At 46.7% G+C, this 71754-nt stretch overlaps 1 protein-coding gene across 17 annotated transcripts; it reads left to right on the top strand.

Moving 5' to 3' along the window:
* The first annotated feature begins 3318 nt into the window (after positions 1 to 3318).
* Positions 3319 to 36446, top strand: CLXN (calaxin). 17 transcript variants are annotated; one of them, XR_013528231.1, is made up of 12 exons: positions 3319 to 3490; positions 7465 to 7620; positions 8297 to 8401; positions 9056 to 9207; positions 9752 to 9864; positions 13380 to 13465; positions 13793 to 13912; positions 14775 to 14816; positions 24474 to 24557; positions 30058 to 30141; positions 30822 to 31014; positions 33374 to 35099. XR_013528231.1 is itself a non-coding variant. In XM_078353535.1 (7 exons), exons 1-7 carry the CDS (start codon positions 3433 to 3435, stop codon positions 13551 to 13553), a joined length of 675 nt encoding a protein of 224 aa, XP_078209661.1. In that variant the 5' UTR covers positions 3319 to 3432; the 3' UTR covers positions 13554 to 14741. The 17 variants fall into 17 exon arrangements, 6 of the variants coding, with proteins under 6 accessions (XP_078209661.1, XP_078209660.1, XP_002758934.3 ...); XR_013528232.1 differs by lacking the exons at positions 13793 to 13912; positions 14775 to 14816; XR_013528238.1 differs by lacking the exons at positions 13793 to 13912; positions 14775 to 14816 and having other exon boundaries at positions 9752 to 9856.
* The last annotated feature ends 35308 nt before the right edge of the window (positions 36447 to 71754 follow it).

Below are 71754 nucleotides of genomic sequence, written 5' to 3' on the forward strand. Positions count from 1 at the left end.
CTCCACAAAACAAAATTAGTAAGATTGAATTTCTATTATGCAGGTAACTAACCTTTCTATTTTCCTTGGATTCAAGCAATTTTATAATAGATTTGTGATATACTTGGAGATCAATTCTATGTCATTTCCTCAACAGCATCCAAAGGCCTTCATCATAAAAGGTCCACATTAAGGAAAACACTTTCATCAAGTCAAGGTCCAGGCTGCTTATCATGGCAACAATCCAGTGAAAGCCGAGTCAGAGGGAAGATTGTTGTGCACGCAAAACTGAAGGAAACAACGTTAGTAGTCAGGTTAATGTACTCCTGTGTTTACAGAGCTATTCATCTTGAGGTTGCTTGGATTTTGGAAAGTTCTATGATCATTCCATGCACAGTAAAATTTATGTCCAATACAAGTTAAACACAATCCTTTATTATTTCATTATTGATTGATTTGATATGAAGCAGCCTCTCAGGCTTCATGATTTACTCTGAGAAAGCCCTTGGGAGAAAGCAGTCCTGTGTCTACGCAGCATAAGCAACTAGAACTACAAATAGAAACTTCAACTTGCTTTGAAATGTCATTCACTAACTCTAGCAGGCCTGCAACTTGTTCCTAAAATCTAAAAATATTAACTTCCAAAACTTTGCAAGAATGTAATGAAAGCTTGGAGTTTGCCGTATGTTGACAAAACATACCCTAAATAAACACAGTGCTTTCCCTGAAAAAGATGGGAAGACCTAACTGTAAGGTCAACTCTGTAAACCACTCTCTTAGATAAGTGAGATTCACAAAGCAATGCGCTTGCGTAGACAGACAAACAGATAGATGTAGAGATTGTTTTGGCTAAAAGAACAGGATGGAAGAAAGAAAGAACTGGAGGAGAAAAGTAGTAGAAGAGGAGGAGGGACTTACAAAGTTTGCTCAACAGGTTAAGGATTTTTGCTTGGCATATTTTAATTTCAACAATCTGTGATATTGCCCCTACATCTTTTTTTTTTTTTTTCACTTTAAGGGAATATGGCTGATGGGCTCTAGGCCTGAAACTGGTGAAGGAATAACTTATTAGCTCACTCATAGCAAGCACCCAGTGTATGCGATCTCCCCAAAAGTCAGAAACGACCACCAGTGTACTCACCCCCAGCGCAGGCCTACAACGTCAGATGGGGAGCCCCGGTTCTCTTAGTAATTACTGACAAGTCTTCTTTCGGGTCCTTATCTCTTGAAGTGAGCAAGAAGCAGCAATCTCTAGGAATTAAATAATTGCTACAATTCTTGTGATCTAACAGAAATCATTAAGGTATCACAGGTAAGTATTCAAATATTCAAATATGTAATTGAATTTTCAAGTGATTCAAATATATTCAGCCTTCCCTTTTGTTCTTAGGGTCTCAGAAATTTCACAGCTTCTAGACAAGGGGATACATAGAAACGCTATTTAACCAGACTGCCATTACAAACTCATAACCAGTCAATTCATATCAGGACATTTGCTTTCCAGTCCCTGCTTAACCAAGCACCCTTTGCTGTGGTTTCAAACAGTGTCCCAATCCTTCATTCCATAAACAAATCAAACAGTGAAGAAAAACCAGAGGCCTCGACATTGGAACTATTCATTTGGGATTATTACTCTCGGTTAGTAGAATTTTTCTGCCTTCAGTCTAAAAATGCGAGTATGTGTACAGTAAAATAATTTGTATTCCAAAGGCGTTTTCCCCTCTGAAGTTAAACAAGCAGGTACTCTGGGGAATACCGCAGATTTGGTGCTCCTGGCTGAGCCACCCTTTCTATTGCCACCTTAGCTGAAAGAGGGGATCCCCTCTGTGGTTAGGAAAAGCAGAAAGTGCTCCCACACTGAAGATGTAAGGAATGTCCTTTGTCTGCAGGCACAGAACCCGTCTTTCAAATAAGTAAAAGACGAAGGTTACTGAGATATTTACTGGAAAAGCAAGATTGGGCTGCACCCCACACCCAAGGGGTACTTGTCAGTTTGTTTTCACTGGGGGGGAATGCCTATTTAACCACTATAAAAATTCCCGGTGGCTCTCCTCAGATTCCACAGACAACCTCCACCTTTTGAGAGTGAGATGAGGGCAATGGGAAAAGAAAAAAAAACTACAGTCACACGCTGCATAGCGCCATTTAGATCATCGTCAGACAGCATTAGGACAGTGGTCCCATAGGATATAACACCGGGCCGGGCACAGTGGCTCACGCCTGGAATCCCAGTACTTTGGGAGGCCGAGGCGGGCGGATCACCTGAGGTCAAAAGATCGAGACCATCCTGGCCAATATAGAGAAACCCCGTCTCTACCAAAAATACAAAAATTAGCTGGGAGTGGTGGCACGTGCCTGTAGTCCCAGCTACTCGGGAGGCTGAGGTAGAAGAATCGCTTGAACCCGGGAGGCAGAGGTTGCAGTGAGCCAAGATTGCGCCATTGCACTCCAGCCTGGCGACAGAGCGAGACTCAGTCTCACAACAAACAAAAAATGAATGAATGAATAAATGAATAAATAAAAAAAGATATTTTATATATAATCCATATATAAAAGCCCTCTGGGGAAGCACACTCTGTTCTAGCTGCCTGCAGCACTCCACGGGTGACCTGCTGTGCAGGGGTGCAGCCCGGAAGCAGTGGGCTGTACCATTCAACCCGGCGTGCAGTAGGCGAGGCCATCTAGGTGTGCGTCCGTGCACTGTGATGTATGCACAGTGAGGAAATCGCCTAGTGGCCTCAGAACGCATCCCCCTCCTTAGGCAAGCCTTGACTGTATTCCAGTTTCCCCTTGCTCTCAGAAACACCACTAAAAACTTGAAGACCTCAGGTGACAGACTGCCTCCTGCTACCGCAGCAACACTGACAGCCTGAGCAGCGGCTCCGCCCAAAGGGCAAGCTCCTCGCCCTCCTGCACCAGGCTGACAGCCATCTGGACAGCACCCTTGCTATTTTGTGACGCTGCTCCAGCCCCCAAGATGGCCAAGATCTTAGGCCACCCCTTGAGGGGTGACGCTCACCACCCCTCACAAAGCGTGCACACCGTATTTCAGATTTTAATGATTTACGCTGCAAAGCAAGGAGGCTGTGCACTCAGCAGCCACAGACAACTGAACATTTAAACCCCAAAGTCAGCATCAGACTTCAGCCCACGAAGCGCCCGGCTGGGACCCTGCCTGCAGCACCGCGCACCCGGGACCCAGAGCGCGCAGAGGCGGAGCCAATGGGCGGGGCCCGGCTGTTGCCATGGTCACGTCGCGGGCAGCCTGGGAGCCAATCGGCGGCGGGCAGAGCTGTTGTCATGGCTACACCGTCTGTTAGGGCCGCGCACGCGCTCGTTGACGGAGACCTCACCCCTTTGCCCCAGCCCCAGGGCTCGCGGGCTTCCCGCGAGGGTCTCGGCAGCCGAGCGCCCCGAGATCCCCGCCGCGGCCCGATTCCGTGGGCGCCAGGCATGAACCGCAAGAAGCTGCAGAAGCTGACCGACACCTTAACTAAAAATTGCAAGCACTGTAAGTAAGAATCTAGTGCTGGACAAGACGAGGCTCCTGGGCCGGGCCTGGACCCCATCCGGTGCTAAGGGCCGCAGTTGTGCCCGCTTCCCGCAGCCCAGGCCTCTGTGGGCTACCGCCCCTCCACCCCCGCCCCTTATGCAGAAGCAGGGAGGGAATCCCGGGGTGCTAGCTCCTTGGGTTTGGCTCCAACGCCCAGGAACTTAGGAACCCAGGCCCACGCTTCTAGTGCTACCTACACTCCCACACATGCACTTCTCCAAGCCTCTTCTTTTACATGATAGAAACTTGTGGTGTTAGCCTAAGGGAGGTGTAAAATAAATGCTAAAACCCACTGGTCTTAAGAAAAGTAGCACCCCGGACGTAGATCGTACACCCACCTTGCTTTCTAGCTCGCACATATACCCGCAGGTCTAAGTTCTGGAAGCTTGCCAAGAGACCCACAGGAGAAAATGGTGCCCAAGCTCTGAACATCTTTAGGAGAGATGAGTTGTGTCATCTCATCTGTGCCTCAGAGCAAGGAGATTTGTTTGGAAACCAGAGTTCATGCAACTAAACAGGTGGTAAAGAATGGGTCCAGGCCGGGCGCGGTGGCTCACGCCTGTAATCCCAGCACTTTGGGAGGCCGAGGCGGGTGGATCACGAGGTCAAGAGATCGAAACCATCCTGGTCAACATGGTGAAACCCCGTCTCTACTAAAAATACAAAAAATTAGCTGGGCATGGTGGCGCGTGCCTGTAATCCCAGCTACTCGGGAGCCTGAGGCAGGAGAATTGCCTGAACCCAGGAGGTGGAGGTTGCGGTGAGCCGAGATCGCGCCATTGCACTCCAGCCTGGGTAACAGCAGCGAAACTCAGTCTCAAAAAAAAAAAAAAAGAAAGAAAGAAAGGGTCCAAACTTTAGACTCCCACTTTCCAGTGGCCCGTGGTGTTGAAAGATAAAGGAGGCTTTCAACCCAACGGTACTGCCTTACTGAAGGCGCCTGCTCTAACCCAACGGTACTGCCTTATTGAAGGCGCCTGCTCTAACCCAAGGGCACTGCCTTATTGAAGGCGCCTGCTCTAATCTCGCATTTGAAAGGGTGGTCCTAGAATTTCATAGGAGATGTTGAGATTCTATTCAGATTGAAAAACAGAATTGCACTTGAGCAAGGGAAGCCGTGGATATGGTTGAGACGAGGAAGATATTGCCTGTCGAGCAAACTTAGAAGTTGTGTGCTGATTGCAAAACTGCTCGCCACTTGAAGAAGCAGAAGCAACTGGTCTTTGAGCAAAGACCTGGGTTGCTCAAAGAAGAAGCAATAAACCTGTTGATGTAGTTTTAGAGAGTGTGAGATCTAGTGCATTCGAATCACCATTAGTATCTGATTAATAACTGGTAAGAAATGCTCTCTTAGTGGGATGGTGGCATAAATGAACGTTATGGTGTGTATAAGCATCTTACAAATTTTAGGCAAAATATCCTGTAATTTAAGGTATTATTATGACTTATACTCCGATGAGAGTTTTGTTCTGTTATTGTTTTTCTTAAAACACTTTCATTTCTGGGAGAAAAATAGGTATTGTTGAAACATCTAGTAAACATTTTTGATAAATATTCAAAAACAATGCAATTGCTGCTGTACACAATACTGATTTTGTCCCTTTCCTTAAGTTTGAATTTATTTAGTTTCTGTTCAGTAAATTTGAATGCATTGCAAACAATCATTCTCTGAACAATCAAAAGGTGAGTGTATATTTCAAAAGATGAGTAAAAATATGGCAGGAAAAAGTCTACTCCTTTGATTTTTTCTTTACATAAAACAATTTTAATGAGCCTTACAAACTTAGATGATTATTAAAGTCTATAGAAAGAGTTACAAGTCATGGGTATTATAATAATTTTAGATTTCCTTGAACAGAAGAAGTTTCCCCTAAAGTCAAATTTTGTTTTAGTTCCAAGACAATAGAGCTATCAAGATTCAATGATAAATTTTGTAGAATCAAAGAAGAGTAAAAGATCTTAAGAGGGCATCTAGTTCATGCACCATTCTGCAGATATGTTCTGCAGGACGTATTTAGAGCATTCCAAGAAGATGAAAATCTCTTCTTGAATTTTCTTCAGTTTCATTTAATATTGTATTCCAGAATTTAAGAAATATTTAGCAATTAAAGTTTTCTTATGGCTAACCTTTGATCCCTTGGGTAACAAATTAAACTGATTTTTAAAAAGGTTTTATTTCAGCTGAGACAGAAAAATGGCTAAGCAACATCCCATCTGCTAGCATTTTATATACATGAACAGAGTGCATCGTTCTTCCCGCAGGCTTTTCTTCCCCAACCACTAACAGCTCTTGCTTTCTCAGAAGGGTGTGGTGTGTGTGTGTTTACATACATGAAATTTACTATTTGGACCATTTTAAGTGCTTAGTTCCATGGCATTAGTACATTCCCATTGTTCTGTTTCACTCTGTTCTGCTTCCATCACCACCATCCACTTCCAGAACTTTTTCATCGTCTCCAACAGAAACTCTACCCATGAAACACTAACTCACCATCCCCTCCTCCTCCTGGCCCCTGGCAATCACCATTCTACTTGGTCTCTATGAATCTGACTACTCTAAGTACCGCATGTACAAGGAATCATACAATATGTGTCCTTTTGTGTCTGGCCTATTTCACTTAGCATAGTGTCCATAAATGTTCATTTATCTGTTGAATTTTCTTCCTTTTCACGGCTGAATAGTAGTATTTTATTGTATAAATATGCCACATCTTGTCTGTCCATCCCTCCATTGATGGACTCTTGCGTCTGTCTTTTGACTGTTCTGAATAATACCACTATGAACATTGTTGTACAGGTTCCTGCTTTCAGTTCTTCTCGGTATGTACTCAGGTAGAATTCCTGGATCATACAATAATTGTGTTTACATTTTTGAGGAACCATCCTAATGTTTTCCACAGTGACAACAGCTGTTTTTAAAATCATAACCATTATATTATTTCCTACTATTTATTTACTGAATCCTTTTTTTCCCAGAGTTTTCAGTATTTCTCTTTAAGCATGGTTCTCAAAACCAGAAATCCCACAAAAGCCCATACTGACCTCTAAGATGAGGCGTGCTTTTTCCATTCCTAGATGCTGTCTTCTGTTACACGCACACACACAGGTTTTGTCCTTGTTTTCTTAAAATGCTCAATCATAGTTCTGCCTGGTTTCAAAACAAATTTTCCCCAACTTTCGCTCATACTTGGTATTTGGGCTTTTATATTTTCAAGACCAAGCAATAACCCTTCCACCTACATTCTCAAATGGGAATTGGAACACAAATAATCAGCTCGGTATTTATAACCATGGTTCTTTACACAATATGTGTATGAGCAAGCATCTGTGTGTATATATCCTTTAAAAAAATTTCTTTCCTCCCAACAATTACTGAATAGTTGCATATTAATTTTTACATAATCCTCAACAAGAGCCATATTGGGTGCTAGACTATACTGTAAAGCTTTTTTTTTGAAAAACTAGTGACTCTGGTTTCCAAAATCTGGCTTATGAATCCATGAAGGCTAAAGTGAAATGAAAATTGTTACCTACTTTTCATGAAACTGACATCTATTTCCAGGGAAAAGAAGTTGTAAACTCATGAATGCCAATAAACACTGGGAAAAAGTTACCATTCTTAAACCTTACCATTCTTATTTTGAGTCATATTTCTACCAGCCTTGTAGAGTTTAGAATCCTACACCACCATCATTAGTCTAATAACTTAGCTAATACTGTCATATTTTTCCCCTAAACGTGGGAACTCCTGTTTGGAGGGTGTGCTACTTCTATTTCTATTAAGGGTCATGAATCTCAAAACAAGAGAGTCTTCTATTGACAATTACCTATTTGATGTCTTTTATGTTGTTTGTAAACTTATTAATGCAAAATTTAAGTTAGAGCTTAAAGATTAAGGATTCATTTTTGTTATATCTGTTTTATTCTTTCAGTTAATAAATTTGAAGTGAACTGTCTTATAAGGCTTTTTTACAACTTGGTGGGAGGAGTAGAGAGGCAAGGTCTGATTATTGGACTGGATCGTAATGCCTTTCGAAACATCCTGCATGTGACGTTTGGAATGACAGATGACATGATTATGGACAGAGGTAAGAGACACAGGAGATTCAAATTGGCCAAATCCAGCCATAACTGAAAAAAAAAGTTTTGGCTTTTGGACATCCTCTTGGTAGGAAGCTTAGTGTTTTGCATTCCCTGTGCCACTGGAATATACAAATTTAATTTTGAAAAGATCATAGAAAAGAGGTAATATTTGGCTTTATTTTGTGTATTTAAGAAGAAGGCAGAGTCATGTTGACTAACTACCTTTCCCTTACTTTATATCAGAAAACCCAAAGCATTTCTATTTATACTCAATAAAACTAATAAATAGAATAGTTTTTAAAGGACATTTAAATTATTTACATCTTCAGTGACAAGATATAATTCTATGCAACATGTAATGACTTGAGTAACAAAAAGAGTATTTTATTTATATTAGTATTTAACTATCTCATTAACATGACCAACATATCTATTATTAATGATTAATACATTTAGGCATTGAGAACTGTATTCATTCCCACGAAAACATTTTAAAAATTGAATGTTTAATAAAAGAGTTTCATGATATGAAGATGTCTTAGTTTCCTCTTTGTCAGATGAGAATATTGGACCGCACAAGCCGAAGTGTTCTCTTAGTTTTAAAAGTGAGTGATGCCAGTGTAGATGCTTCACCGAGTTACCATGCAGCACAGGTGTTACATTTCACCTCTCTCCCTTTAGTATTCCGAGCTTTTGATAAAGATAACGATGGCTGTGTAAACGTATCGGAGTGGGTTCATGGATTATCTCTGTTTCTTCGCGGATCTTTGGAAGAAAAAATGAAATGTAAGATTGAGGTTTGTCCTAAGGGTCTGCACATTGTGAATTACATATCTAAGGCACTTAAACCAGTGTCCTTCAACCCCGCCAGTAAGCCAGTGAAGTGGGTTTGTTGGTTGGCCGGTTAGTTGATTTGGATCCCAGTAGCCTGTTTTATGGAGTGAATTCAAGTCAATGAAATATGGAAGAAAGTTAATAAAAAGAAATATCAAGTCATTCCAAGGAGTAATTTATGCCAAGGAAGACTCCATAGGCATTGCTACACATGCTAATTGTGTACATACACATTTATATATTAAGCTTTTGACAGATTTCAGTACTGGAGAATATTGATGCAAGTGTTCTTATTCTTAATTAACTCTCAGTTAATTCTGATGAACTCTCCTTATGAGTTCAATCAGTTTTCCAAGAGTTTCAGGGTGAAGATATTGAAGTTACTGTTCGTTGGTATGCTTTTTCATACTTGAGAGTAAGGAAATGTTTTCTAAGGATTATTGAATATATCCTAGTATATATTGGCACTCACTGTGGAAATCAGGCTGCACTAAGGCCAGTAAGACTTTTACAGCATCAAGATAGAACTTGGCCCTGAAAACTTTACCAGAGAAAATATTACCTTCCTGATAGCATCAAATTCATAATTTCTTATTTTTAAAAAAGATTGCTTTGAAGTGTTTGATTTGAATGGTGACGGATTCATTTCAAAGGAGGAAATGTTTCACATGCTGAAGAACAGCCTTCTCAAACAGCCAACTGAGGAAGACCCTGATGAAGGCATTAAAGATTTGGTTGAAATAACACTTAAGAAAATGGTAAATATGGGTAATGTCAAGTTTTATATTAAAATTTGTGGGCCAGATATGAGCTAAAAATAAGAATTCAAATTATAATAATTTTCAGTTTCCTGCTTGCTTAAATAAAACACATAAATTATGCTCTTTATTATAAAATTAATAGTTCTTCTCAATTTCACCACCTAACCTCTTATTTTTCTAGCACTTCTTTTTTTTTTTTTTTTTGAGACAGGGTCTTGGTCTGGGTCACAGCTCACTGCATAATCAAACTCTTGGGTTTAAGCAATTCTCCTGCCTCAGCCTCCCAAGTAGCTGGGACTAGAGGTGCACACCACCATGCCCAGCTAATTTGTTTTAATAGAGATGAAGTCTCACTATGTTGCCCAGGCTGGTCTCAAACTTCTGGCCTCAAGGAATCACCCCGCCTTAGCCTCCCAAAGTGCTATGATTGAGCCACCATGCCCAGCCTAGCACATTTAAAAAAATTGACACTTGACTATGAAGAGCATGTATTTACAGTAATCATTTTACGGGTTGCTTCACATGTTTCTCATCCCCCCAGGATCATGACCATGATGGGAAGCTGTCTTTTGCAGACTATGAGCTGGCTGTGAGAAAAGAGACTCTTCTCCTGGAGGCCTTTGGACCATGCCTTCCTGATCCAAAGGTACTGATGTGAGTTTCCCTGAACAGTAACCAAAGTAGAATGTAGAACAACCCAGGACTTCTTCGTCTGATGAGTAGTGGATCAGACAGATCCTGTCCACCCGGAGAGAATACCTTTTAAATACAGAAAGCCCACTGAAGAACCTGCTGATTCATTTCACAGTACTGCTATGGCCCAGTGAGTGCTGTGTTTCATTCTTTAACTCATTCATGTGAGAAACAATTAATGAGTTTAATGCGTGCCATAGCACAGATGAAAGGCTCAGTGGTTTTACTCAAGGGCTCACATTTTCCAGTGAAAATAATTACACAAGAGCATGATATGTATTATTATAATGATACTTAACTACTTGTATGTGCTTTGTCTATGCCAGGTGATGTTGTAAACACTAAGCCTCACATTGCCTCATTTAATCCCCATAACAACCCTGTGAAGTAGGTAGTAATATTAGCCTCATTTTCCAGGTGAGGAAACCAAGGCTTGGAGAGTTTAGGCACCTTGAGTTCACCCCCTCATTAGTGGAGTACTCTGGGTACCCTGGCGCCAGAGTCATAGAGGTATGTGTAGCGTGTTGTGGAATTTGAGAAGAGGTCATCTAAGCAGCTGTATGGGAGGACTGGTGATTGGCTGGTAAGACAGGAAGCTTATCAGAAAAACTAGCTTTCAAAGGACAAAGTAGCCAGATCAGATAGGGGAAAATGGATCAGATGGATGATGTATGCACAAAAGAGAGGCAGAGAGACAGAGAGAGAGAGAGATGGAGCAAGAGATGCAAATGCATCTGCACTGGACGAGGCTTTGGTGTGCTCGGAGGCTGGTGATGAGGCTGCAGAAGCACAGCTTGCGGAGCTTGGAGCTCAGATTTAGTCTCGAAAGTGATGAGGCATCCCTGGGAGATTGAGGCAGGCGGTGTGATGTGATACAGAAACAGTGTCACTCCTCCCAGCCCTAGCGTGTGTCTCCAGCTGCCCACGCAGCATGTCCACTTAGATGTCCTCAACACACTTTTTTACTTTTCCCCAAACTCAGCCCTCCCTGGGTCTTCGCTGTCTCAATAAATGGCAACCACATACACCCAGTTGTTCAGTCGAAACCTAGGGACCATCTTTAATTTCTCTCTTGTGACACAGTTAGCTACGCCTCCAAAATATGTCCTTGAATATAGCCTCTTCTCCACATAGCTGCTGGCCACCACTCTAAGTTAAGCCACTGTCATCTGTCCTGTAGCCTAGATCGTTAGCTTTCTGGCTTCCACTGTTGTCCCCTACTGACTTTTCTCTACACTATCCAACATGTTTTAAACGCAAATGCTGTCAGGCCCCTCCCTTGCTCAAAACCCCCCGAGGGTTCTGAAGTGGACCCAGTGGGCCCTTTCCCTCTCTCCACCGATATCTCCTGTCATCTCCCTTTTCTGTTGCTGCTGGAGCCACAGCAGCCATCTCGTGTTCCTCCTCCAAGTCTGTGCACTTGCCGCTGCCTCTGTCTAGAAGCCCTTTCCCCAGACCTTGGACCTCAGTCTCTCATCTCATCCAGTCTCTGCTCCAGTGCCACTTCCTCACGTAGCCCTGTCTTGACCATCTTAACAATCCTCCCTCTTCATCCGCTAGCCCTGCTTTCCTTCTTTGTCTTAGCAGTTTTTAAATTACCTACGTATATCTGCCTTCCCACATAGATGTCAGCTCACTGAGGCCAGGAACTTAGTTTTTGTTTCACTGTGTTTCTCCATACCCTATGTGTAGCATATGGTGTGTGTCTAGTAATGAGAGATGGATGGATGGATGGATGGATGGATGGATGGATGGATAAAGTGGGTGGGTGGGTGGATGGATGGATGGATGGATGAATGGATGGATGAGTGGATAGATGGATGGGTGAGGTGGATGGATAGGTGGTTAGATGGATGGATGGATGAAATGGGTGGGTGGATGGATGGATGGATGGATGATGTGGGAGGGTGGATAGGTAGATGGTTGGGTAAATGTATGAATGGATGGGTGAGGTGAGCAGGTAGATGGGTGGGTGAGTGGCTGGATGGATGGATGGATAGATGGAGATGGGTGGGTGTGGGGGTAGGTAGGTGGATGGATGAATGGATGGATGTGAGTGGATGAATAGATGGATGGATGGATGGATGGATGAGGTGGTTGGATAGGTGAGGTGAGTGGGTGGGTAGATGGATGGATGGATGGGTAGGTGGGTGAATGGATGGGTGGGTGAGTAGATGGATGGATGGATGGATGGATGATGAAGTGAGTCAATGGGTGAGGTGGGTGGGTAAGTGGGTAGGTTGAGGGATGGATGAATGGATGGATGGGTGAGGTAAGTAGATGGATGGTTGAGGTAGGTGGCTGGGTAGATGGATGGGTGGGTGGGTGTATGGATGGATGGATGGGGTGGATGGGTGTATGGATGGGTGAGGTGAGTGGATGAGTGAAGTAGGTGGGTAGGTAGATGGATGGGTGGGCAGATGGATGGATGAATTGATGGATGGATGGATGATGGATGGAGTGAATGGATGGGTGAAGTAGATGGGTGCGTAAAGGGATGGGTGGTTGGATGGGTGAGGTGAGTGAGTGGGTAGATGGATGGGTGGACAGGTGGATGGATGGATAGATGGGTGAGGTGAATGAATGGGTGAGGTGGGTGGGTGGGTAGACAGATGGATAGATGAGGTGGATGGATGGGCAAGGTGGGTAGGTGGGTCTGAGAAGTGCCTGATGGGAAGCTCTGAATCTCCTAATCTCCTCAGGAACTATTTCATTATTGACCTTTACCTTTATACCACATCTTCACTCTCTTCCCTCTCTAGTGAAACCTTCCCATTAGAAATTTAAAAGATTCAAAACTGTACCATCTGAAAATCAAAATGAAAGAAAGAAGGAAAGAAAAGGAGAGAACTTATCTTAATCTCACACCCATTACTTCTATTTCTTGTATAATGGTTTTCTTTCTCAAAGCCTAGTTTCTCAAAAGAATTCATTTAAAATCTAACTATCACTTCTTCCCATCTATCCCTGAATCCGCTAGTGCTAGGTCACCCTCCTGCCTTGTAAATAAATCCCATGAATGCTCTTGGATTCTTGCCTTATTGAACCATGTCTCCCTCACCCTTGGCCCTCAGTACAGCCTTCCTGCTCCAGAAAGTGTCTCATTCCCAACCAAGACTCGGCCGTGCCCTGATTCATCCTCCTAGACTCCCAGAATCCGGCTTGTGCCTTTCCCTCCCACAGCCTTTCAGCCCTGACTGATGCTTGCCGATTCCTGACCAGTCTCTGCCACCAGGCTGGAGACTTTTGGAGCTCTGGATCAAGTGCTCTTGTTCATCTCCGTGGCCACAGAATGAAGCCCTGTGCTTGGAGTGTAGTTATGAGACCTGTCCGTGAGACACCCAAACACCAGACATTCGCGATGCCCATCACTCAGTTATCCTGTCTCGACACACACTAAGGAGGCATACAGAACATTTTGTGTTGTTCTGCCTTTTTTGTAAATCTATACTAAATTGAGTACCTTTTTTTTACAGAGCCAGATGGAATTTGAAGCTCAAGTATTCAAAGATCCAAATGAATTCAATGATATGTGAATACCTAAATGTCTATATTGTCTCAAGTGAGTAAAACAGGAGGCACATATGCATTGCTTATTTTTTTTCTATTTAGTTCAGAAAGATGATGTTGAATTGTGTGTTTCAGGGTGAAGATGAAGTTCACTTACCTATATCATTCAACATCAGTGTAAGGTGTGGTTAAAACAGATGGGAGACAAGAAGCCCTTTAATAGATGCTGGGCTTGGCAAGACAGTTAACTTTTCTAGAGATACTTTATCACATAGATTATCTGTTGAAGCACGTAACTGGCTTAAAATCTTTGGATTCATGAAATGAATGGAGAGATTATGTAATCATGAATTATTAATGCAAATATTCTGCATGTCAGAAAGAAGCTGGATGTACATTGAAAAATCATTGAAACTACTGGATTTCCTTTGAAACAATAAATAATGAAGATGGCATGAGAAGAATAAGAGTACCAATTGTGCATTGAAACACCTTTCTGGTAGGCACTGAGGGAGATCCAGAGAGATGAAACGTGTGGAAATCATATTCTATTAAAATATAATATGATTTGCATTATTGTTGGGGCTTTGCCTTAATAACCTTACTGATTGTAAGACCTGAAGGCAGGGATTTATCTCTACACGTCTTTGTCTGCCATGCCAGGCAGTCTTCTGCATATGATGGGCTGTCCGTAATTACTGCAGATTGGACTGAACACCAAAAAGTGCCACGAGATAAATGCAAACTCTCAGTGAGCAGAGGGAGAACGTGTGCTGAGTTTCTTAGGTTTCACGGCGAATGCATTGGCACAGCTTTCAGTGTCTCCCTGGAGTCCTTCCAGACAGTCCCAATCCCATGCCCCACTCTGTCCTGGCACCCAGTGTCCCTCCACCCTAACTCCTATGTTTTGTCCCCTTGCCACCGCCTGAGAGCACCGTGGTGCCCCCATTCCCCCACTGCCTGGGTTCCTCTTGTGTACCCCTTTATCAGGGCACATCCTAACTGTGCCCTGCTGGCTGCAACTTCCTGAAAACAGACCTGGCTGTCCCCTGCATCTGGATCCCCAGCATGTGCTGTGGGCATCCTGAGAAACCAGAGGAAGACAGGGCCAGGTTTCTGCTTTCTGCCTTCTAAGTACACAGAGTAAGCAGGGGAGAGGCGTGTTACACCATATCTGTTTTATCCTCATGTAAATACTTAGAGGCCACTTGGGATAGTAAATCTTTCTTACTACATACGCATTAAGTTTAAGTAAAAGAGAATATTGTGTGAAAAATGCACTGCTACTAATAAATGCAATAAACAATTCCATGAAATAAAAGAAAAAATATTTTACTGTGCAAATTTTTTTTATATTTTAGATCCTTACGTAGATGGACTTTGACATAATTTTTCTATTTGCAGTAAGTATAAATAATGCAACATACAATGCTTATTTATCTTTATGGGGAGATCATTGATCATTTAAAACTGTATGTGTTTAAGATACACAACTTGATGTGTTTATATTTGTATACATTGTGAAATAGTATACATTGTGAAATAATCACCACAATCAAGTTAATTAACACATACACCACCTCACATGGTTACCATTTTCTTTGTGTGTGTGTGTGTGAGCCACTCTTATCGCAAATTTCAAACATATAATACCGTGAACTAGAGTCACATTGCTGTTCATTGCATCTCCAGAACTTATTCATTTTGTGTAACTGAAACTTTGTAGCCTTTGACCAACATCCCCCCATTTCTCCCCACCCTACCACTCCCACCCCCCTGAAACCACTATTCTCTCTCCTGCTATGAGTTTTGCCCTTTTAGGTCCCTCATATAAGTGAGATCATGCAGTGTTTATTTTTTTCTGTGTCTGGTTTATTTCAATTAGCATAGTGGCCTCCAGGTTCATCCATGATGTTGGAAGTGATATAATTTCCCTCCTTCCCAAGGCAGAATGATGTGTGTGTGTGTGTGTGTGTGTGTGTGTGTGTGTGTGTGTGTGTTACTGATGGGGGGACGGGGACATTATGGTGCACTCAGGCAGTGGCATGGGGGTGAAATGTGGAGTTAGGGTAGGGGGACACTGGGTGCCAGGACAGAGGGGGGTTTTGGCAACCAACTGCAATGGACAGGGCAGGAGCTGTCTGGAAGGACTCCAGGGATACACTGAAAACCGTGCCATGTGTATATACATATACGTATTTACTTATTGTATTTATGTATATATGCATTTCACATATCCATGTATTTATTGACAGACGTTTGGGTGGTTTCCATTTCATGGCTACTGTGACGACACTGAAATACATTGAAATCTGACACAGATTTCTCTTTGTGAAATTGATTTTATTTCCTTTGGGTATATGCCTACAAGAGGTATTTCCGGATCAAATGGTGGTCCTACTTTTAATTTTTTGAGAAGTCTCTATACTGTTTTCTATACTAGCTGTACTAATTTGCATCCCCACCAGCAATTCACAGGATTCTCTGTTCTCCACACGCTTGCCACCCTTTGTTATCATTTACCTTCGTGCTAGTAGCCTCTGTAGAGGGGATAGCTGATTCTGGCTTTGGTCTGCGGATTTGATTACTGATACTGAACACTTTTTCATAGACCTGTTGATCGTTGCTATCTCTTTGAAAACTGTGTAATCAGGTTCTTCGCCCATTTCTAAATCAGGTTTGTTTGGTTTTTGTTGTTGCTATTGAATGGTAGGTGTTCTTTATATATTTTAGACATTAACCACTAAGCAAATATGTGATTTGTAAGTATTTTCTCCAGTGGTTGTCTCTTCACTGTTGATTTTGTCCTTTCCTCTGCAGATTTGCCGTTTTAGTTTAATTCAGTCTCACTTATTTTTGCTTTCGTTGCCTGTGTTTTTGACATCATATCCAAAAATCTTTGCCCAGACCAACGTCGTGAAGCTTTTTCCTCTGTGTTCTCTTCTTGTCGGTTTACAGCTGCAGAGCAACATTGAGTCTTCCATCCACTTTGAGTTGATCTTTGTATATGTTATGAGATGGGGTCCACTTTCATTCTTTTGATGTGGAACTCCAATTGTCCCAACACCATTTTGTGAAGAGACTCTCCGTTCCCTGTTGTGTATTCTCGGCACCCTTGTGGAAGATCAGTTGACTGTAGATGCCTGGATTTATTTTAGGCTTGTCTTCTGTTCCATTGGTCTGTATGTTTGTTTTTATGCCAGCGCCATGCTGTTTTGATTCCTAAAGCATTGTATTTTGAAATCAGAAAGTATGACACCTTCAGCTTTGCTCCTCTTGCTCAGGACTGCTTTAGCTATTTAGGATCTTTTCTGGTTCCATATGAATTTTAGGATTGTTTTTTCTATTTCTGTGAAGAATGCCCTTGGGATTTTGATAAGGATGGTATGGAGTCTGTAGATCACTCCGGGTAGTATGAACGTTTTAATAATATAAATTCTTCCGGTTCATGCATATTAGATGCCCTTTTATTGGTCTGTGTTCCCTTTAATTTTCTTCATCATTGCCTTTATAATTTTCAGTGTATCAGACTTTCACCTTTTTGGTTATGTTTATTATTATTATTATTATTTTGCTGCTATTAGGAATGAGTTTTTTATTGATTTTTCAGATAGCTCGTTTGTTTGTAGAAGCGTAACTGACTTTTGTAAGTTGATTCGTGTCCCGCAGCTTTATGAAATTCACTGACTGGCTCTAACAGTGTGTTGTTGTTGTTGTTGTTGTTGTTGTGTCTGTAGGATCTTCTACATATAGGATGATGCTGTTGGACAATGGAAGTGATTTACTCCTTCCTGTCTAACGTGGATGATTTAATTTACTCCTTCCTGTCTAACGTGGATGATTTAATTTACTCCTTCCTGTCTAACATGGATGATTTAATTTACTCCTTCCTGTCTAATGTAGATGATTTAGTTTACTCCTTCCTGTCTAACGTGGATGATTTAACTTATTTTACTTGTCTAATTGCTTTGGCTAGAACTTCCAGTGCTATGTTAAGTAGACATGGCAAGAATGAGCACCATTTCTACCAGATATTTGACAGAAGGTTTTTTTTTTAATTTTAATAATGATTTTAGCTGTGGACTTTTTACACATGGCCTTTATTGTGTTGAGGTAAATTACTAGTGGACTTATTTGGTTGAGATTTCACTGTAGGCATTTATCATTGTAAACTTTCCTCAATGCTACTTTCGCTGCCTTGTATAACTTTTGTTGTATTGCTTTTGTTTTTGTCTTGAGATAATTTTTAGATTCCCTTTGGTTTCCTCTTTGAACAAATAGCTGTTCAAAAATGTGTGGTTTAGTTTCTGTATATTTGTGAATTTGCCCATTTTCTTACTGATTCCTAGTTTCATTCTCTAACTGTTGGAAAAGATACTTGGAATGGTTTCAGTCTTCTTAAATTTGTTAAGATTTGTTTCGTGACCTCACATGTGATCTAACCTAGAGATATGACATGTATGCTTGAGAAGAATGCATTATTTTGTTGTTGGATAGAAAGTTCTGGACATGTCTGTTAGGTCTTTTTAGTCTGTGGTGCTGTGCAACTCATCTGTTTACCGATTTTCTGTCTGGATGTTTTATCCATTATTGTAAGTGGGACATCAAAGCACAGTGCCTATTACTGTAATGCTATAACTTTATTCCTTCCTATCTGCCGACGTTTGCCTTATATGCTTTAGATGTTCTGATGTTGGTTGCATACATATTTAAAACTATTATACGTACTTGTTGAGTTGACCATTTCATCATTATATAATGTCCTTTGTCTTGAGATAATTTTTTACTAAATTTCTCTTTTATTTGATATAAGTATGCTCACTTCTGCTTTCTTTTGGTTACCATTTGCGTGGAATGTCTTTTTCCATCCTTTCACTTTCCACCTATTTGTGCCTTTAAATTTAAAGCAAGTCTCTTGTGGACAGCATATTGCTGAGTCTTTATAAAATCTGTTCAATCACTCTATGCCTTTTGGTTGGGCAGTTTAATCTATAATCAGCTAAAGAGACCATTAATAGATATGTACTTATTATTGCCATTTTGCTTATTGTTTTCTGTCTGTTTGGCAGTTGTTTTCTCTTTGATTCAATGATGTTTTGTAATGATTGGCTTTGTTTTTGTGTGTGTGTGTATGTGTGTGTATATCAGTGATAGAGGTTTGGGTACTTATTTCAAGGCTTGCTTAAAATATCTTGACTATTTTAAGTTGGTAACAATTTAACTTTGATCATGCACAATAACTATACTTTCAATCCTTCTACACATTTTGTGTTCTTGTAGTCACTTTGTGTCTTTTTACATTGTGTGTCTCTTAATAAACGTTTATCTTTTAACTCTTATGTTAGGGTTAACAGTAATTTATATGCTAAATGTTGCATTATTCTGTATTTGTCTACATATTTATCTTTGCCAATGAGATTTATACTTTCATGTGTTTTCTCGTGGCTGCTTAGCATGTTTTCATTTCAAATTGAAGAAACCTCTTCACCATTTTTGTAAGTGAGGCTTCGGGGTAACAACCTTTCTCAGTTTTTTTTATTTGGGAAAGACTTTCTCTCTCCATTTTTAAGGATAATTTTACAGGTATAGTATTCTTGATTGGCAGGGTTTTTTCTTTTCTTTCAGTACTTTGAATTTATTATCTCACTCTTTCCTGGCCTACAGTGTTTCTGCTGAGAAATCCACTGATAGTCTTACCCACATTGCCTTAGATGTGATGTCACTTTTCTCTTGCTGCTTTCAAAATGCGCTTTGTTCTTGACTTCTGACAATTTGGTCATAATGTATCTCATTGTATCCTTCTTCAGATTGACCCTATTTTAGGCCCTTTGAGTTTCTTTAATCTAAATGTTCATTTCTCTCCCAAGATTTGGGAAGTTTTTAGCCATTAAATCTTTAAGTAAACTTCTTAACCCTTTCTCTTCTCCTTCTGATACTTTCATAATGCATATATTGCTTCACTTGATTATGGTCCATAAATCCTATAGGATGTCTTCATTCTTTTTAATTTTTTTTTTCCTTTTTCTCCCCTGACTGGATAATCTCAAATGACCTATCTTCAAATTCACAGATTCCTCCTTCTGCTTGATTGAATCTGTTCTTAAGGCTCTCCATCATATTTTCTACTTCATTCATTGTACTTTTCACCTCCAGAAATTCCTTGTTTTCTAATGACTTTTATCTCTTTGTCAAACTTCTAGTTTTGTTCATGTGTTGTTTTCCTGAATATGTTGAGTTGTCTGACTGTGTTCTCTTACAGCTTACTGAGATTTTTTAAACCAATTTAAATAATTGTTGTTGTTCAATTATTTGGAGTTCTTTGCCAGAAAATTCAAGGCTTTCCATTTCCTTCGGGTTGGTTACTGGAAAATTAGTCATGTTTCATTGGTTTTATATGTTTCTTATAACCTTGCATTTGTGTCTACACATTTAAAGGAGCAGTCACCTCTTCCAGACGTTATGGGCTGGCTTTGGTGGGGAAAGACCTTCACCTGTGGGCGGGTATGAGGGCACCAGCTGGGGTGTGACAGTTCTGGCTCCAGGTGGATACAACTTGGATTCTGGGCAGTTGAATTAGCTGGGGTCAGCATCAGTGAAGATTGTGGGCGTCATCAGTCATAAAAGCTGTGGGTGTCCATGATGGTGACAAAAGCTACCGGGGTTCTGATCACCTCTTTCCCCATAGAGAGAGGTCACAGCCAAAGAGATCCCCTTTGTTGCCAAGCTGTGCCAGGGTGGAGGATGGGCTGATGCAGATAAAATGCTTCCAGCACCTTGGTTTGAGGCTGCTTCAATGAGTTCCTGCCACTCCTTCATTGCACTCTGGAGCATTCCCAGAGCTGTCTGTGTTGGTAAAGTTGTTGTTCAATTCTTGCTTTCATCGGGGAGACAAGAGCTGGGATCTCCTAGTGTATGATCTTGTTGATATGAGTTGCCTGCTTTTAATTTTTTAGCTAATTTTTCTGATTACAAAGTATTGAGGTTCTCTGAAGAATATTTCAGATATTTAGGAAATTTTAAAATAAGATTAAAATATTGATTAAATTCTGGTTTAAATCCTTCCAGGCTTTTATAATGCATTTGTAAGTACACCCATATCTTTGCAAAGACAGCACTGTATTTTTCAGATGATGGTGTTGAAAATGCACTTTTGTCTTCATGTACCACTATTTCATGAACATTTTTTGAGGTCATTCATAATTTGTCTGTAGCTTGACTTGTAATGGCCGCCTAGTATTCCATCATGACTGACTCCATTAAACCACTTTCCTGCCATTGACATGTCAGCTGTTTCCACATTGTTGTTAATATAAATAATTCTAATAATGAACATCCCCTGTAGATAAACCTTTTCACATGGCTCAGTGCTTACTTTCTTGGGGTAAGTTTGTAAACGTAAAATTGTTGGATTAGAGGCTCTGCATAATTCTGAGATTTCTAGCACATGTGGCTAGGTTACTAAAGGCTTCCAATTGAACTGCTACGCTTAATGTATGAGAATCCCTTTCCCTGCAATATACATTCTTTTAATTTCCTTACAAGTGTCCCGGACCATTATGAACATGATTTTAATTTATCATTTAAAGTACTCACCTTAGACATCTGTACCTAAATTTTTTATTGTATGTTGAGTGTATACTGACCTCCATATAAATAACCCTCTTTTATTACTGGACATTTAAACCTAAAAAATGTTAACAACAAAAAAACCCTAAATAATTTTAATCCAGCATAAGATGATGATGACACTAGACTATGAGAATTCATACATTCTGTTCAGGAGCTTCCCAATATATCTAGTCTCCTCTGCTGTTCATCATAAAGTCCCCAAATCACTTCCTGATGCTGCTGTCTCTATATTGATGGAGTCTCTTAATTTCACTACTGCAGCAACTTGTGATGACTGTAACACTGAAAATTCACTCGCCACATAGTAAGGGCGTCTGAGTGCCCTTGGGATCGCTTTAAGGAAAAGCTGTCTCTCCCCTCTTGCCCATTCTATGCCCTTACCTTCCCACTGCTAGGCCTGGCCTAACTTTTCTCCCCGCTAAGTACAGCCAACCTGGCTGACCTTGGTCTTTGCCTACATTTGTGTGGGCTGGGTTAAGACTGTGGATGAGCAGTTATAATTTGGAGGATCAGCGATAATCTTCCTCTAACTGGCTCCTCTCATTGGCTTCTTCTTCTCCTCCCAGCACTTTGTGTGGAGTAGCAGAAAGCCAGGCTAGGCTCCTTTAGGAGAGGTAGACATCAGCTCGTAAGCAGCATGGAGGATTCTGTTTGGGAAACAATCAAGTGCTTTTTTTTTCAACTACAGGATTTTAAAACCACCACTGAAAACTGGTAGTCCTGCATTCTTAACCTGCAAATATCTCTGTGTACAAGACTGCACTTGTAAGAAACCAGGCCTGCAAGTGCTTGCACCATAAAATCATCCAAAACATTCACTAAGTTCCTACTTTGTGCAACACCACGAGGGTTAATATATTCCCCAGTCAGTTGTCCCTGCCCTCACCCCATTCACAATGTAAAGTGATAATTCCAGACCATGTGCTGTGTTGTCACCTGCCACTGCTTGGATTCATGCTCATAACGTCTCTCCTGCCTCCCCCCACCACAAAGTTATATCATTTGTATTAAAGAAGTTGCTAAAGGGGATTCAAATCAATTACTCGGGAACTCTGAAGACAAGCATCTGGAGAAAGTTCCTCTGAGCTGCCCTGTAGCTCCTGCGCTTTTCCTGACCCTTCGTCTTATCTCAGGGGCCATTTCCTCCCAGAGTCACCTCTGACGTTTGTCCAGTCATCCACAGCTAGTGGTTAATTCTCACCAAGTGCCACCAAGGGAGGGTTGGGAATTGCATTAGACAGAGAGACACTACAAAATATACATAATAACATAGAAATTTAACCCACATGTACATTACTTACAATTCAGCAAGCTGTGAGGATGGCTCCGTCATATTTCAAAAAGAGGCGGAAGTAACACATCTGCATTTTCTGACCAGTGACTGACCTCTCTGTCAGGCAGTGAGGCAGATGGTGTCCTGGAGTGTTTCCAGTCTAAGTTACCATTGAGGGAGAAGCCCCCAAACATGTAGCAAGTAAATCAAAGGCCACTTCTCACAGATACATCTCAGGTCAACTTGCTCAGTTTTCTGGGAAAGTGAAAAAGGCAAGAGATCTAACAGGGAGGCATCCTCAGGGAGGCTGGGCACGTGTCTGCATTTGAAGTGCCTTTATGGATCTCACTGCCAGGGCAGCAGCTCACTGCCCCAGCCCCACCATCGGTCATTTGTGGCTTTCCATGGACCTCAAGCCTCCTACCTAACCCATCAGGAAAATATTCCCCCATGAAAACACATATCCTCAATCATTTTTACCTTCCTCTCGTCCGTTTTGCTCCACTGCCCTAGCTAGGACCACAGAGGTCCCTGGGGTGAGGGCTTGTCAGCGTGGAGGGACTGGCTGAAACCCAGGCTGCCCTCTCCTAGCATGAGCCACACTCGCCACCTCCCATCAGCGTCTCCAAGGCCTCATGTGCATGAAGGGGACCTGAGCAGCCTGTTTCCTGAGGGAGGACGCCACCACTCGGAGCCACATATCGCTGAGCCTGAAGACAGAGAGCAGTGTGGAAGGGAGCAGAAGGATTCAGGAATTCTCTCTGTGAGTGGCATTTAGAACCTGAGTCACTGCCTCCCAGTATATCTAATTAGCCCGAAAGCACGGGAAATCTGGGAGGTTAATTAAAACCATGTAGTCCTGTCTTCCTTCATGAATCCTTCAGATACATGATAAAGTATCTGAAAATGGAATAAATAAAATTTCTAAAATGCCCATAATCTCAATAATACATGAAACAAAAATCCAATGAGCGCTTTTGTTCCACATGGTGTGCTAAGCATTTTACATGTGTTATCTCACTAATTTCTTCCAACTATCCTAAGAGGTAAACATGACTTACAGATTTTTCATCCTACACATTGAGGAAATTGCAGTTAGGAAAATCATAAATCTCCTAAACGGCAGAAGCCAAGATTCAGACCTTACCTAGTTCTAACGCTGAAGAGACATTTGTCTAAAGCAACTCGGTTCTTGCCACACATCCTCCGCTTACTCTGTGGTGTGAGTGACTGTGCGCAGCTCCAGAATCTCCCAGCGGACCCCCATGGACCAGGCAGGGTTGCTATGTGGTACACATGTATTGTGAGATCATCGATTCCTCTCCTACCCACTCTTTTCATCTGAACACGCCTTGGGATTTGCTTTCTTTAGTGGAAGTTTCCGGCTTGGATGTAACATCTTTTGTATTTGGTGCTAATAAGAATCTGGACATGAGGCTGGGACCTGGCCTTACCAAGCCAGGTATGGTGGAGAACATGGAGTGGTCACTAGGCTGGAAAACTCTGGTGTTGCCAAGGGAGGCAGAGTGAGAGGAGCGTCAGCAGAGCATGCAAAAAAAGAGGAGAGGCTGAGACTACCACCCGTTAGTGAGGAGAATGGTGGAAGCCAGACTCCTCAACTGGAGAGGGACCAGGAATGCTTCTTCGAGCCCTCTCAGATGAAGTCAGGGAAAGCCTTCTACCTGGAGAAGAAAAAGGTGCCAATGACTAAAGGCCATGAGATAAAGTGGCAAACACAATAAACTATAATGTGGTGCTTTCCAGATGCCAGTCACCAGCCCAAGTATGGACAGCCGGGATACAGCCAGGATGTGTGCCAGGTCTGACCTGCAGCCCAGGCCCGGACCAATGCTCCAGTGCCGACCACCTCTTATTGTCACAAGATACCACCTGGCCTGGCACAGGTCACATGAACTTTGAAAGTGTGATATAAGTGAAAAGTGATTCTAGCTTGGTAGGGAACATGGCATTTATCATCCCCTATGGGATGGTATCGTGAAAGGAGATGCTCATAATTACATCAGCACAGTGTTATCTGGGGTTTTCCCAGGCAAAGCAGGATATATTGTCATCCTACTTATAGGTTACGAATTACTTCATAAATTACACTTATCTAAAAATGGGAATAACACCTGCTCTCTCTGCCTCTATCTCGCAGGGTTTCTGTAAGGCAGGATTGAATGACATAACGTCTGTTACATCATGTTACAAAGACGGAAGCCATCTCCCCCTCTGAATAACCGTAAGTATGATCTGAATGCATGGATTCTGGTAGGTGTGTCGGGACAGGGACATGTGTGTCCTAGCTTGCAGCATGCTTAGCTTCTTCATAGGCGCTCAGGTGTAATGAATAAGTACAGACACCAACAGCCCAGAAATGGGGAACCCAGGTTTCTGAGTCCCTCCTGTAACAAATGCATGGCGTTGCTCAAGTCTCTTAGTATAAGGAAGCTGAAGGATATTTCTAAAATAGCTTCAATAGTTGAATTTAGAAAAATGAACCTCATGAAAGTCGGATAAAGTGCTGGTGTAAACATCACTGGAATGCTCATGAATCCTACCCTGTTGGAGTCAGCATTAGTGAAACTACCCTCCCCCCAACACACTCACATCTCCCTCACGACACAGGACACACAGACATACACACCGTAGTGTATTCCGTTTACCACGTGCAGTAGAGTTCTTTGAATTTCTTTCTCATCCCATCAAGAGTTCACCAATTCTAAGGCAACTGGCATCACACTGAGCGTGACGAGGATTCTGATTAACCACATTCAAGATTTAAGGTGTTTGTTATGCTGGCTCTAACGTGGTAAAATATCAAAAGAAAATGAATGAGATGTGATTTGTATGAAAGCATAAAAGTCTAAAATCCCATCAAATCAACATGAACTTGCATCCAAGTTACGTGAGCTCCAATAAGCCAAATGCATGCCGTGGTCCACCTGCTGTGTTCTTAATCGGGTTAGCGTGAATCTGACTGAGTGCAAGGCAAGCTGCTTCCCTCTTCAAATTTCTCATTTCTTGGTACTGTATTTTGATTCATATAAACACAGAAAAGAGCATAGCACCCCCAGGAATTCAAGTTAGTCGCTAACCAGGAAGTGGATGCACCCTCCGTATTTCAAGGGACCCTGAAAGTTACCCCGTGGGATGTGTGCATGAAGTGTGCAGCCAGCGCCAGCAGACCCCATCCCAGACAACGAAAACGCTGTGCAGAAGCAGCCCTGCCCCTACCCATACGGACCACTCAGTCTAGGAGGAAAGAGTTGCTGTTTGCTGTCTTGAAAAAGGAGGAGGAAGAGGAGGAAGAAAGAAAAGGAGGAGGAGGAAAACAAGAGCAAGGAAGGGAGGCAAGGGGGAGGCAGAAAAAGAAAAAGATTAACTGGCTGGAGAAAACAGTTTTCATGCCATGTTTTTTCTTTAAAAAAGGAAACAGGTAAGCAGAGAGTTAAGGGAGTGGTGTTTTTCTCTCCTCTCATGGCCACAGGATTCTAGAAAATCAAATGGCAGGTCTGGGAGGGACAGCCTTGCTCCACAGTCTCCTGAGCGGGGGTGCAGTGGGGAGACAGAACCGCAGCAGGGCAGGATGTGGAGCAGGCCAGGGCCTGCACCAGCGCCCAGGTATGCGGCTGACAGGCAGGGCGCTGGCCCGCGGCAGGTGCAGCACCGCCAGTGCCCGCGGCCCCAGGAAAAGAAAACCTGCAGGTGCCGTCGGGACATGTCCTGAGCCTCCGAAGCCACGCGCTTTTCTCAATAGCTGTCCTATCCTCATTGTCTGCCTGCAAGATGATGGTGTCCTGCTGTGCGGTGGGTGGGGATGAGAGGGAGGGAGTGGTGTGTGGAGTCTCCTGCTCTGGTGGCTTTGATGACACAGAGGCGTGGCTCCTGAGTGAGTGGCAGTGGGAGGGAGTGGGGCAGGCAGTGGGGATCCCAGGGGGCTGTTGTCGGCTGGCTGAGCCTGTGCCAGAGGAGGTGGGGGGGACTCCCCTGCCAGCCACTGGGCAGGTCCTCTTTCCCCAGCAGAGCGCCCCTCCATGCCCTCTCTCCCAGGCTGCATGAACCTGGCAGTCTGTTGGCTGTGGAGTGCCCCTGTGAGCACGACCCACTGTCCCTCCATGCCCGGGAGAGCACCACTCCTTTCTCTGGGTCTGGCTGGGAGCACTACTCCTGTCCCTGGGTCTAGCCGGGGAGCACTACTCCTATCCTGGGTCTAGCTGGGGAGCACTGCTCTTGTTCCTGGGTCTAGCTGAGCAGCACTGCTCCTGTTCCTGGGTCTAGCTGAGCAGCACTGCTCCTGTTCCTGGGTCTAGGTGGGGAGCACTGCTCTTGTTCCTGGGTCTAGCTGGGGAGCACTGCTCCTGTTCCTGGGTCTAGCTGGGGAGCACTGCTCCTGTTCCTGGGTCTAGGTGGGGAGCACTGCTCTTGTTCCTGGGTCTAGCTGGGGAGCACTGCTCTTGTTCCTGGGTCTAGCTGGGGAGCACTGCTCTTGTTCCTGGGTCTAGGTGGGGAGCACTGCTCCTGTTCCTGGGTCTAGCTGAGCAGCACTGCTCTTGTTCCTGGGTCTAGCTGAGCAGCACTGCTCCTGTTCCTGGGTCTAGCTGAGCAGCACTGCTCCTGTTCCTGGGTCTAGCTGAGCAGCACTGCTCCTGTTCCTGGGTCTAGGTGGGGAGCACTGCTCTTGTTCCTGGGTCTAGCTGAGCAGCACTGCTCCTGTTCCTGGGTCTAGCTGAGCAGCACTGCTCCTGTTCCTGGGTCTAGGTGGGGAGCACTGCTCCTGTTCCTGGGTCTAGCTGAGCAGCACTGCTCCTGTTCCTGGGTCTAGCTGAGCAGCACTGCTCCTGTTCCTGGGTCTAGGTGGGGAGCACTGCTCTTGTTCCTGGGTCTAGCTGAGCAGCACTGCTCCTGTTCCTGGGTCTAGCTGAGCAGCACTGCTCCTGTTCCTGGGTCTAGGTGGGGAGCACTGCTCTTGTTCCTGGGTCTAGCTGGGGAGCACTGCTCTTGTTCCTGGGTCTAGCTGGGGAGCACTGCTCTTGTTCCTGGGTCTAGGTGGGGAGCACTGCTCCTGTTCCTGGGTCTAGCTGAGCAGCACTGCTCCTGCTCCTGGGTCTAGGTGGGGAGCACTGCTCTTGTTCCTGGGTCTAGCTGAGCAGCACTGCTCCTGTTCCTGGGTCTAGCTGAGCAGCACTGCTCCTGTTCCTGGGTCTAGCTGAGCAGCACTGCTCTTGTTCCTGGGTCTAGCTGAGCAGCACTGCTCCTGTTCCTGGGTCTAGCTGAGCAGCACTGCTCCTGTTCCTGGGTCTAGCTGAGCAGCACTGCTCCTGTTCCTGGGTCTAGGTGGGGAGCACTGCTCTTGTTCCTGGGTCTAGCTGGGGAGCACTGCTCTTGTTCCTGGGTCTAGCTGAGCAGCACTGCTCCTGTTCCTGGGTCTAGCTGAGCAGCACTGCTCCTGTTCCTGGGTCTAGCTGAGCAGCACTGCTCTTGTTCCTGAATCTAGCTGAGCAGCACTGCTCTTGTTCCTGGGTCTAGCTGAGCAGCACTGCTCTTGTTCCTGGGTCTAGCTGAGCAGCACTGCTCCTGTTCCTGGGTCTAGGTGGGGAGCAGTACTCCTGTCCATGGGTCTAGGTGGGGAGCACTGCTTCTGTCCATGGGTCTAGGTGGGGAGCACTGCTCTTGTTCCTGGGTCTAGCCGGGGGGCACTACTCCTATCCTGGGTCTAGCTGAGCAGCACTGCTCTTGTTCCTGGGTCTAGCTGAGCAGCACTGCTCCTGTTCCTGGGTCTAGGTGGGGAGCAGTACTCCTGTCCGTGGGTCTAGGTGGGGAGCACTGCTTCTGTCCCCCCTCAGCCATCTGCCACACAGTGGCTCCAACCATTTCAGCTCAGTGCTCACAACCCCAAGAATTTCCCAGAGCTGCCTGAGTCCCTGCACATCGCAGGAGCGCACATGGGTGAGCACACACTGCGGGTGCTCCGGGGCCTCTCTGTTGCCTTTCAGCCTGCTCATGACCTGTCACCAGAGGCAGTTCTGAAAATAAGCAATTATCACATTCAGCTGGAAGCAGGAGAAAGCAATGGAGCCACGTGTCTTTTGCCAACTCTGAATACCTGATCAAGAGGATCGCCTGCCCTCCTCAGAAAGGGCTGGTTTACATTTGAGGGGAGTGGGGAATCGGAGGGCATTTTCCTTTGCAGAAGTTAACTCCATGTTGTGCTTGTCATACTGACTGCAGCCAAGGAGGAAGGAGGCAGCATGAGCTCCCGGCTGGGCCCAGGGAAAGGAGTCCTGCTCCCAGCCAGACCCAGAGAAGAGAGTGGTGCTCCCCAGCTAGGCCCAGGGACAGGAATAGTGCTCCCAGCTAGACACAGGACAGGAGCAGTGCTCCCTGGGTAGTCCCAGTGAAGGGAGTAGTGCTCCCCAGCTAGGCCCAGGGACAAGAATAGTGCTCCCAGCTAGACACAGGACAGGAGTAGTGCTCCCTGGGTAGTCCCAGTGAAGGGAGTAGTGCTCCCAAGCTAGACCCAGGGACAGAAGCAGTGCTCCCCAGCTAGACCCAGGGACAGGAGCAGTGCTCCCCGGCTAGACCCAGGGACAGGAGCAGTGCTCCCCGGCTAGACCCAGGGACAGGAGTAGTGCTCTCCGGCTAGACCCAGGGACAGGAGCAGTGCTCCCCGGCTAGACCCAGGGACAGGAGTAGTGCTCTCCAGCTAGACCCAGGGACAGGAGCAGTGCTCCCCGGCTAGACCCAGGGACAGGAGTAGTGCTCTCCAGCTAGACCCAGGGACAGGAGTAGTGCTCCCAGCCAGACCCAGAGAAAGGAGTGGTGCTCTCTAGCTAGACCCAAGGACAGGAGCAATGCTCCTGGGTAGTCCCAGGGAAAGTAGGAATGCTCCCTGCTAGACCCAGGGACAGGAGAAGTGCTCCCCGGCTAGACCCAGGGACAGGAGCAGTGCTGCCCAGCTAGTGGTGTACCCAAGCCCTTCCTTCCCTCTCCAGCCTCACAGGGCCCCTGCAGCAGCCTCCTGGGAAGGGGCTCTGAGCCCTGCACCCTGCCCTGTGCCCTGAACCCAGCGCTCACAGCTGATCCCCTTGGTTGGAGCAAGCACACCTCTGCTTGGGCCACTGAGCAAGAGCTGAGTGCCATGCCAAGACATGCTCCCTACAGGAGAGGCGGCGGCCAGGTCAGACTGCAGTCCGGGGGCCTGGAGCACTCCATGCCTCACTGTACACAGTCATCGGGGGGTGGGGGTGTCCTTAGAACACCTGCCATGCAGGGTGGGGAAGATTTAGGTGAATAGACTGAAAGCACCCAGAGGATGCCCGGCACATGGGAGATGTTCAGCACTCGTCAGCTCTCATGACTGTGGTGTCACGCAAAGGGCCGTGTTTTCAGCAGTGTTCTCCTGTCCAGTGTCATGCTCTTGCGAACAGCCATGCTGATCCTGCATGTCACCTGGGTCGCCCCTCCCAGTGTTCAGGCAGTGCTCGGTGCGTCCGGCTGCCAGCCCATCTGCAGCTATACCAGGGCAGAACTGGAATTCCTCCAGGGATCCACGTCCTAAATGGGCCGGGCCGGCAGTTCAGCTGCCGCGCGTAGGTGATTAAGATTCCTCACTGTGTAATACACAAACACCTTCCCTGCAAAATTGCAAGCTAAGAATGCAATGTGTACTTCTACAGAATGCTGACACTTGGTCAAATGAGTATCCCTGTTGTCTGAGCAGCCAGGGGTGTTCTCTTTAGGAAAACAATGCCCAGAGGCACACAGCTCACTGTGAAGAAACCTTTTCCTATACCTATTACCTCCCAAATGAAACCTATTGCTCTGTGAGTTTTAGAGCACTTTGTTTTCCGGTCTGAATGAAGTTGGGTTGTGTGCACATGCATGTGTGTGGGCGTGCATGTGTGTTGTGTGTGCACGTGTGTTGTGTATGTGCACATGCATGTGTGTGGTGTGCATGTGTGTGGTGTGCATGTGTGTGGGCGTGCATGTGTGAGTTTTAGAGCACTTTGTTTTCCAGTCTGAATGAAGTTTGGGTTGTGTGCACATGCATGTGTGGGGGTGCATATGTGTGTGCATGTATGCACACATGCATGTGTGTGGTCATGCATGTGTGTGGGCATGCACGTGTGTTGTGTGTGTTCATGCATGTGTGTGGATGTGCATGTGTGTGCATGTATGTATGCATGTATGTGTGGGTGTGCATGTGTGTTGTGTATGTGTGTGTGCATATGTGTGGGTGTGCATGTATGTGTATGTATGTGCACATGCATGTGTGTGGGCGTGGGTGTGCACATGTGTTGTGTGTGCACATGCATGTGTGGGCGTGCAAGTGTGCATTCCTCTGTGCACACAGGCATGCATGAACTCACACAGGCAGTGAGGCCTCCTCTCTGCATCTCCCATGTCCTGAGCTCCACCTGGTTTTGCACTTACTTGCATGTCCTGCTGAGGAAGCCTCTAGTTTAATGCACACAGTTTTCTACTCACCCTGTGACTATTCCAGTCGCTTCATGGAGGGTTATGGGACAATGGAGTTCCTGGTAAAGGTGAACCAGACGGGTAGCAGATGTGCCTCCAGACCTTTGACTACAGCCTCAGGACGCAGGCTGCTCCTGCCCACTGGCTCCTGAAGGCTAAGCTGCAAAAGCCGCCCTGCTCTCAGCTCTGATAGCAGCAGGCACAGTGGGCAGGCGCAGGTGAGCAGGCGCAGGTGGGCAGGCACAAGTGAGCAGACACAGGTGAGCAGACAGGTGGGCAGGCACAGGTGAGCAGATGCAGGTGGGCAGGAGCAGGTGGGCAGATGCAGGTGGGCAGGCGCAGCTGGGCAGGCGCAGGTGGGCAGGCGCAGGTGGGCAGGCACAGGTGAGCAGATGCAAGTGAGGAGATGCAGGTGGGCAGGCGCAGCTGAGCAGGTGCAGGTGGGCAGGTGCAGGTGGGCAGGCGCAGGTGAGCAGATGCAGGTGAGCAGGCACAGCTGAGCAGGCGCAGCTGAGCAGGTGCAGGTGGGCAGGCGCAGATGAGCAGACGCAGGTGAGCAGACACAGGTGGGCAGACGCAGGTGGGCAGGCGCAGCTGAGCAGGCGCAGGTGGGCAGGCGCAGATGAGCAGACGCAGGTGGGCAGGCGCAGGTGGGCAGGAGCAGGTGGGCAGACGCAGGTGGGCAGGCGCAGGTGGGCAGGAGCAGGTGGGCAGGCGCAGATGAGCAGACGCAGGTGGGCAGACGCAGGTGAGCAGATGCAGGTGGGCAGATGCAGGTGGGCAGACGCAGGTGAGCAGATGCAGGTGGGCAGGCACAGGTGGGCAGGTGCAGCTGAGCAGGCGCAGGTGGGCAGGCACAGATGAGCAGACGCAGGTGGGCAGACGCAGGTGAGCAGATGCAGGTGGGCAGATGCAGGTGGGCAGACGCAGGTGAGCAGATGCAGGTGGGCAGGCACAGGTGGGCAGGTGCAGCTGAGCAGGCGCAGGTGGGCAGGCGCAGGTGGGCAGGCGCAGATGAGCAGACGCAGGTGGGCAGGAGCAGGTGGGCAGGCACAGGTGGGCAGGCGCAGGTGAGCAGATGCAGGTGGGCAGATGCAGGTGGGCAGACCAGCTGGCTGATGCTGATGGCTGAGAGAGCGGGAAAAGTAAGGCCTTAGTGCCCTCGGCCACACAAACTCTATGTGGCCATGCTAAGTTGGTGTCTTATAAACAAGTAAGAGTGCGGACATAGGACCACAGTAGCACTCACTGTACAAGTGCATCTAGTAGCACCTAGAGCTGTCCTTTGATGGACACCTGCAAGCTGGGTGAGCATGAGCAGAAAGCAGGGAAAGTAAAAATGGATTGAGCAATAGGGATATGCTGAGCCTTCTGTTTATGGAGGGGTTGCCAGGGATGGGGTACCGAAAAACGGGTGCAGGGGTTCATGCCTGTAATCCCAACACTTTGGGAGGCTGAGGCGGGTGGATCACCTGAGTTCAGGAGTTTAGCCTACCAACATGGTGAAACCCATCTCTACTAAAAAAATAAAAAATTAGCCAGGTATGGTGGCAGGTGCCTATAATCCTAGCTGCTCTGGAGGCTGAGTCGCGAGAATCGCTTGAACCCGGGAGGCAGAGGTTGCAGTGAGCCGAGATAGTGTCATTGCACTCTAGCCTGTGCAACAGAGTGAGACTTTGTCTCAAGAAAAGAGAGAGAAGGAGAGAAGGGAAGGAAGGAAGGAAGGAAGGAAGGAAGGAAGGAAGGAAGGAAGGAAGGAAGAGGGAGGGAGGGAGGGAGGGAGGGAGGGAGGGAGGGAGGGAGGGAAGGAAAGAGGGAAGGAAGGAGGGAGGGAGGGAAGGAAGGAAGGAGGGAGGGAAGAAAGGAAGAAAGGAAAGAAGGAGGGAGGGAGGAAGGGAAGGAGGGAAGGAAGGAAGGAGAGAGGGAGGGAGGGAAAGAAGGAGGGAGGGAGGGAGGAAGGGAGGGAGGGAAGGAGGGAAGGAAGGAGGGAGGGAGGGAGGAAAGAAGGAGGGAGGGAAGGAAGAAGGGAAAGAAGGAGGGAGGGAGGAAGGGAAGGAGGGAAGGAAGGAATGAAGGAGGGAGGGAGGGAAGGAAGGAGGGAGGGAAGGAAGGAAGGAGGCGGAAAGGAAGGAGGGTGGGAAGGAAGGAAGGAGGGAGGGAAGGAAGGAAAGAGGGAAGGAAGGAGGGAGGGAGGGAAGGAAGGAAGAAGGGAAGGAAGGAGGAAGGGAGGGAGGGAAGGAAAAGGAAGGAAGGAGGGAGGGAGGGAGGCAGGGAAGGAAGGGAGGGAGAAAAGAAGGAGGTAGGGAGGGAAGGAAGGAAGGAGGGAAGGAGGGAGGGAAGGAAGGAAGGAGGGAGGAAAGGAAGGAAGGAAGGAGGGAAGAAGGAAGGGAGGGAGGGAAGGAAGGAAGGAAAGAAAAGGAAGACAGACAGAGCAGTGTGCTCACCTTCTCTTAAGAAAAATGCACAGCCCATGGGCAGGCAGGGGAGACAGCTGAGCACAGGCTCCAGGATAGTACGCAGGCTCTGTGGGAGCAGGAAGGGGCAGCCTTGCTCACAGTAGCACCTGTTGCGTTGCAGCCTACCTGCACACATACGGCTCATGGGAACAAGTGTCTGCTGTTAGGCTCTCCCTTGCCCTGCGGTTGACACGTGACTAACACAGTGGTGGCCGAAGTGAATGGGAGCGGAGCGCAGAGCCGGCGATGTACCTAGGATGGGCCTGTGTTGGTGCCCAAGAGCACCCCCAGAGTCCATCTTCAGCGGAGCATCCATCCAAGGGAGCTCCCCACTCTCTAGAAGGTGAATCTGGAAGCACCAGTGGCCCTTCACTGTGCAGTGTGGGCAGCCCAGACCCCCAGCCTCATGCCCACGGAGACCCAGCACCCCAGACTCCTGCAGTCTTGGGTCCCAGCCCTGTTGAGGCAAAGTCCACATTCCGCTGGGCCCTGCGGTGCAGCACGGGCACCAGGGAGAAGCTTGGGTCTGGGCAGCCTGGAGGCCAAGCAAGCATGGCCCTTGGCACATGGCAAACATGTCCCACACTGCCAAGGAGATCTCTTCTTTCACCTGGAGAAATGAAGTCTATGGTTTAGTTTAATAGCGCTAAGTCCCTAAGGAACAACCATTACCACAATGGATGGGAAGGTGTTTCAATCCAAATGTTATGCTAGTACTATCCGCACCTAAAGAAATGTTATTACATCAAGTGGTCTTTATGGCAGCTGGGAATCACATGGCCAGCCACCATGAGCAAGGACACTGATGGGCCGTCCACCAGCAGTAAGGCAGACCACGTTCCTCCGCGGACCTGAAGGGCTGAGTGGGCTTGCTGGCTGGGAAGAGGACTGATCTGCTTTGGAGGGCCCGGCAGTACATCTACCATTAAAAAGAGATTTATCCCCAAGGTGCCCATCAAGTGGACGGATGCCACCCTTGCCCCTTTCATGCGCATGTGGGGCTCTGCCTGGAAAGTTCGGGGCAGCACAGTGGTCCCAGGATGTGCCAGACCACCCCCATACGTCCGCACGTCTGTGCACCATCACCCCAGCCTGGGTGCTGCACGGCCTGGCTCCTTCCACCGTCATCTGTGGCTCACTGGGCAGCTCTGCTGCCATAGATCCCTCAAGAAAACATTCCTCCCCTAACACACATCCCCTTTATTTCTGCCCCCCTCCAGCCTGTTTGGCTCCACACTGCCCCTATTATGGGGCCCCAGCCACTCACACAGAGTTCTGGGCCTGCGGGGTTTGCCAGGCGAGAGGGAATTAGCTTACATGGGTGAAACTCAGGCGCCCTCCACCCTGAAGGACACTGTCACCGCCTCCCTCCCTTTGCCACCAGACACCCACTGACCAGATGATGGTCACTTAAGTGCCCGTCACCTGTGCAGTGGACGGAGCATTCTCTAGGTTCAATGCACAGCCTGTGTGAACAGCTCCAATAAAGCAGAAAACGAGATTTTTCACTCCTGTCATCAGAGAATACGGAGTGTTTCAATCACTGCTGTCATCGCAAAGTCAGGGGCACCCACTCCACCACTAACAGCAAAACGTCCTCATTGCTCCAGCACCAAGGAACAAAATACAGCGGTGGGAAGACTGCAGACCTTGGAGTCCAGCCTTGCTACCGAGCCAGACACGGCTCCAGGGCCGAGGACGGGCCTCCACACCCGCGGGGACGCCCTGCGCTGCTCTCAGCAGCGCTTCCTGCCACTTCCTCTGAGTCTGCCTCCCCCTGTCTCTCTGAACAGGTTCATCTCTGCAGACCTCTCTTAGAGCTTGAATAAAGATCCAGTAGCATACAGCCTTTGCTTTCATGGAGAGCTTACCTGTTGGTGCTGTTAGACAAGAACACTGGCCTGCTCATGTCGACAAATCCCTGTTTTGCTAAACGATGGGTTTCATCTCTCTTCCGAGATACCCACTAGTGTAAACACAGCGTGAACCATATGTGTGAAAAGGGTTTGCTTCTCCGACACCAAAATAAGGAAAGAAATTGACTGACAACAGATTGGATAAAGGCAAGCAAGGTCTCACCCTGGCCTGTGGCCCGGAGGGAGAGGCAAAAAGGGCTGTGTTTTTCTCTTCTTTCACGGCCACAGGATTCTAGAAAATCAAATGGCAGGTCTGGGAGGGACAGCCTTGCTCCGCAGTCTACTGAGCGGGGGTGCAGTGGGGAGACAGAACCGCAGCAGGGCAGGATGTGGAGCAGGCCAGGGCCTGCACCAGCGCCCAGGTATGCGACTGACAGGCAGGGCGCTGGCCCGCGGCAGGTGCAGCACCGCCAGTGCCCGCGGCCCCAGGAAAAGAAAACCTGCAGGTGCCGTCGGGACATGTCCTGAGCCTCCGAAGCCACGCGCTTTTCTCAATAGCTGTCCTATCCTCATTGTCTGCCTGCAAGATGATGGTGTCCTGCTGTGCGGTGGGTGGGGATGAGAGGGAGGGAGTGGTGTGTGGAGTCTCCTGCTCTGGTGGCTTTGATGACACAGAGGCGTGGCTCCTGAGTGAGTGGCAGTGGGAGGGAGTGGGGCAGGCAGTGGGGATCCCAGGGGGTTGCTGTGGGCTGGCTGAGCCTGTGTCAGAGGAGGTGGGGGGGACTCCCCTGCCAGCCCCGGGGCAGCTCCTCTTTGCCCAGGAGGGTGATCCTCTCTCCTGATGTCTGGGAAAGTTAGATGGGGAGCCCTGCATACCTCCAGATCTGGCCCTCACTGTCTCTGGTCCTCACTGTCTCCGGCCCTCACTGGCTCAGTCCTTGGCTGGTACTTAATATTTTCCTCCATTATTCAGTGAGAAAAAAGACATGTTAAGCTCTCAACACTTTAGAGGAGAAATGTGACATTAACCATGCCATCACCACAGTTTGCTATGGCACACCACATCGGTGTGGAGGCAGGGAAGATGGGCTCAGACTCACGCCAGCAGAGGGGACTGCAGGCGGCTGGCCAGTCACGCACCCCCGATGCTATGCCCTACTGCATTTTTTCCATTTACGTTTCTCTGTTTTCCCTTCTATGGAACATAAATCCATGAAAACACAGCCCTTGCCAGTCTTCTTCACCGCTGTCTTCCTGCACGTCCACGGGCACTCAGTCAGTATCTGCCCAATGAGTGAAGGACTGAACCCCACAGCAAAGCATTAGTGGAAAACTTATTTTGACCTGGATGTCAATGGAGTGTGTGGGCTCAGGACAATGTTGTTTTTGAAGAAAGTTGATGTGACACTATTGTATGTGCTACAAATTGCAGGGCTTGGTGGCTCTCCACGGCCCAGGACAGTCCTGACAGCCTTTGACGTGCCGTGTGAAACCAAGAACAGTAAGCGATGTCTCCATTCTGGTCATCCGCACATGGCTCCAGTAGCAGCCCGTTCATTTTGCTCTGTTTCATTCGGTGTTGAAAATGCTACTGTAGGCTGGGTGTGCTGCCTCACATCTGTGATACCAGTACTTTGGGAGGCCAAGGCTGGAGGACTGCTTGAGCCCAGGAGTTCGAGACCAGCCTGGGCAACGTGGCGAAACCCTGTCTCACCCAAAAATTCAAAACTTAGCCAGGCATGGTGGTGCACGCCTGTAGTCCCAGCTACCTGGGAGGCTGAAGTGGGAGGATCGTTGAGTGTGGGAGGCCATAGCTGCAGGGAGCCAAGGTCCTGAAGCTGCACTCCAGGCTGGGTGATAAAGCAAGACCCTTGGAGAACAAAAGGGGGTTAACTACAGCACTCGTTAACAAACCTGGCACGATTCCTGGGATTCGCATACCTTTTCCTGGAGAAGAGCAAGGCTTATTCAATGCCTTTATTCGAACTCTGCATGTGGAATTTTATTACTTGGAACATATCTTCAAAAACTGGAACTAAAGTAAACAGACTCCAACTGAAGTGTATAATAAGTTTGGTTTGATTTAAATAGATTCTTCTATTGATAAGGTTAGAACAAGCTATGACAATGCATTAAGAAAGAAACATCATTGTGACACTTAAACTCGGAGATATTTGATGATCCCTCCTGAGTCCCTGCAGGTATAGGTAACTGAAGGGTTTCACTGGGGTGATGATTCTGTTCATCTTCAGACTCCTGGTAAAGTTATAATGACAGAGGTTTGAAACCTATAGGCTTTTAACACTCAGCTAACCACAAAACCATAACTTTCAAAGGAGGCGAATGTGCAGGTCAAAGGTTAGGAAACGATACGGTAAATGTTACACAGAGAAAGTCTCCCTTCCTCAGCTGGCACTGTGATTCTAAGACAGGTAGGTTCCAAGCCAGTCAGGTTAGGAGAGGGTGTTAGCGCAACTTGGTGCTTCTGAAAGGCTGTTCAGATTCTTGGCACACACTACGACCCTCTGAAAGACAATGGCTTTCTGGAGATCCTTTAAGTCACCTTTGCCATGATGCCATAATGCCAGGCCTGCCCATGCTCCCACACCGAGCCTGTTGCAGGAATGGCCTTCCTTCCCTCCTTCCCTCTTCTGCCTGGCAAGCTCCTGCTCTACCTCCCCTGTGAAGCCCTTCCAGCCTCTGCCAAGAAGTCTCCCACCCTGAATGCGTTTCCCGGCATCTCCCACAGCAGCAGGGAGCATCGCACCTACTATCAACTTGGATGTCCCATTCTCCACAGTGCTCTTGTCTGGCATATCATAAGCCCGCATTGAACTGTTGACAACCGAGGAGGGTGCTCAGCCCAAACTCACGGTGCTAGAATCTCAGAAATTTTCCCATACATTCTCAGAATTCAGCTCTTCCTGTGAGAATGACAAATGTCCTGCAGCAAACCCTCGATGGGAGCCTTGCAGTGCCGGGCCTCTCAGCAAGCATGCCGCCCCATGGACCCAGCCTTCTTTGGGATGTGTTCCCCTCCACAACCTCAATCTTCATGATTTTAAACCTCGGACACCGTCTCCCCAATTTCTTCCTCTCAAACTGCACTTCATCTTCCACGTCATCGTCGCCCCCACTGCCTGCGTCAGCCCTGATATCATCTCCCGGTTTTCCAGCCTGCACTGGCCTCATTCCCGCCTCCCTTCCGAGCACTCCCCGTCCATTTTCTTCACCTGGGTGACTCCCTCTCGTGCACCAGACATGCTCCTGGCATTGTCTCTTGCCAGAAACTCCCTGGTGGTTCTTGGTGAGCTGTGTTCCCTCAGTAGGGTCGGTACACTCCCTTGCTACCCTATTGCTGCACTTAGCCCTGTGGAGCACAATTTCCTGTTAGTGTAGCTTTGCCCTCTACAACATATAAACTCCCCAAGGGACAAAATAGATCTCGCTCACGAGCAATTGCCATGTCAATGCATGATGGTTAAGCTCCCACCTTGTGTGATGATTCTGCAAGCCGCCCAGGGCACGTCTGTAGAGCGGAGGGCTTTGCAGAGGCTGGAGAGAGGTCTGGATCCTTGGAAAGTTAGAGCTCTCCAGCAATATTGCTAAGTAAGGAAAGCCAAGCCCATGTGTGCCCTTCTTTACAGGCTTGAAATTCAAATGGGAAAACCCAGCAATCTCCATTCAGAGGCTGGTGTGAAGAATTTCCCCCATTTCCTTTTCACCTACAATGCAATCACCACTCCTTAAAGACTGTGTCAGGTTAATCTTGAGTTTTCTTACAACTGACAGCTTGCAGGGCTCTCACCCATGCATTGTGGGGGCACAGCCTCAGCACAAGAGGTGTGCCAGCCAGGAGAGCACTGGGTGGCTGGGTGTCTTAGGGCAAATTCCAAAATATGATTCACATCTGAACTCTCAACGAATGATGTTATGGATCCATCCGTCCTTCATTGACTAAGAGTGCATCCATCCTTGAAGGGGTACGTCAGCTTCTTTCATGACACATCCCCAACCCTAGATTCATCAGTAAAAAACAGAACTTGACAATGAGAGCGGGCTGCAGGGATTCCCTTCTTCAAATCCAGAGCCGATTTGGCTCCATTTTTTTTCCGATAAGGGACTTGGGAGATTTGTACTCACCTCTGCCCTCACGCGTGTTCACACTGCAACCTGACTAGCACGGCGTCGTTTGGTATAGGTGTTACAAGAATACTGATTGATTGGCTAATGAAAAGAGCACGCTGATCACTGACAGGAAGGAAACATCTCCCAGGAAGCTGAAGGCCCGAGTTTCCAGTGGACATGGCCATCGGTCTGGAGGGGTCTCCGGCCTTCGCGGACATGAAGCCTGCTTCTGAAAGCTGTCTGTGGAAGGGCCACATGCTGGGTCCCAGGACCAGCGGCTGCTTAAACAGTGCCCATGCCCTAACCTGAGTAACGGTAGGACTTTCATTATGTGTGTGGCATTTTTATACTCTGCAAATCACTTTCTATCCATGGCTTCATCTGATGTTTACAACAATCCCGGAAGTTGATGGTGCAGATGTGGTGATTATCAGACGAATAAACTGAGGCACAGAGACGTCAGGAGACTTCACCCCAACGTCTGCCTGAGGGAAACGAACGTGAGCCAGATGCAGCGTGGGGCCCAAGAGACGACAGCCACGTGGGACTGAATGGAAGCACGCAGAGGGCCAAAGCAGAGGTTAGCCAGGAGCGCTCAGGAAGCACAGAGGAGACAGAAAGGCTGCAGTCCTGATGCCCACACTGTGCCCAGGGGGCCGGCTCCACGGCCCTGATGCCCACACTGTGCCCAGGGGGCCGGCTCCATGGCCCTGATGCCCACACTGTGCCCAGGGGGTCGGCTCCACGGCCCTGATGCCTACATTGTGCCCAGGGGGCCAGCTCCACGGCCCTGATGCCCACACTGTGCCCAGGGGGCTGGCTCCACGGCCCTGATGCCCACACTGTGCCCAGGGGCCGGCTCCACGGCCCTGATGCCCACACTGTGCCCAGGGGGCCAGCTCCACGGGGCCTGAGCAAGACTCAGATCCTCCTTCCGCTGCGGCTTCTGAGGGATGAAAGGGGCTCTGAATGTGTGAGCTACGGTAATTATGTTCACTTTAATGGAGCAGTGCGGGCTTTTGTTGTGCTATGGCGCAAAGGCCTAATTATTCAAATGCAGCCATTAGTTCCCACACAGCAGAGATGACGGCAGATGTTATAAAGATAACATCTCTTGGCCCTTTGCCTGCCAGCCCCAGCCACAGGGACACTTCAGACGTGACAGCAGCTCCTGCCAGGAGCACCCAGCACATGTCCCAGGACATCAGAGCCCACAGTTGACCTGAGACATCTGGAAGGAAGAGGCGCAGCGTGAGCCCTCCCTCCAGGACCCCCAGGTGAGGGAGGCACAGGCGGGCCCGCTCCGAGCGGAGTGACCCCGTCTGCCCGGAGCCCTCTGTGTCCTGCTGGCCGTCTTCACACAGACGAGCAGCTCCCGTGAGGACACAGACACCGTGTCAGGAACCCATTTCAAGCACACAAGGCTGAAAGGAAATCATTCATTTCACCACAGGACAAGATGTACCCAGAAACCCGTCCAACTTCTTGCCGCCACCACCAGGGAAAAAAAAAGTGACGAGCCGAATTGGTAGGGTATACGATTGCTCAAACGGGCATTCAGGAGCAGGCGCTGGCCTGCCTGCATTTTTCCTATCCCAGCCCTCCTATGAGTAACTGTTAGGCAAACACAAAGGGCTTTAAAAAGTTCAAAGAATTTTTCTAAAAAGTGGCTGCCTTATTATTACCACAAAACTGTTTAATATTTAGACTTCTGTAAACTAAAACCAAAAAAACCCCTTTTTTTTAAGTTGAGAGGAGAACAGGCATTCTTCTTCCTCTGCGCCAGCCACAGCAGGGATTTCCTGGAAGTCGGGTCCCTGGGGCTTTGTCCTCTTTCCCGCCGACAAACACCTGCCGCTCCCCCATGCAACCTGCCTGGGAACCAGAGACCTGGAGAAGAGGGACACGGCTCTCAGAAATACCTCGCTTGACAAAGATTTCTGCCACCCTGTTCTTTAATCACATCTTCCTCTGGCTGCTTTTCACACATCCACCCAAGGTAGAAAGACTATCTTCCATAAAAATTGTAGTGTGAAGAGTTCTCTATTAAAAAAGGAAAAAAGTCGGGGGAAATCTGCCGTCATAATGAGGGAAGCCATACGCTGTTTACTAGCAGGGAATTTCTTTGAACAATGCCCAACCTGTGGTCAGAAAAGACTTGCGTGGGAGCGAGGGGAAGAGGGAAGCAAAGGCTCCCCAGGTTCTAAGGACGCCCCTCTATGCAGCCTGGCAACAAATCCTCCTGGGCGAGGTATTTCCTGCTCAGCGTGTTGCTGTTTTCCACGTGCAGGTGTAGAAGAAAACCTGGGAAGGGATGGAGCCAAGCATTTGCTTCCCAACTGAAGAAGAGGCACGTGGACCTCAGAAAGGTGGCTTAAGTTAGCTGTGGAAGTGTGTCCGTTTTTCAAACCACACACACAGTTTAAGAGAAAGTTTTTTTAACAACAGTAAAAATAGTAACAACGAGAAGCAGCAGGGAGCACATAGGCATGGCTAGCTTTGTGGCTGAAACAGAGGAAGGTGGGTCGTGGTCTGCTAGGAAGAACAGAAAGAATTGCACAGGCCTGAAAAAGATCTGGAAGTGACACTCCCATCCATATTTTCATGCCAAAGCAGGAGGGCATTGAGAATTCACCAAATGCCATTCTGAGAGGTCAGAATCAGGGGAGACAGGGAAGTCCTCAGAAATCAGAGGCTCATCCCGGAGACAGGAAAACAGGGCCAGCAGCTCCCAGGCCTTGCGGCTCGCTGGTGGGTTCAGGACTGGGAAGGGGATCCGGGCTGTGCTAGAACCCTGGTTTTTCAGAGGACACTGGGGCTGAGGAGCAGGCCTAGAGTCAGCACACAGGTGTTCAGGCCCACGGCTCACTGCAGTACTCAGATTCTACACAGAACAGCTCCAGGAGATGGCACAGGTACAGGTGAAGATGGAAGGTGGACTAATTGAACTGAAGGAGCCTCTGAGCAAAACAGCCACCCCCTCCTCCACCCAACCACTGCCTCTCCTCCCATCCAGCTCACGCTCCTACACAGTCAATCCGTACTTGCTTTTCCTGGTGAGTTTCTTCTAAACGAATGTACTTATCTCCTCTTTTCGACTTGAAAAATACTAAGACAAAACCAGGCACCTTTGGCTTCTGCATATAGCTCTGTGGCCATGGGCTAGATCGAGCCACAGTTTTTCACAGTGTCCTTGAAGACAGACTGAGGAAGACACTACCCCACCCAACACAGCCCACCCACTGGGGCTTGCTGAATGGACCCCACCCCCACTGTTCCTGCAGGCTGGAGCCCTCAGCCTCTGAGCAGCATGACCCCAGGCAGCCACACGGCCATCTGTTCAGACCCAAGGCCAAATCCATACTCCTGTGGGGGCCACAGGATTCCCTTGGCAGAAGGAAACAGTTACCATTGCAGGGAGAGGCCCCTCTTGGGCAAGTTGAAGCCCGGAACACGCCCTCCACTATGGGCCTAAGTGCCAGGCCTGAGGTGTCCTGGGCTTGGGGGAGGCAGTGACCTGAAGAGAGGCAGGGATTGGCGTCAGTTCTGGGGCTCTGGCTGCCTCCCGATGGCATGTTTTGGAGTTCTTGGCCTTTGTGCATAAACCGTGGTGGCTCCTATGAAACCCACAAGCTTCCTTCTCAGGATAATGCCATAAGAACACAAAACTAAACAGGACTAAAAAAATCTTAAAATAGGCTGTATCCATGTACTCCCTGGTTAGGAACTCACTTGAGCACTCAAGTGACCTAGATTTTGGCATAAACAGTAAGTGGGGAGCAGCCACAGTGAGCTCTGGTTCTGCAGGGCCGCAGGCCACTGTGATGAAGGGGACGCCTGGCCCCTGAGAGCGGGCAGTGCAGACCTCCCAGGGGCGCTGGCCAGAGCCACTTCCATTTTGTTTTACACTCAAATGTCCAAGGACTGGCTAAGGAGTTAACTAAAGTGTCATTTCTAAGTACAAAGACATTTCCATGGAGGCACATGCTCTATAAATTGTATTGAGTAGATTCACGTATATAGGACATCAACACAGTATTTTCTATTTTATACTATCATAACTAAGCCCGAGGATGTTCTCCCAGAGACAGATAAACATAGGGTACCGAGGACTCGGTTTTCATTTTGCTGTCCATCTTTGTGGCGATTTTTCCGGGCCAAGCCCGCAGCACGCTTTTCTCGGAGGCTGAGGGACTGTACTCCGGGCCGGGTGCTCCAGGCAGGAGCCACAGTGAGCAGGTTGCAGCGTCGGCTCACCTGCTCCGGCGGAGCGCTGTCTCCGGCTGGCACCTGCACACGCAGAGGTGTTGCCATCACCCTCAGCACTGTGCACACAGGCGCGTCTGGGCCTGTTGCGAGTCGCCTCTGGTAATCACAGACCCAGACACACTGCGCGGTGGAGAAGCCGGGAGGACAAGCAGTACCCACACCCTGTGCCTCCTGACCTCCGTCAGGACCCCGCGTCCCCACCACTGCCCTCCCCACCCACCCTGCCTGGGCCCGGAGTCCTCATGGCAGGTCCAGCACCTACTGCTCTCACTCTGCAGACTGCCAGGCCCTCTGCCAGCCACGCCCCCGCACAGACACTCCAAGACAAGGGAAGGAATGGGCTGTGGGGAAGTCTGTGACCTAACATGAAAGGACCCCCACCATGGCTGCCAGCCACGGGGTGTAGGGGGTGCTGAGATGGCCTGCAATGACCCTTCTGCAGCAGCCCCTTCAAAGGAGCCCTTCTTTTCCAGTTGACAGCGACACTTTTCATTTTTTTATTCAGGCTGGTTATCAGGCAGCTCTGATCGTCATGAGGACTGGGGTCCTACGAGAATCTGGGAGTGAACTCACTTCCTAGTGGCATTGAGGGAAGACACCCAGCCATCCTGAGCTCCCTACTGGGCCATGCCTGACGCAGGTGCTGGCCCACAGTCTGCCACACCAGGTCTTCTTTTCAGAGCGCACTCAAATCCAACTTCCTCCTCTCCATGACCCCCCGCCAGATTGTGGCTTCTGCTCTGCCGGGGAGTCATAAAGCTCTGTGGGGAGCTCCTCCCCCTCCTGTGAGTCTGAAAGTTTTCCACGCCCAGACAAGCTCTTGATAGGGTTCATTTCCGTTCCCGGTCAAAACGTGGGGGCCGTTATACTCAACTACTCAGGATGAGGTGCTGGAAGAAAACTTCTCCAGATTGTAAAATTTAATGTTTAGATGTCAAGTAAGGCATTTCTTTTCCTAAGGATCATGCCACAGATTCAAAGGCAAGAGAGTAAACTTCTCATTTCTATGGAAATCAGTTTTCCAAAGGAAAGAAAATGAATGACGAGTGGAAGGACCTTAAGACCAGGGAAGCTCAGGGCGCTATTTTGCCCCCTGCACTTGATCCTTCTGCAGAATGACACATGGCATCCACTTCCTCAGGAAGAGACAAACCCGCAGAGAACACTGAAGTCTCACTTTCCTGGGTCTGACTTTTACAATGCAAGAACATTTGATCAAAGTAGGCCCGCCCAAGAGCTGGAGTAGACACTTACTCCTGGCTCCCAGCACTGCCCCGCAGAAATCACAGGTGGCTTCAGGCGCGTCCAGACACCTGGAGCTCCTTACGAGTAGTATGGCAGGTAAGCCTTTGATAAGACCCAGCTCTAAAACCTTGGCAAGGGCCACTTGGTTTTCCAGCATTCTTTTGTGTGTCAGAGCTCCAGCCTGATGCTTCCAAAGGCACATGCGCCCAGGGCTTTGCGGCAACTCTCATGGCTGCGCACTTTGCAGCGCATTGGCAAGGAGGCGCTCTTCCCCTCCCAAATACGCAGGCCAGAGCATGCGAGCGACAGCTGCCTGGTCTGCCCTCCCTAGCCTGGCAGAGCAGGAAGCCTTGCTCAGGCAGCTCCCCCTGGCTGGAAGGCCTGCCCTCCCTTCCCGTTCCTCTTCTACACTGGTGAGGTGCATGGACCTTTATTGCTCTTCTACAATTATAGGGAAACTGAGGCTATGAACTGCTATGTCCCCAACACCCGTCTCTCACATCACACTGGAGGGCAGCACCTCAGCCTCCCTGAGATGACAGACCCTGGTCTCCCACTTGGGATGAGGATGCTGACTTAGAGGAGGAGATAAGTCATTTCCATCAGTACGTTGGTACCTGGAGCAGTCTCAGGTGTTCAGCCACTCTTTGTATCACGCTTCATATTATGAGTGCAACATGCCTTAAAAGCATTTTCTCTGATACTGTCAAAGGAAAAAGCATTTCCTTTGACATTTACCACACTTTTATGCTGTTTTTAATAGAAAGCCTTAGTTAATACTTGTGTTTGACCAGAGTTTAAATAATCTAACTTCCTTTTTTATCAGTTCCCGGTGAAAGCCATAGCGATTCAATGAAATTTGTTGAAATGTACCGACCACCCTGTGGAATGGACACTGCAGAGTTGTTGCGGCCGCTTGTGTGTCCCTGGTGCTGGTGTGGGTGTTTGTATGTGTGTGTGGGTAATTTTGCTGTTATGGAGTGTTTCGTTTCCAGCTGAGGGGAGGAGCAAGAAGGGATAAAGCGTCAGGGCCACCTTCCAGCAGTCAGCCGTTCTAGAATGGGAACCTGTTCCCGTGAAAGGTTCCAAGCTTCACCTCTATTACCATAACTGGATTATATATTCTCTCTATAGACAGACCAATTAAAGGAACTGCGGGACTCACTGGAGTGGAGGAGATCTGGGAACTCTGCTCACAGCATGGGAACTGGGCAAGCCAGCTTTTCACAGTGATTGAAGCTGCAGGTTTAGCAGTGCCAAGGCAGGCTGCGCCCAGTCTCCTCCTGAATTCATTAGCTGTGCTTGTTGTACACATGGGCTACCTGTGTCTTCTTGGCAGGGGATCTTAAAGCCCAGTGACAGCACTGCTCTGCCCAGCCATTGCTTCTGCGGCCAAGGTCAGAGGGGATCCTGCCAGCAGCACACTCCTGGAGCCCCAAACCCTCCTAACAGGCCACCAGCCCAACAAGAACCCACAGTGAACGCCGGGACCACCAGAGACCAGCGCGTCCCACCCCACTGGGGACATCCAGTTTTGTAAATAGAAGTAGCCCATCAAGGAAAACAGTTAGGGAGGAAGCTATTTCTCTGTCTAAAAAACAAAAAGCGGGTACCCGTTTCGCTTAGATTTGACTGTAGGCCACACCTGCACAGATGAGCTGGCGCAGGCTGGAGGAGGGGCCGCCCCACCCCAGCGCACAGCGTTCGCCCCCAACACAGGCAGTCCTGGCCCCAGGTTGCATCTGCAAGGGAACTGGCCCGGTCTGAGGCAGCCTCTGCTCCAGCGTCAGGGCACCCCTTTGTGTCTCCTCCAGCAGACAGCTATTGGAGTGCATCCACTGTGCACACTGTCTACTCATCAGTCCTCACTTCCTGCACGCAGGGCACCATCACTCACAACCATCCTAACTCATAATCAAGCAGCAAATATCTCATAACAGAGCCGAACAGAAAGAAGTGGGCACTGAGAGAACTACTTTGTGCTCATTTCACTTGAATAATCAGACAACCCCCTAGCAAATCTGAAAGTGGTCCAGAGACCCAGAGATTTGATATATTGTATCTTCATTTCCTGTCTACCTTTGTCAATCACTATGTGCCAATACTCAGTCAAAATTCTGCATTTGTCTTCTTCCAGACAGCATCTCACTCTGTAGTCCAGGCTGGAGAGCATCACCGCTTGATCAGCTCAATGCAGCCTCAGCCTCAGCCTCCTGGGCTCAATCCATCCTCCTGCCTCAGCCTCACCAGTAGCTGAAGCTACAGGTGCACGCCAGCACACCCAGCTAATTTTTAAGATTTTTTGTAAAGATGATGTCTCATTATGTTTCTCAAGAGATATATTTTTTTCTATCGGCCTCATGATTAATTTTACCTGTGTTAAGTGGCTTAAATCTGAATTACACATCATCATAATGATAGACTATAATAATTTTGGATACATTACCAAATATATATACATGATATTTTATAAGAACTTAGCGGAGTCAGTCCTTACCCTCATAGAATTTACAGTCTGTTTAATGTAATTCTATGTTCCCTGAATGTCCAGTCAAGATGTAATCCCCAATATGTACTGTTGGCAATTGGGTCAATGATTTGTCTCATCATTGCATTGTTGTCAATATGTCATCTCCGATATGTAGTATTAGTAATTAGCTTCGTGAGTTGTCTCATTATTGCAATATATATACTTACACTGATACAGTAAGACACACCAGAAGCACTATGAGTTTCTAAGGTGATTCCATGGAAAAAATGCACACAACATATCTTATTGGGAGCCATGGTAAATATTTCAGCAACAAGTTGTGACTTCTTTAAAGGTTTTTCTGATTTCAATTGCTGAGCCATTCAGCAAACTCAGGCGTTTTGCTCAGTAATCAGCAACATCAGCGGAAAATATATATCGGCAAAGAACAATAGTATGCTGGAATCCGCTCCTAACGGCTTACCAAAAAACCCCACCAAACCATCGGGAATTCTGTGAGCTTTTGGTTAAACTCTGCCATTATTAAATGCCAAATTACATGGACTTATAACTTCATGACTTGTATTAAATGTAAAGGTGGTAGGAACTCAAAACTCTCGGCTTTCTCCGTATCTTACTCCCCTTCGGCGCGTCCCAGGCCTCTGGTGTCTCTGTGGTGGAAGCACAGTCTGGCAGTGAGCTACTGTGCATCTTGCTCCAGCTCTGAGCTCGCGGCGTCCCATTCACAGCGTGTAACTGGCCATGGTGGAAATCAGCAAATGCCACAGATCAGAGCTTTATCTATCACTTCACGCGTTGCTCACTTATGAAAGTGAAGAATAAAACGTTTACCATGCAGATTAAACTTGAAACTGTGTTGTGTAGGCTGATATTACATTGTGAAAAAGCAATTGAAGGAATATTCTTCCTCTGTTCAGAACCCATTGTCCAATTCAGCAAAGAAGTCGCTCACATCACTGACGACCAAATGACATTCCAACGCACATCCTCGTCATTTCCTTTTCAGCTAACTTGTTAGTATTATTATGAAAATACCAACCAACACTCACATCCAAGTCCCATCTGCACATCAGCTGCAACACGAGGTCGGCTACAGAAACAAGATTTCAGCAAAATCAACGAAAGCATTCTGTGAGGATAAAATAGAATTTATGATGAAGCATATGTCTTATCATCATATATGCCATGATTGTTTGCAAACTGTGCACAATATATCTCTGCGCATAGATGATTGATGATAAACTGTGCAGATATATGCACACTTTTTTCCCTGAAGACCTGGTTGTTATACATTTACCGGCACACCACTCGTTACCTGTCTTTCTCGGTTTTTCTCGTTGCCTAAATATTTTTCCTCAGGAAACAGTAAGGGATATTTTATGTTTACAGAAAAAACAGTGCCATTGAAGAAATACATTTTGTTGGTGATATTTACCAAAATTCTGGGACTGTATTAAAAAAAATGTTTTAGATCTCATTATTCCAGTAGTATTGCCCATCAAAAAAAATTGTTCATGTATGTCTATTTAAATTACGTTCTTGGGCCGGGCATTGTGGCTTAAGCCTGGAATCCCAGCACTTCGGGAGGTGGAGGTGGGTGGATCACCTGAGGTCAGGAGTTTAAGACCAGCCTGGCCAACATGGTGAAACCCTGTCTCTACTAAAAATATAAAAATTAGCCGGGCATGGTGGCAGGTGCCTGTAATCCCAGCTATTCTGCGGCAGGAGGTTGGGGAGGGCCGGAGGGTGTGGCCGAGGCAGGAGAACGGCTTGAACCTGGGAGATGGAGGTTGCAGTAAGCCAAGATCATGCCGCTGCACTCCGGCCTGGGCAACAGAGGGATACTCTGTCTCAAAAATAGATAAATAAACGTATACTCTTGTCTAAACAGTTACTGATCTTACATGTGTCATCGTTTCAATTGTTTAAAAAGGGATTTTTCTCTGAAAATTTTAGTATAATTTTTAGAAATGATGCACGTGTATAAATACACCTACACACACTGTACTATTTCAGCAGAAAGAAAGCAGGGACTTTCCAACACACTTAGCATCCACTTCTTCCCAGGAGCTCAGACCGCAGGGTCAGCCCGATGGAGCAGGGAGGTGTTCAAGGTCCCACTGTTGGCTCTAGCACAATCCCACAGGAGCACTGCCTGAGAAAGCTCCAAGCATGTCCCCAAAACAGAGACCAGGCTGCAGTGAGGGGACTCACTGAGGACTCACTGAGGTGAAGCCATGCCAAAGTGAACTGAGATACGGATCATCTCAGCTTCCTGAGATACGGTTCAGGAAGCAGTCAAAAGCCAGAGGATCAACTGAAAAGAAATCATGAGCAAAGAAAGGTTTCCCGGGACATGCCTCACAGAACCAGTTAGGAACATGAAGTTCTGGCTTGGGGGTTGTTTCTTTTTGCATCTGGGAAAGTGCTTGGCCATGGGAGAGCCCAGAATCATGTAGCACATGAATGAATGAATGAATGATATGTGGAGTTCGCCCCCAGGGTTGGCGTAGTTTGGAAGACACATGGAATGGAAATTTTCTTGCGGCACCGAGTTTAAAAGCTCTGTGCCAACCCTTCATCCAACAGAAGTAGGCGGACTCCAGCCTTTGTGCCCACTCAGCCCACCCGTGTTTGTGTGTGTAAGCGGTTGCTTTTGCACTGCAACAGCAGAGTTGAGTAGTTCTGACAGAGACTGGATGGCCTACAGAGCCCAAATATTTACTCTCCGGCCTTTTGGGGAAAAAGTTTGTGGATCCCTGCCTTGAAGGAATTAATACAATAGGTAGAATCTTCTGATGTTTCTCCCTTTCACAGGGCTTCATAGGGACAGAGAGTGATTGAAAGATATAACTCACCAGTCCAACGAAGGTTTACGGAATGCCTGCTATAGATGTCATTGAGAATAAATATCTCCCCTGCCTCAGCCACCGAGGAGGCCTGGTTGGGGAGACAGAGACACAGGTGTCTACAATAAACACCACTCCACATCAGATCAGGGAGGAGGCACTAACTAGAAAGACCCACGTGCTCCTGGGAGGTGGCTAGTGCAGGGGCTGCCCAGACAGGGGCTCTCAGGCTGCACGGGGCAGACAGCCATCCCTCAGGTCTCTGCTCCTTTGATGCCACTGGGGTCCTGCCGTCTCAGAACAGAGGCGAGGGACAAACAATGACTCCCACAGTCCTCTGCAGCAGGAGGAGGTCAGGCGCTGGCACAGATGGCCGCATGCCTGCTTTCTCCTTTTGACCAGTGACCCTTGTTCTTACCCCCTGCCCCCAGGCCAGGAGGAGTGAGGGCTCCCTGCAGTGCAGGGTTCACCGGGTACTGTGACAAGCATGCCACCCAGTCCTTACAAAAACCTCTGCAGCAAGCCCTGCCGTTCTCTCTCATTGCTGGGAGGAGACTGGGCGTAGCGCTGTAAAGGTAGACGGCATCCCCCGAACAGGTCGGGGGCAGGACTGAGTCTGTCTGACACCAAAGCCAAGCTCTTAGGAAATCTGCTGGCGTCTGAAGCCCAGGGGAGGCGGGGGTTTCCAAGAGTCGGAGTAGGGAGTGGTGGACACAGTGAAATGTAGCGAATGGAGGAGAGCGGTCAACGGACCTGTGTGGACCCACACTGGCCTCACTGATGACCGCAGGTGTGGGAGAGAGGGTCTCACCTTCTGCCTACCCCATGATGCTGCCTTCAACCAGGTGGTTTTGGACAGGGGGATTTTATGGGCCATTTGTCTTATTCTTTGTGCCAAGGTCAGCCTTAATGGGAAGAAATGCCATAAGTGGGCAGCCAACAAGAATGAGCTCTGTATGGTCAGATAATAACTGAGAAAGGCAGAGTCACTCAAAGTTATTGAAAGACCGTATCTGTGTGGTTATTTAGAACTCCCATTCCTTAATTAGGGAATCAGGTGGACGGGTGCAACACTTGACTCTATCACTTAGTGATGGCTCGACCTTGAACACGTGTCACCTCCTCTTAGAAGTTCTGTTTCCTCATCCATACAATAGGGATAATAAGGCCTCGTTCCCAGGCTGGTTGCGATCATAAAATGAGGTCATGCTTGTAAAGCAACTCCATATGGTGCCTGGCTGACAACAAAGCTGTTGTTCCCATCATTAGTTATTAGGACTGATAGGATTGGTATTATCGAGATTACTAAGGGTCTGTTATGCTAAGAAATCGAGATGGAAAGTGGCTATGTCCCCGCAGCTGGTGAAGTAGTAGGCAGCAGGAGGGTGTCCAGACAGCAGCCTCTCCTGTGTTTCTGCTTTACTGATTCTCTCCTCCAGCCACACACGTGTCTGCCTGGCTGCAGACCCCACCACTGGGCCACCCTCCATAGCTCCCCATCTAGGAGCCACCACATGGGAGACTGCCTCTGCGTCCCCACCAACCACCCCCACCACATTCACCGCTCCTGCGCATCTAGCTGCACAGACGTTCTTATGGGTAGCACTGGCCGAATGGGCTGCTTCCTCCAAGGCACACATTTGTCTTAACCATGGAGCTGCAGGTGTGTGAATTTTCAGCAAGGTGCTAAGCTCCATCATGGCACAAAGGGTAGCTTTGGTGGCCGTTCTTTGTGTAGCCATCTCAAATGGACAGATGAAGCCGCAGTTCCAACAGAGAGCCCCAGGCAATAAAGGCAGAGCCCGGCTCCATGAGGACCATCACCTCACTTTTCCTTCCGATCACCAGCACATGCAATGTGAAAGACCAAAGAACTCAATACATTTGTGTTTTGTCCATTTGTTTCATGTATCAAAAGGGAAGGATAGTAGTATTAATCGTAAGCGTATTCACCAGAGTAAAGTCTAAGGAGTGCTTGAAGCTGCCCAGGGGAACGTGCTCTGTAACTAACACCTAAGATGATGCTACCGACAGATGAGGACAAATACTTTGTGCACATCCTGTGTGCCCTTTTGTGGAACTTGCAAACACAATCTCCAAAAAAGGCAAATTGTGAATATTAGGATTTTTATTTTATATGCACATACTAAGCCTTTTCTGCAAAAGAATATGGATCATGTGTTAGTCCATTCACACTGCTGATAAACACATACCCAAGACTAGGTAATTTATCAAGAAAAGGAGGTTGAATGAACTCACAGTTGCATGTGGCTGAGGAGGTCTCACAATCATGGAGAAAGATGAAAGGCACGTCTTACACGGCGACAGACAACAGAGAATGAGAACCAAGTGAAAGGGGTTTCCACTTATGAAATCATCAGATCTCGTGAGACTCATTTACTACCACAGGAACAGTATGGGGAAACCATCCCCATGATTCACTGATCTCCCACTGGGTTCCTCCCATAACACATGGGAATTGTGGGAGCTACAATTCAAGATGAGATTGGGGTAGGGACATAGCCAAACCATATCACATCAGTAAAGAGGAAACGGATTGCTTGCATCCAGTCATCTGTAACTAGCAACATTGCACATGCATATAATATAAAAAACTTGAAGCCCAGATTATGTTAACTCACTTCAATGAACATCTTCAAAATATCTAGAAATTGAATCTGGATTCCTACTGGCCGTAAGAGTTCATTCAAGCTTTTATCTTCTCTAAGCCTTAATTTGTCTACATGAAAAATGGGTTAATACGTATGCCATAGAAATTTTATGAGAAACAAATCTGGTTTTGTAAGTAAGAGGCATTCAGCTTCTTTGCTACTCAGGCGCAGTTCACTATTAATTGACATGTATTTGTTTTGTGGTAGGATCTCTGAAAATGTTGAAATTCCTTTGGGTACTTATGAAACACAGTCATCACATAGCGGTAACTGGGCATAGATACATAAAAGCAGGCCAAAATTTTTATTTTCAAATATAAAATTTCTTTTGTGGTTTCAATCTGGAGATTTAGAGAACTTTTAAGATCTCTTTGAAATATGCCTCAGGCTTGTTTGTGAGTGTAGCAGTTACGCTTGATGTCTCCATTTCAATGTCTTCGCAGAAGGCAGAGTGCATATTTGTCAACGACTATGGGGTAAGTTTACCCTTTCCCCAAGTCTAGGTTGAGTGGCCATTGGTCTAAGCCAGTGACGAAGGTAATATTCACCTGGCCAATGGATTCTCTAGGTAAGTGATCCACTTCCGTGCAATATAATGTAAAAGGGGACTTTCTGGGGCGTTTCTAAGAAATGTTTTCCTACTCCTAAGAAGACCCTGGAATACACAGCCCATTTCCTGACTTTGGACATCCTTGGTCTGGATGTGATACCTGAAAGGGCTGCAAACATCTCGTTCTCAGAGGTGAGAAGGGGCTGACACAAAAGGCAGGGGGAGGGAGGGATGAACTAAACCTGGTTTTTCAGACACCCATGAGTGTTGAATCAACCAACCTGAAATCTGTCTTATTTCTAGACTTTTTTTGAGATCCTAAATGTCTTTATTGTCAGAATTTTGTCTTATTTGCAACTCAAAGAATCTTTACTACTTCTTGTCTGCGTGTCAAAGATAGCCAAATATGTGAAAAGCACTGGCCCGAGCTACTATAAAAATGTATGTTACATCTTGAAAAATTCCCTGTTAGACAAAGTGCTGTCATCACTTGCAGCCTGAAGGATTAATTCGGTCTGATTTCTTACACATAGAAAATGATATTAGCCACAGCTGGGGGACAGAGCAGCTGGTGATAGGCAAACCAGGGACAGGAGAGCATGCCAGGGAGCTGTACACTCTTTCATACGTGATTGCTGAGAAACGCTCTAGGCAGAATGTGTTTTCATCCCCTTCCCTTGTCTTTAACTCCATCTCAGTGTAATTCTCTAACTAAATGCAGCTCTCAGTAAGGAATGGGAAGATGAGGTCAAGAAAAGGATTCTGTTGGAAATGCTTTCCCAGTGCAGATGTGCAGTAACCCCCCAGGATGATCTTCCCAAGTCAGAATCCACCAAGAAAAGAACACTGAGGTGAACCATCATGTTTAATGATGACATCTGAGGACGATGACTTCATGTGACTCATAAACTCAGTTAATTATGTGATTCTATTTCTAAAATATAGTGGGGAATGTGTCAGGAAAGCTCTAGTATCATACCAGAGGCCAGAGGTTCAAAAGTTCAGGCAAAATCAAAAAAGTATTTTTCTTTAATAATAAAAAAGATCATGTCAAGATAGATTGAAAAACCATCAAGAAACATCTTGATGTCAAGAAACGTCTATTAATATAAAAGAACTTTGAGGACTCTAAAGAATGTAGTGATTCGGGATGGAAAAGAACATTTTCGTGCTCCAGAGATGCAGGAGAAATTGAAGATGCTTCATCCACATAAAATATGACCCTCTGAGTCCTGCCAAGGTCAATGAGACCCAGAGCAATCAGCTCGATATAAAATTGGGTTTGTACATTTTCTTACTTGCACTAGTTCCTCCCTTCTTGTATATCTGCCACTTTTTTATTTCTCTACCATCTCTGCAGCTTCACCTCCTTACCCCATATTTTATAACTGTCCCAGAAGATAGATGCCACACATGTTGCAAAACAGAGCAGAGACAGCAGGGAAGTGGCACTGACCGCTGCTTTCTGGGCTAGCTTGTTTTCTGAATCCCGGTTCCTTAGTTAAAACCTCGGCTTTGTTTCTGCATGGCTTTGCATTCAGTGGTGGCGGGATGGGGCAGACAGCCTTAGTTCAACTCATGAGTTATTCAGTTACAAACGAGTAGATGCTCCCTCGCCACCCTGTACCTGCCTTTCCGTATTTCCCCTTCCCCCAGAGTGTCATCTTTCCACAGGTAATACGCTTGCACCTAAGAAAGTTCAATGGCAGGTTAGAGAGTATGTTGTTTTGACTAAAGTTTAAAATGATATGCTCAGGGTTGAGAAAGTAAACTCTGTCTTTTAGTGAATTAATAGATTTAAAATTGCACTGGCAAATATTAAGATGCTTCAAGCTCCAAACCATCGCTTGAAACTATAATTATAATTGCTCCCTAGGTATGCAATTGAAAATGCCATACAACTTTCAGAAATACTGATGCTTTTTAAAAAACATCTTATGTTGTCATGGAAACAGGAATAGAGTAATGAGAGAATTTTAAAAATATTTTAATACAAAATAAAGCAGAGTTTCAGGTCAAAAACAAATGAGAAGCAAATTTTAGTTTCTGACAACCAAAATTACAAGAGAAATATCTGTAAAAAGATAAAACCACACAATGATGGCACGATCAGAAAGAGAATGTTATAGTTTAAATTTTATAAATATTCTCATCATATTCATATTTATTCCATTTACCATCATTCATAATTTCCGAAAAACTAAGTATTTTTTCCTGAAAACTTTCCATGCTGTGGTTTTTTTCTCTTTCTCTAGGGGTCACTTATTTACATTGTGGAAAAACCGTAGGAACATCTGTTCAAGGACTTTGGCTTTCAGAGAAGAATGAAATGGAGGAAGCACGAACGAATACACTTTGTGTCTAAAAACCACTCCACTCATTTTAACTTGAGATCACTGATTATAAAGAAAATAGCTGTATTTACTCAGAGACTTCAACAAGAAATAGAATTATGTAAAATAATTGAGCCTTAATGAAAAAATATTTGTATTAAACGGTGCACTCTCTCCACGTCCAACACACTCTTTATAAATCACTCCTCAGAAGCACAGACTGGGTGTCCTATCTTTCTCCCATTTCCTTAGTAAGACAGCATATGAACTCCCTGAGAATGAATACCAAGAGACAGCTGTACAGCCTCAGTTTAACTGTAAGTCCAGTAATTACAGTAAGACCTTGGATTTTTATAACTTCTAGTCTCCTGGGGATCCAAAGCCCATTCAGGTATATTACCTCGTTGACTCGTTAAGGAGTGCCCACGTCGGTAACACCACCCACTGTAGTTGGAAAAGCGGCTTCCATATAAGCTTAAGAAACCTGCAGAGCCTCAGAAATAAGGCTGGGCTCCACTTAACTCACTTTTTCTTCTAGAACAATCTAGAATCAGAAGATTTTGGGGGGGAGGGGTCTGTGGATGCGACCTACTGACCTTACACAAGGGGTCACCTGCATTTTTATGTCTTAAAGTTGGGGAAGGAGGTGGCCTGTGACTGCAGGTAGTGGCTTCACACCGGAGGTCACTGGCAGGCTTCTTAGAACTGTTCAATTCCATTCTACTCCTTGGAGCACCCACCCCTGGGAAATCTGAGTTTGTTTTTCTCAACAACTTTCAGCAGATTTGAATATTAATTCTAAATTCTGAGCTATTTATACGCTCACGATGGTCATCAGCCACGTAATTCCTGTGCAGGAGGCCACTCTCCGGCTGCCAAAAGCTCTGTGAACTGCTGGCAGAAATGCAGAAATGCTCCCCGAGAAGGCGCCCCGGGTGGACAGCAGCAGAGCCACCGTCCAGGCGGGCAGCCGCACAGCCTGGGCACTTCCCCAGGCCACTGAGACTGAGGGATCAGCACAAAGCGTTAAGGGAGCTCATAAAAAAAGACCGACCCACAATGGAGGGATCAGGAAAGGCCCAAAGGAAGCAGCGTCCCAGTTGCCACGTGATGGAGGAAAGAACCTGCTAGGAAAAGGCCGGAAGGAGCTGTAGAGACGGGGAAAGCCTGTCTTCACACCGCAGCAACACGCCTGCCTCCGGGCCCAGCCGCGCCTCCCTCGGCACATGCAAGCCGGCACCACCCACAGCCAGTGTTTGATTTGACGCTCCCAGCTCTTCCCTAGGAGGCCTCACCTCCCTCCCTTCATGGAACAGATTTTTCCTTTGCAGTAAAAAACAATCCCCTCCTTGCCTCAGGAACACAATGTTTGCACAACCAGCGTAATTTCTTTTCATTAGTGATTTTTGGCTCTGGGGTTATATTTCTTATATGCACAATGTTTTGAATGTGACATTTTAAACCTAACTTAGCCCTTTTCTTCCAAAGCTACATTAATATAGTAGGAGGCTTAACAGACAATCCAGGCAGAAATGTCTGCAAGTTCACTGCGAGTGCCACAAAAATGTGAACTGTTTTCCTCTGCATATGCGGATTTAATGTTATTGCAGGGTTTCGGATTTTTATGAGCACTTAAAATGTTGGATCTGATTGGGATCTGGGCTCACATTAACTCATTTCAAATTATTGAATATCCATCTTCTAGCTAAAATAAAATGGTTACCAATTCAGATCTATGAAGAGCATGGGCATGAAGGAAGAGTACCTTTCTGGATCTCTTAAGAAATAACCAAGAAGTTACTACAGAAAACTAAGTGATCAGAACAAACATATGTAAGTGGACCCAAAATAACCCGGGTGTATAATATCACATAACACCAGTGAGGTCACATGGTTCAATGGAAGGAAGGGCATCGCGTTTTCTGCCACGTTTATTCTATTACCTGGAAGAATGAGTGGCTTTAGAACCCATAAAGCCCACCCCGGCTGCCTCAGCCCTAGAGATTTTGTGCTAAGATGAGAGAAACTTTCTGATCCTGTGATAGGCACAGACACATGCATCTTGAAGTCTTTCGAAGAACCCATATTTATTTTTCCCAGGAGGCCTCCTTTTGGGGGTTTACAACGAAAGTGGTTACCTGTGCATTTCTCCAGCTCTCCCTCTGGACCTGACCTGTAGTGTCCACACAGGCTGAGGGCCCAAAGAAACCAAGCCCCTGTGTGTTGGGACATTGTGTTACGATCTCTATGTGTTTTTAAAAGTTACGTAACTTTATACTCAGATTCTCTATAGCGTGGAAAGAACATTAATGAATCAACAAATCTGTTTAGGAAAAATAAAATTTTAGTCTTTTTTAGCATCAAGGATTCCTACAGTTGTATTGATTAATAAATTATAGGTGATAACATTTTATAAAAAGCAAATGTGATTTTTATAAGCACTATTTTGTTTTAACTCTGGGATTTACATTTTTTTTCCTCTTGCTCCATCTACTTCTTGTCCTCCATGAAGTATCTTGCCTTATAACACGCGTCTTAATCTTCGCATCAGAAGAATTCCTCCAACAGAATCACCAAACCAAGCCTACACTTCTCTCCAAATCATAAATCTGCTTTCATATGCAATCTTCTGTTTGATCTATGTTGACATTTTCAAGATAAAGTCCAGTCTAACTTGACCACACTTTCTAAACATTCAAGAAGAAAAAAGAAGTACTCCACCTAAAAATGGAACCGGTGTCTTCAGCCAGTGATGTTTAATCAGAGAGCCAAGATGCCAGTACTCTGCTGGGTGAGGAAATGGGAACAAACCTAGAACTGGTCTCAGGCAGAAGCTCCCGTTCCTTTCCGGCTGAGGGAGAATCAAGAGGGAAGGAGACTCGGCGGGTTTTTATTCTATGTGGGGATTTAGGACAGTTGAAGGATTTTCTACAAACTTTGAACTATAAAGAGCATGTGAATGCAGCACCTCCACCACTTTTAACCATTTTGATAAACAGTTTTTATGGATTTTATACCAGCTTGCCATGAAGCAGGTTAAATTACAAGATTAGATCAATCAGAATTTCAGAGAAGCAGCTAAAAGCTCAGGCAGCCGGCCAGCAAGAAAGCAAGCTAATTAACTTGTTTCTCATTTCTTCACTTTCGCTATTCACAGACCTGTAAAACATGTAGGTAGGAGGCTTGGCATGGGAAAATATACTCTACTGCTCTAAAAAAGATCAAGAAATGCTTACTTTATAAAGTATACTAATATCTAAGATGTTAGTTACTCTTCTCATGGTGCAGATGACAATCGCAATAATATGTACTGTGCAAACTTTGGAAGACGAGATTCCAACATCTGTGAGTAGAAAAAATGATGCATTTGAGAAGGCAGAGAGGCTATTGACTCAGAAAAGGGTAAATTATATAGAAATGTCCTCTCCAGTGGATATCACCCTAAGATGCAACGCGTCAGATGGACAAAGACATGCAAAGCAAGCGACAGCGTTCAACCAACGTCCAAAAGTGGGAAGCCTCTCAGGAAGGTTTTCTAGCTTGAGTAAATATATTAGTAATTTAATGGTCATAAACAGCATAGTGAAACAGTGTAAGATAGACAAGAGCTTAATGATGATGACTCTATACATTTGTATTAATTTTATACAATTTTAGTGCTGACCCCTCTTACAGGTTCCAAGTAGCACGAACCTGAGGACTGCAAGCACATCACGAGCAGCTGGTGTCCTGTCCTTTTCTAGACACTCCAAATTCATCACCTCTTGCATGGCACTGGCTTATGCATTTTTTTCTCCAACACTGAGCAGTTTCGTTATCTTTTTGTGTTCACAATTTAATATCTGACATTAAAGACGGATTGTAAAAATAAAATATTATGAGATGTTAAGATTGTGGTTTTGTTTGTTTGTATTTGTTTGATTGTTTCAAGGCAGAGTCTTATTCTGTCGCCCAGGCTGGAGTGCGGTGGCACGGTTATAGCTCTCTACAGCCTCCACCTGCTGGGCTCAAGCAGTCTTCCAGCCTCAGTCTACCACGTAGCTGGGACTACAAGCACATGTCCCCACACACAGCTATTTTTTTTTTTTATTTTTTGTAAAGATGAGGGTCTCACTTTGTTGTCCAGCCTGGTCTCAAACTCCTGGCCTCAAGCGATGCTCCCACCATAGCCTTGAAGAGTGCTGGGATTGTAGGTGTGAGCCACCATGCCCATCCGAATTATGGAGCTTTCAAAAATATTTTAAGGTGCTTACCTTTCAGTTTTGGTGTCAATTTTTTATATGCGGGGAAAACAAGAATTTATATCCCCAGCATCCTTGGACAAGCTCGAAGTGTCGGAAAGCCACACATTAGTCATCTGAGTTTGTCCATCTTGAACCTGACCAGCGCTGTGGTTAGAAAAGGGCCTTGAAGGGAAATATTTACCACAAGCCATTTCCCATTTCATTGTTAGTTGCCAAGGGCTGGCTCCTGGCCACTGGCCATCGGACGATGGGGGGAAATCAACAAAGGGCACATCATTCTGGTTTCTGCTCTGGGCTGGGAGGCTTCCAGCCTGACAGTGGAGGAGTTGCATTGTGGGAGGCACCGGACTCTATTTCTGTAGGAAACAACACCAAGGGGAGGAAGCGAGCCGGTCAGATCAGCTTCCCTTCCCGGCCAGCAGGTACTTGGCAGTTCTCCAAGTTGCAGGATTTTTGTAAGAAATGTGCACTTTTCCATTTTTACTAATGTAACAACGATTATGTCTTCGAACTACCAAATACTTACCATCACCTGTGTGACCCTAATGTCAGAAAGCAACATTTGTTCTTTTGGAGGAAATATGTAGCCAAAACTGCCCGAAAATTCTAGTACTCAAAGGGCCTCAGCAGGGCTTCAGCAGCAACAAGCTGATTGTAGTTTTCAAGGTGAAAGCATCCACAGGACTTGTCACACGATCCATGCCATTCTTTGATTGGTTCTTCTATCTCTTTAATCTGTTTTCTGTAAAACGATACATTATTTTGTCATGCAAATATTTGAAAACAAATTTAGCCTTTTCTTCTTTAGGTTAAAAAGTCACAATTAGCTCAACTTATGTCCAATTCCAATATTCAAATTACCTTACAATCTTATTTTACTATCTTTTCCCATTTGTACATGTAACTCATAAAACTTGAAGATTAATACTGGAATCCTGTGGTAGGAAGGGCCTAAAAGTGTGACCTAGAGATGTGGTAGTAATGCATTTACCAGAGGTGACTCTATACATGGCTTTCCATCGCTGGACATGTGGCCTTCAAGGGTTGTGAGCAAGTTCCCTGGAATCACACTTTGCAAAGTTCTCACACTTCGTAGGGAACACAGAGGCCTTCCATGTAGAGAAATATATGTATTTGGTTGTGGTATTATAAAGAGGCAGTCTTCAAAAGGAAACAGGATTTCAGGTCTTACAATATGTCAGAATCAACTAGTGATTACGAATTGCATTCCTTTTTTAATAAACCTTAATAACCGCCCTGCTCTGCTGTGGAAAGAACGCAGGCCCCCATGTCCCAAGGACAAGGTGGGTCCGTGGTACTTGCAAGCCTGAGGGGCGCCCTTCCCGCAGTCTAATCCTAACCAGGGTGAGATGATTACTCATGCCATCCACAGATGTCCAGCCACTAAAACTTTACCCAGTGATGAACTGCCGGCCTATCCTTAACTTGGTTGTTTACCAGGAGAGAAAAAAAGCAATAAAAAATAGTCTTAAGTGGCTCTCCACACTATTGATGGCCTGAGGCGCTGGGGAACTTTAGGATTGAAGGCTCATTCTTCCAGCACCGTAGAAAAAGAAACAATAGTAGGGAGAGTAAAGTACTGTCGTTTCCATCAGCGTCTTCAGTACAAGAAAAAAAAATCAGTTGAGGAACTATTTGAAGACGATGAATCTTTCCGCTCATGGAAGGAAATACGTGTTCCGTGACTGCTCTGCTGAGAAGGGTGTGTGTTATGTTAATATGGTAGACGGGTATTGCTGCAAAGAGCTAATACAAATTTGCAAGACTTAAGCCTGAAATAATAGATTTCAAATGTCCCTCTAAGAAAAATTCATTAAGAATGAGAAACAAATTTCTCAAGTCACTGTTAGTTATAAAATAAATGTAGTAACGGTGCTTCCCGTGTGTGTGAGCCAAATCAACACGGTGTGCGTAGGTTTTGCACATGATGAGATGTCTTTGAGTGCCAGGTCTACAACCCTGTGGGGAAAACCACACGTGAAGACCCGAGGCTCTGAGACCCTGGGCACAGCCTGGGCTTCATGCTGCCACCCTCTCGCTTCGTCTGCCTGCTGCACTCGTTTGTAAGTAGTCATTAAAACGTTTTTATATATTTTGCTGCCTATGGGTCCTTAAAAATGATGCTGAGAAGTGAAAATGAAAAAGAAGATGGGAAAGGAAGCTTCTGGAAGAGGAGGGGGGCAAGCCCAGAGGAAGGGGTGAAAACCCCATGGATCCTTCAGTTGTCTCCAGACAAAATGAAACATACAATTCATCAGCAACGCATAGCCCCACTGCACCTGAGTGGCTCACGCCTCTAATCCCAGCACTTTGGGAGGATGAGGCAGGTGAATCACAAGGTCAGGAGTTTGAGACCAGCCTGGCCAACATGGTGAAACCCCATCTCTACTAAAAATACAAAAAATAGCTGGGCTTGGTGGCAGGCGCCTGTAATCACAGCCACTCCAGAGTCTGAGGTAGGAGATTGGTTTGAACCTGGGGGGCAAATGTGGCAGTGAGTCAAGATCATGCCAATGCACTCCAGCCTGGGTGACAGTGCGAAACTGTCTCAAAAAATAAAGAAAAGAAAGTACTGAGCCTGATCAGATAAGAAGCATGTTCCCCCCAGGCGCGGTGACTCATGCCTGCAATCTCAGAACTTTGGGAGGCCAAGGCAGGTGGATTACCTCAGGTCATGGTGAAACCCTGTCTCTACTAAAAATACAAAAATTAGCCAGGCATGGTGGTGGGTGCCTAGTCCCAGCTACTCAGGAGGCTGAGGCAGGAAAATCACTTGGACCCAGGAGGCGGAGGTTGCAGTGAGCCAAGATCACAGCACTGCAGTCCAGCCCGAGCAACAAGAGCAAGACTCCGTCTCAAAAAAAAAAAAAAAGGTAGCATGTTTGAAAGCATTCAATTTTCTTTAAAAATATTCCAATCTATTATACCCCCCGAAAAGGGGGCTCTGAATTTCACTCCTGATTTACCCTGAATTCAGCGTGGTTTCCACGCCTGCCCTAGTCCCAGCCCTCACCATACCACTGACGGAAAAGTGTGTCTGGAATGAAAGCAGCATCTTCAGCCCTATCCCACACTCCTGGGATCTCACCTGAAGCCGAGGCATCCGAGAGCAGGGCAGGAAACCCGAGCTCACTGTGTCTGACCCACACGGTTGGGCTTTTGTCTCTTACTTTCTTATACTGTGGACTCAGCTAGGATTGAAGTGTTCATTTCAAAAGCAGATGTCTTTCTTTCTCAAATGATTTAAATTAGCTTACTATATCATGCTTAAATCCAGTTTCTCACAAAGTGGAATAAAGAGCAAATGGTTTTATGATTATAATAAATTCTAGCTTGAAATTTTCCCTTTGATAAATATTGTTTCTACCCATGGTAGACATGATATGGCGATTTAGAGAGGGACATTAGCTAAGGCTCAAATAGGATTCCGTGACTGAGAACAACAGAAAGATGCTTCTTTCTTTCCTTCCTTCCTTCCTTCCTTCCTTCCTTCCTTCCTTCCTTCCTTCCTTCCTTCCTTCCTTCCTTCCTTCGTTCTCTCTCTCTCTTTCTTTCTTTATTGAGACAAACTTTGGCTCTTGCTGCCCAGGCTAGAGTGCAGGGCTGCGATCTCGGCTCACTGCAATTCTCCTGCCTCAGCTTCCTGAGTAGCTGGGATTTCAGGTGCCTGCTACCACGCCCGGCTAATTTTTTGTATTTTTAGTAAAGACGGGGTCTCACCATGTTGGCCAGGCTGGTCTCAAACTCCTGACCTCAGGTGATTGTCCCTTGTCAGCCTCCCAACGTGGTGGAATTACAGGCATGAGCCACCGTTCCAAGACAGAGGAAGATATTTTCTTTGACCTTTTACGGTGACAAATGAGTGCACAGAGTCTTGGGTCCCCAATAAATTGCCTGGCTCTGTTCCTATGCTTTGTTAGGCTTTCTGAAGTATTGTCTTAAGAATCTTCCATCCCTAAATAAATAAATACATTTTTAAAATTAGCTATGCATGGTGGTGCACGGCTGTGGTCCCAGCCACTCAGGTGACTGAGGGAGGCTTGAGCACAGGATGTTGAGACTGCAGCGAGCTATGATCACATATTGCACTCCAGCCTGGGCAACAGAGCCACATCATCTCTAAAATACATTTTTTTTTTTTAACTTAACAATTCAGTTTATCTCTGGTGACACAGTGCACGTCAGTCTATTACAAAAGGAAAATTTGTAACTGCTACAGGAATGTAATAAAAGTGGGGATAGGGTAATGATAAAAGGGGCAGAGTTGCCAGGACTAGATGAGATGAAATTTCAGGAGAAAGCTTGTCTTCAGCCTCCACTTCCCACAAGTGCCAGACAGGCTCTGCACAGTCCTCGCCATCCGTATGCCATCTGGAGAACAAGGTGAGCCTCTCTCTCACGGATCACGGGATTCGGCCACTTGCTGGAGACTGCCCTGATTGGTCTTCACTGCCCTGATTGGTCTTCAGTTTAGGCTAATGCTCATGATAGAAAGATTATTCATTGATTTAAATTCCACACATGCTGCTAACACAAAATGAGAAGAAAAAAGATTTCTCTCAAAAGTCGTGTTAGCCAAGATGGTTTGCATGTTAATTCTGGAACTATCCATATCTATTTTAACTATCTGCAAGTAACCCTGGGCCCAACTTGCTAATGAGTTTTTTGAACTGTTGGCTTTATAGACCAAGGATAAAGCTCAGTGCTTTCTTGGGAGTCTAGGCTCCTGATAGACTTGGTGGGTCAGAGAGATGCAAATCAAAACCACATTGAGATACCATCTCACACCAGTTAGAATGGCGATCATTAAAAAATCTGGAGACAACAGATGCTGGAGAGGATGTGGAGAAAAAGGAACACTTTTACACTGTTGGCGGGAGTGTAAATTAGTTCAACCATTGTGGAAGACAGTGTGGCGATTCCTCAAGGCCTTAGAAATAGAAATTCCATTTGACCCAGCAATCCCATTACTGGGTATATATCCAAAAGACTATAAATCGTTCTACTATAAGGACACATATACACGAATGTTCATTGCAGCACTGTTTACAATAGCAAAGACCTGGAATCAACCCAAATGCCCATTGATAATAGACTGGATTGGAAAAATGTGGCACATATACACCATGGAATATTATGCAGCAATCAGAAATGATGAGTTCGGGTCGTTTGTAGGGACATGGATGAATCTGGAGAACATCATCCTCAGCAAACTGACACAAGAACAGAAAATGAAACACCGCATATTCTCACTCATAGGTGGGTGATGAAAAATGAGAACACATGGACACAGAAAGGGGAGTACTAAACACTGGGGTCTATTGGGGGGAAAAGGGGAGGGCCAGTGGGAGGGGGAGGTGGGGAGGGATAGCCTGGGGACAAAAGCCAAATGTGGGTGAAGGGGAGAAGAAAAGCAAAGCACACTGCCATGTGTGTACCTACGCAACTGTCTTGCATGCTCTGCTCATGTACCCCAAAACCTATAATCCAATAAAAAATTTTAAAAATTAATTAATTAATTAATTAATTAAAAAACGGCTGGCCGACCCTAAGGAAGCTGCCTACGTAACACGCTTGGCTGTCAGTCATTCGTGTGATTGACATTGCATTTCCCTAACCTGACTGCACGTCCAGTGATGTCTGGCCCTTGGCGTTGTGGTTCACAGGAGCCACTTGTAACGACCGGGAGGTGTCTTACACAAACCAAGCTCCTGCTCTAAACAGAGGTCAATGAAATCAGTGGCTACGTCTTGTCCGGCTTCTCCTTTCCAATACTCTGTGCCATACGGGCTGGAGAGTCAGCTCTTTCCTCCCCTAGTTTGTGCGGGCAGGACCAGAGGTGCAAAGACAGAAGCATCACGGCATGGGAACGCTAGCAGAGACCCGCAGGAGGTCACAGATGCAGGCCTGGTTCCCAGACAGAGCCTGGGATGCCAAGCTGTAGCCTGGAATTTTTACAGCTGAGTTTTAAACCCCTGACACGGAGAGTTTATAATGGAAATGCTGCCAGACCTTTACTGTAGCGACGCCGCTATAATATTTATAAGTACCTCATACTCTCTCCAAACACATGTGCTCATTACTGATGTCTCTGCTTCTGCCTCACTTCTGGGGGGAACTCTCTGTATAAACAAAACAGATTGGCTTGCTTATGCTTTCCAATGCTAATTGCTCTCTGTCTCTATCTGTTAGAAGAAAGCCAGCCCTGGGCCAAGCGACGCAGCGGGTCCCGCTGAGCTTTGCGTGGCTGCGGTGCCCCACAATGCACAGACTTCCTTTCTCACCTTCCCCACTGGAGTTAGTCAATCCGCACATCCTGTAGCATTTTCTTCTAATTATTCCCTTCAGTCGTGCACCTGAGGGAGGCCTGGCCGGTGGATTGGAGACAACCCGTGAACCCACTGTGTCTGACAGGTTCTGACTCTTAGATAGGCTCTAAATAAACAAGGGACAAGGGGCTGCACATCAGTGAAAGGCCACTCGGAGTGCTGACAGCTTATCTGGTCCAACATAAGTAGGATTCCAGGGAAACTGATTGCTTAATGGTGATGAGGAATGACAAGGATTTCCTAACTCTTCCATGCGAACCCCACAGCAATTGCATGTCTGGAAACCAAGTCATGCTGAGGCACTGAGCTGTGAGACACACACGTGGCCTGCAGGTGAGAAGGAGACAAAGGAGATGCCACCCCCTTCTCAGCTGACGGTCTTAGAAGCCAGCTCCACACCGCCACTCAGGTCACCAGACACTCGCCTCTGCAGGGTGGAAGGCAGAGCAGTGCTACGGCACTTATGCTGCCCCGGCTTTGGTGCCCAGCCCTCAGAATATTCCCGGAGCTAAATACAGACCCTCCTGTGGTCTTATGGCCTCAGACATTCAGCCAGAAGTGAATTAGGAACAGGAAGGGAAGATGTATAGACAATAATTTCAGTGCAGGATTCCAAGGTGAGGGCTGTGCATTTGGCAGATTCACCAGGTCCCGCAGCACCCCAGGGGCACAGCCGCTGTGTACCCAGGGCTGGCTGTGGGAGCACCGTCACACACACCCATGCCAGGCCAGGCCACACAGCAAGATGATGCATTCAGGCCATGACAGATAGAACTGCAGCTAACCACTCACTAGCTAAGTGCCATTGGGGTTTCAGATGAGAAATGCAATGTAGATGGCTTCTCTTGACAAGCCACAGACACATGGAACTCTGAGAACAGACGGGAATTAGCTGCTGCAGCAGACATGCTTCCAGAGTAAGCCATCTATGCAGGTGACACGCAGTGAACTGAGGTGAAAGGGCCCCCACCGTGCCAGGGCTGTAAAACACGGAAGACGCCCGCCAGCACCTCGACCAGCTGAGCACCTGACAGGAAGTAAGTTAGTGATGGAGGTAAGAACTTAGGCGTCTTGAGTAAAGAGGCTGCCGCAGGTATGTGTCTGGGGCATTTTGTCCTTGAAATAAAACAGCGGGGCTTTGAGGACAAGCCAACAAGAAGCTGTACATAATGCTGGTCGCTCAGCGGGGATGTCGGCACACTAACCCTGCTGGAGAACTACGTAGCCAGTGGCCCCATTATCAAATCAGAGGAAATTGCCTCAGGGGATGATCAGACCATTAATATCAATATCACAGTGGTGTTTCCAGCGTTGAATAAAGAAAAGTAGCTGGGCTGGCATTTCGGTATTGGGCTGCGGAGAGATTACTATGCAACGATTTCACCTACTCAAGACTGCTCACAGAGCCACGTGTATCCATTCTGTATCACTGACCCTTTCTTCCCAGAAACCTCTGGCGTTATCAGAACCGTGAACTAATTCAGTTACTACTATTTTTCAAGCAATTACTGGGCCTGGTATATGAGAACACTCTTAATGAGAACAAAATGCCCCTTCACCACGGCAATGGAAAGGCAATAATGCAGTAATTTGATTCAGAGGCTCCTACAGAAAATGTAACGTGGAGAGAATACTTATAAATACATCTGGTCACGAGGAAAAATCACATCAAAAGAAATGTGTGGAAGGAACATCCATTTCTTCTCTTTATTTCTACTTGGAGGCAAGTAAGAAATCACCCGCCTTCCAGGAAAAGCAGCAAGACCTCCTGAGTGAAGTTTGACCTCTGGATCTCAGAGCCCCGGTGACACCAAGCTGAGGTGGGGGCTGGGGGCCCGTGGACACTCATCGCCTGGAGCATGTGGGGCGGGGTGACTGTGAGGGTCAGATCCTGCCACGAATGTGGTAGCTGTGTTTGCACACTGGAGCCTCCACCCCCGCCCTGGATCAGAGCTGCCCCTGCGTCCCCGCAAAGTCTAATCTAAGCCCTGTGTTTTGCGACTCGTCTATATTTGAATAGTTGATTTCAGATAACCTTTGAAAACAGGAAACCAGTGCTATAATTTTAAAGAACTCTTTGGCAATCAACCCATGAAGAAAAACTATCCTAGATTTTTAAATGGAGGGGGACATATCCTTAGAAATTTAATGTTAAAGCTTTTCTATTTCTTTCTGTAGTGTGTCAGCATTTACTGTGGCAGACATAGGAGAAAGAGTGAAGATTTAGAGTTGCCTAAGCAAATAAATAATTGAAAGAGTGTATAGTCCCTCTTCTCAAGAAAGGCAACACGGTGAGGAATCACTTCATTCAAATATGGAAACAGAAGGGAGCATTTTGCAAAGGCAGAATCTAGAGCTAATGTTATCACCATGTTAAATATAAAAGAAAAAAACATTAAAATAAAGGAGAACACATTAGTGTCTTTCCCGTGAAAGTGCTACCATCCATGGCAGAGAAGTCGTCACGAAGGGCAGAGGCTGCATTTACAGGGAGCCTGACTTCCAGCAAGGGAGCCTCCTGAGTGAGATAAGGCCACCTGCTCCAGGCAGGAGCTCACCCTTCAGGGCCAAGCCTTCCCAGCAGCATCCAACAGCACAGCAGTTCAGGTGAGAGAAGCCAGACAGGTGAACTCAAGAAATCCCGTTCCTTTCCAATGTGTAGGTACCAAACTCACCATGCTGCATAAACTCCGTCAGTATCTGAGCTAAACCAATAATGAGCTGATGGAAATCTGGCAAAAACATGTGTGAACGTCTCCTTCCCCGTACTACTCATGAAATGTGTGTTACCTGCCCCAGGCCAAAGGCCTGGCCTCCAGAAGGAGCTATGGATGCACCTGGCAGCCTCCCCTGCTATACCATCTCCAACCTGACACCTGGCCTCAGTTGTGCCAAGGAGCACAGGCGCACGCGCACCCACACGGGGACGCCGGGGGCGTCTGCGGAGTCACTGCCTGGAGAGACCGCTGCCCTTACTTTGCTTCTTTTTGACTTGCTGTCCTGAAATCTCACTCAAGAATTACATCAAGGGCAGATCTGGGGAATGAGGAGCCCCAGATGCAAAATTTGAGTGGAATCCCTTTCTGAACACAGCTGGTGATATAAGCGTGTACTGAAGACATTTCCACTTAGCTTTGAGCTTCACTGAGAGCCTCCTCCCCCACTACTGAGCCGATGACACACTTCAATCCAGCAGTCAGATGCCAGCCTTTGCAAAACTTGCCAACATTGATGTAAACCTTACAAAAGATGCATCTCCCTCACTGCAAAGGACAAAAGAGGAATTATCCTAGGTGGATGTGGTGGTCTGTACCTCTAATCCCAAGTGCTCGGGAGGCTGAGGTGAGAACATTACTTGAGGTCAAGAGTTCAAGGCTGTAGTGAGCTATGATCGCACCACTGCGTTCCAACCTGGGCGTCTCTTGAAAAAATGACGATGCCATAGGTGAGCCTTTCCCTGCCTCTCTTTCTCTCCAACACTCTTGGGAGGACCTTTCCAGCCCACGACAGAGCCAAGGCCCTTTCTAGTGGCCATGTGGCTGCATGAAGAAACAGCCCCAAAACAACTCCCTTAAACAAATAAACACTTCGGCGCTTGCACTTCGTGTTCCCAGTCTCTGCCACCATTAATCACGTTCAGAGTTTGTCTTTAAGAGCCTGCAGTGAAGGAGTGAGAGGTGGGAGGGGAGGAAGGAAAATAAACTCCGGAGCCCTGTTAGATCGGAGAGGTGCAGGGAAGATGGAAACCCGTCCCGCCTGCCAAAAGGGACTTCTGGACGTGGGGGAGAGGTGCCCACGGTGGAAACGAGGAGATGGCTTCACACAGAAGCCAACAGCAAGCCAGGAGACAGCACCGTCATTTCAGTGTCCTGGAAACCCAGGATGGGGCTGACAGTGCCTCGTCTACATACGTATGTGACTGTTGCTTAGGAAAAAACTCTGGGAAGCACAAATGTGAGTTGGCTAAGACCACATGCGAAGAGAATCTAGACTTCAGGGATGCAAGAATGAGGAGGAGGCCTCGGCCTCACGCTGCCCCAGCCTCACACTGCCTGCTTATCAAGTCTGAATCAGACGTTGAGAGGAGCCTGTTGCTCCGTTGTCTCCCCAAGCGGGGAGCAGAACAAGGAGTCAACAAAAACCTTCAGCTTTATCTGCTGCTTGCGATCATTTCCTTTCCATTTTTCAAAACTCCTAACTCCTTTCAGACCCTAAATACCTTCACCATCATTTTTGCATTTGCAAATGAAACATTCTGTTCCAAAGAAATCTAAGTGACTGTGAGGTCACTGGGTTGCCCAGGGCCACCTTCCACACTGCAGAGCTGGGAGACCATCCTGCCGGGAGCCAGGCTGGGCACCATTGTGTAGTTTTTGTGTATCCTGCTCATGACACTGAATGGTCCTGATTTATAGCAGTTGGTGAAACAATGGAACATTCTTCTTTTGCCTTTTGTTGTTGTGATTGTTCAAAAACTACTAATTGCTTTTTGGCTGAAAGCTGTCTTGCTGGGTGTCAGAGAACACAGCTCAAGTGATGAAAGCTGAGCTGCTGCGTGTTTGATGGACCAGTTAGATCTGCACACCGAGGGCTAACACGGGCCAAGGGGTTGTGACCAACTTATGGATATTCTCGGCTTAAACAAAGACGCATCTACCAGCTCAAACCCTTCCCAGAATCTCACCCATTGTTAGGCAAGAGAACAAGAAAACAGTCATTTAAACAAATGTCTTCTTGCCTCGACATTTGATATAGACCTTCAGCCCTATCTCTAATAATAAAATCACCCTTAGAAACTGGCTGTGTGTTTAACTGACTTAATCGTCTCTTCCCCATGAAACGAAAGCAACTGAGATTCATCATCCTGGTAGATCTCGCTTCAAAGTCCTGTCCCTCCGCACACTGAGTCTCGGGTGTGCATCCTCCTGGGAATATCTGTAAGTTGATGCCGTGACAGAGAAACAAACCAAAGTGAGCTGCACAGTTAATAGAGAAAGGTCTGTTGTCACAATACATCGGAGTTAGGGAAACAGCGCTTCTGTGGGCTGGAGTGAGAGTCACTATGCAGCATTAACTGGCTTTAATGGGGGGGTTACAATGTTCTAATATCGTTTTCAACTATGTTCTATAATGTTCTAATAGGATTTTTCTTGTGTAAACCGACATTGAAATCCTAAATTATCTTTATGCTGGCCAAGGACAGAAGCTCAGGGGTTTCGGGACACATCACACATGCAGTAATCACAAGACAGCTGTCTGCTCCAGAAAACATTAGTGTGTTTCCTGATGTGCCTTTGATGTAAATGAAATGTAAGCTCAAGGGGCCTCCTCTGTGGAGTATTGTAGACATCCAAAGGGCCAGGGGCTTCCTATAATCTTACACTGCGTCTTCAGGCTGTGAATAACATACATTCTCTGTGATGTCACATCCACAGCAGTTAACAGCAGCTTCTATGTAGATAATGTTCTGTTAGTACAGAGCTGGCCATGAGATGCACTTTCAGTGCATATGGAA

This window comes from Callithrix jacchus, chromosome 16 (genome assembly GCF_049354715.1).
Source record: "Callithrix jacchus isolate 240 chromosome 16, calJac240_pri, whole genome shotgun sequence".
NCBI classification, from domain to species: domain Eukaryota; kingdom Metazoa; phylum Chordata; class Mammalia; order Primates; family Cebidae; genus Callithrix; species Callithrix jacchus.

Bases quoted from the DNA above. Each gene is read 5' to 3' on its own strand.
- CLXN (XM_078353534.1), top strand. From the start codon at position 3,433: ATGAACCGCAAGAAGCTGCAGAAGCTGACCGACACCTTAACTAAAAAT. The intron at 9,865-13,379 runs GTGAGTTTCCCT...TTTTTTTTACAG, and splicing joins CCTGATCCAAAGGTACTGAT to AGCCAGATGGAATTTGAAGC. The intron at 13,466-13,792 runs GTGAGTAAAACA...TCTGCATGTCAG, and splicing joins AAATGTCTATATTGTCTCAA to AAAGAAGCTGGATGTACATT.